The sequence below is a fragment of the Helianthus annuus genome, chromosome 4 (genome assembly GCF_002127325.2).
Source record: "Helianthus annuus cultivar XRQ/B chromosome 4, HanXRQr2.0-SUNRISE, whole genome shotgun sequence".
NCBI lineage: Eukaryota > Viridiplantae > Streptophyta > Magnoliopsida > Asterales > Asteraceae > Helianthus > Helianthus annuus.
In genome coordinates this window covers 18,245,801-18,317,889 of record NC_035436.2, presented here as the reverse complement: position 1 = coordinate 18,317,889, position 72,089 = coordinate 18,245,801, and the positions used below count along the sequence as shown (strand labels likewise).

Sequence of the window (72,089 nt, the reverse complement as noted above, 5' to 3'; positions counted from 1 at the left end):
AAACTTCGCGAAATTCATATATATTATTTTAGTGAGGGTATAATACCGTTACAAAGTCTTTGGAACGTTAAAGGGTCACTCAGAGGTATTATTAAACATGTTGACACAGTTAACCCCTGTAGTTTGTAATCTCTCACTTTCTTCCGCGTTTTATTTTTGTACGATCTATAATTTATTCGTTTGAAGGTTTAAGCATTATTTAGGGATACTATACAGTATATTTACCCTTGTTGACATTTATAACCCTCGAATTTATATATACTTTCAAGGTTTGTCAAAATTAGTCCTTTATTTATTATAGATGCCACGTGTAATCAAATGACACGTGTTAACACATCATTGGACACAAAAATTTCGAGGTGTTACATCCTCACCCCCTTAAAATAAATCTCGACCCGAGATTTACTCAAATAAATAGGGGTATTTTTCTTTCATTGTAGCTTCGACTTCCCACGTATATTCGGGACCTCTACGAGCATCCCATTTGACCTTTACAATCGGTACGTGCTTTCTGCGAAGCTTCTTCACCTGTCGATCTTCAATCGACAAGGGTTTTTCTATAAACTTTAAGCTCTCATCTATATGCACATCTGTGTGTGGAATCACCAACGACTCGTCGGCGAAGCACTTTTTGAGATTGCAGATGTGGAACACATTGTGAATTCCATTGAGCTCTTCAGGCAAGTTTAGTTTATAGGCAACTGATCCGACTCGTTCAATGACCTCAAAAGGCCCTATGTATCTCGGACTCAGCTTGCCCTTCTTGCCGAAACGCATCACCCCCTTCCAGGGTGACACCTTAAGTAATACCTTTTCACCTACTTCGAAGTGAAAATCCTTACGCTTTGGACCAGCGTAGCTCTTCTGCCTATCGCGGGTAGCCTTAAGACGTTCCCGGATCTGGACAATCTTGTCCGTCGTCTGGAAAACAATCTCTGGTCCCGATAATTGGACCTCTCCTACTTCCGCCCAACAAACAGGCGATCTGCATTTCCTACCATATAATGCCTCAAAAGGCGCAGCCTTTATGCTGGTGTGGTAGCTATTATTGTAGGAGAATTCGATCAGGGGTAGGTTTTTATCCCAGTTACCACCTAAATCGATCGCACATGCACGGAGCATGTCTTCTAGCGTTTGGATAGTACGCTCACTTTGACCGTCCGTCTGTGGATGGTAAGCCGTACTAAAGTTCAAACGCGTGCCCAAAGATTGCTGGAAACTCTTCCAGAAGTGAGATGTGTATCTAGTATCCCTGTCGGAGATAATAGACACAGGTATGCCGTGTAAGGCTACAATCTTATCAACATATAGTTGGGCTAACATATCGGAGCTATACGTCTCCTTGATGGGTAGAAAATGAGCTGATTTAGTCAGCCTATCGACTATGACCCATATTGTATCATTTCCTTTCCTGGTCTTGGGTAACTTGGTTATGAAGTCCATAGTTACACATTCCCACTTCCACTCGGGAAGTTCAGGCTGTTGTAGCAAGCCAGACGGCTTTTGGTGCTCGGCTTTGACTTGAGCACAAGTCAAGCACTTTGCTACATGGGCGGCTACAGACTTTTTCAAGCCTATCCACCAATAATTTGCCTTTAAGTCTTGGTACATCTTATCAGCACCAGGATGGACTGAGTATTTGGAACTATGGGCTTCCTGGAGAACAACATCACGTAGTCCTCCGTACACTGGAACCCATATACGTCCATTCAGTCTTAGGATTCCATCCTTGCTAAGAGTCAACTGCTCCTCAGTTACTCCCAGTTTTTCATTTGGATAATTAGCTTCCAACACAGCCTCTCGCTGTGCAGCCAAAATCCTTTCAATCAAATTATTTTTAACTTCAATGCTCTTGGCATTGATTCGAATGGGTTTTACCCCTTCTTTCCTGCTCAATGCATCGGCGACCACATTCGCCTTGCCGGGATGGTACCTGATTTCGCAGTCATAATCATTCAGGGTTTCCATCCAACGGCGTTGTCTCATGTTCAACTCCTTCTGGTTGAACAGGTGCTGGAGGCTTTTGTGATCAGAATAAATCACAAATTTAATACCATAAAGGTAGTGCCTCCACAACTTAAGTGCAAATACAACGGCACCCAACTCCAAGTCATGGGTGGTGTAATTCTTTTCATGCACCTTTAATTGCCTTGAAGCATAGGCAATCACCTTGCCCTTCTGCATAAGCACACACCCCATGCCTGTATGTGATGCATCGCAGTAAACCACGAATTCATCTGTACCTTCCGGTAAGGTTAACACAGGTGCGTTGCTTAGCTTTTGCTTCAGTATTTCAAAGGACTCTTGCTGCTTCGGGCCCCAAATGTACTTTTCTTTCTTCTTGGTCAAGGAAGTCAAGGGCGCAGCAATCCTTGAAAAATTTTCAATAAATCTCCGGTAGTATCCTGCTAATCCCAGGAAGCTACGAATTTCGGTAGGCGTCTTTGGCTCTTGCCAGTTCATGACTGCCTCTACCTTAGCGGGATCCACTTGGATACCACGCTCACTCACAACGTGTCCTAAAAATTGAACTTCTCGTAGCCAGAATTCACATTTCGAGAACTTGGCGTAGAGTTTCTCACGTTGTAGTAATTCGAGAATGCAACGAAGGTGCTTCTCGTGGTCATCTTGATTCTTGGAATAGATAAGGATATCGTCGATGAAGACTATGACGAATTTGTCCAAGTATGGCTTGCAAACGCGATTCATGAGATCCATGAATGCAGCCGGTGCATTTGTGAGCCCAAAAGGCATCACTAGGAACTCGTAATGACCATAGCGAGTCCTAAATGCAGTCTTGTGTACATCTTCATCTCTGACCCTTAGTTGATGATAACCCGACCTTAAGTCGATCTTGGAGAAGTAGCTTGCTCCTTGCAGCTGATCGAATAGATCATCGATCCTTGGTAAAGGATATCTATTCTTTATGGTAACTTTATTCAGCTCTCTATAGTCGATGCACAACCGCATTGATCCGTCCTTCTTCTTTACAAATAGGACAGGAGCTCCCCAGGGAGATGAACTAGGTCTGATAAAACCTTTCGCCAGCAGTTCATCCAATTGGGTCCTCAGTTCTTTCATTTCCGTTGGCGCTAATCTGTAAGGTGCTCTTGCTATCGGAGCTGCTCCAGGAATGATGTCAATTCTGAACTCCACTTGTCTATCTGGTGGCAAACCAGGTAGTTCTTCAGGAAAAACCTCGGGGTATTTAGAAATGACAGGAAGATCCTCGATCTTCGGCTTTGGTTCTTCAATTATCACCTGAGCCATGTAAATTACACAGCCTCTGTTCAAACACCTTGAAGCTTTCAGCATAGATACGTCTTCGGGCAATCCGTAGTGCGTATCCCCTCGAATGGTAAGAGATTCACCACTCGGAGTCTTTAAGACTATTTGCCTTTTGCCGCAAATGATTTGGGCCTGGTTATGGGATAACCAGTCCATGCCTAGCACGATGTCAAAACCCGCAAGTTTGAAAGGAAGTAGAGATAAAGGAAAAGAATGGTTCCTAATGGATATTTCACATCCTTCTAGAACGGTAGAGACGGTTTCTATCGTGCCGTCTGCTAACTCTACTTCGTATTTCACGTCAAGGGTTTTGATTGGCATATTTAGTAGTTGGCAAAATTTCTGGTCTACAAAGGACTTGTCAGCGCCAGAATCGAACAGTACTCTTGCAAATATATTATTTACGAGAAAAGTACCTGTAAGCACATTGTCGTCCTTGACCGCTTCCTTTGCATCCAAGCGAAAAACTCTCGCATTTGATTTCTTCGTTTCTTCCGCCTTCTTGGCATACTTCGGGCAATTACTCTTTATGTGCCCCTTTTCATTACAATTATAGCAGGTTGCATCCTTTATCTTTTTGCACTCCACTGTTTTGTGCTCCTTGGACTTGCATAGCCCACAGGGTGGAGTCCTTTGTTGCGACTGCGAACCAGACGCAAACCTACACTTCCCGGAGTGAGGTTTCTTGCAGACCTTGCAGTAAGGTCTTCCATCAGCTTGCCCCTCCTTCTTTGCCTCCGACCCTCTTTTGCCCTCACCGTTTCCACGGTGCTTTTTACCGGACTTTCGTGAGGTATCATCCTCACGCTTTCGCTTTTCAGCCTCCTTGCTCCTTTGTGCCCTCAGACGGACAGCATCAAGTGTAAGAGACAAGGAGAGGTCAGTAACTGACCTGAAGGTCGTTGGCCTAGAGGCCTTTACACTGGCCTTAATCGCCGGTTCTAAGCCCCCAATGAATCGGGCAATTCTTCGTGGTTCTGGTGTCACAAGATATGGCACCAGGCGTGACATAGTGTTAAAGCTTGTCAGATAAGCTTGACAATCCAGGTTTGTCATCACTAGTGAGACAAAATCAGCCTCAATCTTCTCAACCTCGTGCTGAGGGCAGTAGTTTTCTTTTATGAGGGTAATAAACTCCCCCCATGACATTTTGTACAAGGCAGACTTACCTGAAGCCTGCACCAGAGCTCTCCACCACGCCAGGGCCTCGCCCTTGAATGACTGGGACACAAACTTAACCACGTCCCTCTCAGCGCACCCGCTGATGTCCACAATTGTGTCCATCTCGTCCAGCCAGGTGATACAGTCAACCGCACCTTTCTCCCCTGTAAATTCACGGGGCTTACATGATACAAAGTATTTGTAGGTGCAACCCTTAGCACTGGACGCATCAGTATATTCTCTATCGCGGTGAACGCTGTGCTCAGTAGACGAATGCTTGTCGTCATCTTTCTTGGGTTCAGAGGGTGGTTTGGAGTGTGTCTTTGGTTTAGAGGGTGGTTTTGACACAGATCTGCCTTGAGACTCAGTATGTTGACGATCAATAGCTGCCTGGACAGCATTGTTGATCAGAGCCTTCAGTTGTGCGCCTGTCAAATGTACTGACGCATTGTCGTAGTCATCTTCGTTTGTGTGGCTGTTCTCTCCATCGGGATCCGCCATTTGTAACTTGAATCTGTTACAGAAGATAACAAAATTTAATTTAGGAGATTATTATATGATTGTCTTTTATGACAATTTGTCAACCATGGTATAGAGACCATATTCGGTTAACTTTTTATTTCATTAAATATTAGGATTTGAATACATCCTATTTCAACTATATAAATAGTATTGGCGGCATAAAGCCTAATCATGATGATGTTTTATAATGTTAGCCGAGATTCCAGAGAATCAAAGGCATAGAGAATTGAACCGTAGTTCTTTATCTCTTTCTGACAGAGAGTCATAGACTACCACTGCCTTTTGTCTTTATAAGACAATTATTATGGCCCATAGGCACTACACCTCTAATGGATGTTTTAGTATGGTTGGCCCGTAGGCACTTCATCTCAAACGGATGTTTTCATAATACTTGGCCCGTAGGCACTACATCACTAATGGATGTTTTAATAATATTGGCCCGTAGGCACTACATCACTAATGGATGTTTTAATAATTCTGGCCCGTAGGCACTGCATCACTAATGGATGTTTTAATAGTTCTGGCCCGTAGGCACTGCATCACTAATGGATGTTTTAATATGTTGGCCCGTAGGCAATGCATCACTATTGGATGTCTTTATAATACTGGCCCGTAGGCACTACATCACTAATGGATGTTTTAATAGTTCTGGCCCGTAGGCACTGCATCACTAATGGATGTTTTAATATTGATCACCTTCATTGGTGATTTAACCCACGATTTATAAATCATTTAGTTGGGTTTTGAAATCCTTAAAGGATTATTGTATAAGAATGACGTGCGTGATTTTAACGAATCACATCTGCCATGAATGTTAACATGCGTACAGAGGTTAACAGGGAAATCAGAATCTTTTCAGCTAGGTCGTACCATCTTGACTGATCTTAAAAGACCCCAAGCTAGGTTTCACCCCCTTAAGATTCTTTATTAGGCAGATCAATATAAAAGGAATGGTTTTGATTTATTTTTTTTTTTTATATATTAAAACAAAACTCATAACATACATTCCGAAATTTCAATTACAATTACATATTGCCCTAAACGGGTCTTTCAAATAATACATACCTCCATAGAGGTTTTAAAATAAGTGACAAGTCCACGCAGGGACTAATATAAGATAGGTGTCCATGCAAGGACTAAAGATAAGTCCACGTAGGGACTGAAATACGATAAGTTGTCCACGCAGGGACTTATTTCAAAGTAGAAATTACAGTAGTACTACTATTAAGGGCTAGTGGTCACGTTTCTTCTTCTTGCCCTTTAGTAAATTCGCCAAGCCCTTGAGAAATCCTCGGTGGCTTTTCTTTTCTTCCTCGAACTCTCTTTCCACACGATCTAGTCGATGGAGTATTTCTTCCTGTTCAGGAGGAGAAAATCGTGGTTGTGGCGCTTGATGCGGAACTGGAGGTCTGGGAGGTATTGGATACCCATGAGCTGAGTAGTCCGGTGGTCCCATGTTTCCATGTGCTCCGTCAGGGTAGCGCGCATTATATCTTGCCGACACCACATATGGGTCGCGCTCATAGCCGTAGTTGTATTGTGCTTGTGACGGTTCAAACGGGTTGTAAGCCGTTGGACCTGTGTAAGCTGGTATGGGTTGGTCATACCCAAATGGTGGCGAATTTCGTGCAGTAGGTGCGGAGTTCGCCTCCTGTATAGGACTTGAAGGTCCTTCTTCTTGTAGCGGCGGATAGTGGCTGCTACTAGAATGTCGAGGAGTGCTGAAGTGGTTTCCCCCTCCTCCTCGTGTAGACATACGAGCATTGGTCCTCCTACGCCTCGGCGGATCAGGTATTACTGGTTGTGCCGGTGGCGGAGGTGGTGGCGTAACTGCCTCAAAGCGTGAATCCTCAGAAGGATCCTGTGGATGTCTCGGTTGCGATGTCTGATGAGATGGTGTGTTGTACCACTCATGTCGGTCGAACAAGGCCATAAAGCTGTCTGGGCCTTGATACTGCGGACCATGATATGAAGATCCATCAGATACTTCTATCGGATGCGTGGGCGTACCACGAGCTGGTTCAGTTGGATCCTCATCTTCCTCCATGGGATCTTCAGAAAAGTGGTCTTGTGGACCTAGCGGAACAAATCCTGAAGGTTCCTGTATGTAGTCAGCCGGATTAAACTGAGCTACGTAGTATGGACTAGGGTCGTCATAATTCCGGTGCGAAACCGAACGTTGTAGAGGTATGAAGGAAGGTTGTGGGTTGTTGGGATTATTTTCTGAATCTGGCCCAAAGGAGTGCCGGTAGGATGGTGTTGAGCTGTGCGAAGTGGAATGCCTCGCTGGTTCGTAAAGATCTCTTCGTCGTTGTGGCTCTTCGCTCCTTGTCATCGAAGGGTGTCTTGTACCAGATGGTCCAGCTTCTTGATCGTGATGTGTCACGATTTCTCCTCGGCCTCTTCGTCCCCTTCCTCTTCCTCGGAATATAACAGGTGGCATTTTCCTGCTCCAAAACTTATTAAAAATCAAAATCGAAAATAAAGACAAAAAGGAGTAATAGTCCGAATTTGTCCTAAGTTCTTGTCTAGACTCAAGTATGTGCAATTGTGTCACTGAGATTAAACACAATAGGGTAGTGTTTAATTCACTCAATGTTGGCTCTGATACCAACCTGTCACACCCCGATTTCCACGTGTCTCACCGGTGGGCCCGGTGGGGGATTACCGTGACGATGTTGGCAACAATATAGTCAAACCACACAATTATATAATGCACAGCGGAAGCATAAGATAAATATGTAATTTCAACCTCTGATTGTAATATCAAAATGTATTACAGAAGTCGAATATCCACAGTGGATCGTAAATAGTCATAAATTATTGTTCCATCAGATACTGCAATCAAGCTTGCGAGGCTTATCCCGATGCTAGGGAGCTAATACCAGCCAATTACGTTTAGGTACCTGCACTTAATCTTTTTGGGGAAAATACGTCAGTTTACACTGGTAAATACATTCAACTGACACATTTGAAAATGTTTATTAAAATTGATTTGAATGCACAAGGCACAAACTCTTTTATAACTTGGGAAAATTCATAATGATCTTGTGAACGTTTTACATGTTCTTTTATGCGTTCAGTAGCCCGGGTCGTGCCGGGTTAAAGATTTATAGACACACCACGTTTGCGTAAAACCGTAGTACAGAAACCAACGGCTACGTCTTTTAGTTTTAATGTCGACACTTTATACCGGGTGTACGCCTACACCGGGATGTCGATGGTCGTGGCCATTTCGTAAAATGATGCCAAGGATATCCGGGACAACGGTCATTAAACCCCCCAAAGGCTTATAAGCAACAAAACTGTTTAAATGAGCCGATCATATTTAATCAATTAACCACCTAAGCGATGGAAGTATATAATGCTCAATCAAGCGGTATTAATATACCGTAACCCAAGCCCATATAGGGGAAATAAGTCAAAAGTATTTACCTTTGCAAGTATAAATCCTTAATTAAGATCAAGTCACCGATAGCTTTTACTGGGGCTCCTAATCTGGAACGAAGGTTTTAATTAACCTCTTAGAATCCTAATGGTCCTTGTATTAGCCGTAGCTTAAACCGGTTGATTCCGATATATAGATTTGGTTAATTCGCACGAAAAGGCGAAAACCGAGAATGGAGTATGATTTGGACCCAACAAGTTCAGCGACTTGTTTTATATGGGTTTATAGTTCATACTCTGGATTTTGGGGTTCAAATAATATAATTTGACCCGTATCGGCTATTGCACGAAAACTAGTTCCATGAGCCGTACCGTGTGCGCAAATAGGCGAAACGGTTAACCATAAGAGTCGTACGCTTATTTCCTAAGTCAATATGCCTTAAAAGTATTTTGGTATCAGTAGAATACCTTCCGTAATGCCCGTAACGAGTTTAAGTTAATATTATGCCCCGTAGGGGCTTTTCGGTCATTTTAAAGACTTTAAAAGGGATTTTCGAGTTCTACAGGAAATCTGAGTTTCCCGAACAGCTTATAAAGCTTAAAATACTTTATTTATTATTTAAAACCAGTAGCAACTGGAATCGGGTCAAAAGACCTTGTAGAACTCCCGTTTTGGCCAAAAAGGGCATATTCGGTATTTACCGAACCGTAGCCATAACCGCAGGTTATGAGCAAGGTAAAAATTATTAAAAATCTTTAAAATTCCCAAAATATTATTTTACCACAGTGGGTAAAAGTTTTGGTGACGAAAACTTGGGTTAGATGGGCGTTATGCTAATTGCGCCGTTAAATACAAAACTTTCTTAAAAGTGCGCCTTTTAGCATAACTCTCATTCTAGACCTCGGATTGGCGTGAAACTTTAGGGACATGCTTATAATTTAACAAGCAAGGTTTTGGTCCGTTCACATGTCCGAAATACTCGTTTTAATTTTAAAAGGCCGTTACGGTCAACTTTTAGGCGAATGACGGAATTGCGCAAAAGACTCGGATAACTCATGAACCGACCACAGAGGCTTATACCAACATGTGACCTGGTCCTAAGAGAGTCCTAAGGTATATTTATACCTCACTAAAACGGGTCAGAACTGAAGTCAAAGCAAAAGTCAAACTTTTGCGACTTTCGGCTCCGAACCGGTTCTATATAGCAAATGATCGATTCAAACGAGCGCAAACATGTTTATATACTTATTATCATGTTTTATGATTATCAAAACAGGTTCCATAACATATATCTTACAGATTATGCATAAATCGCCAAAATAGCTTTCTGTTGACTTTTTAACCGCACGTTTGACTCGATATTTGACATAGTTAGAGTGGTGATCAGGGGGAACCCTTTTAGAGGTTTAATACCCACATAAATACCAACTCAAAACTACTTTTGATTCGTCATAAGACTGAACCATCACTGAGTTATTTTAAAGTCAAACCATACTTACGACGGTTTGGTTTTTAGCTAAATACTAAGCATAAACTGAAGTATGAATGATCAAGGCAACTTACAGAAGTTAGGACTTGAATATGGAGCAGAGAAGAACACTTGGGAGCACTTAGAATGATCAGATGGAAGTTGTTTGAGTTGTGTGAATGTTGTAACTACAACATGGCTATTTATAGCCAAATGCCAAGCCATATTGATCATTGCAAGCACTACTATCAGACCAGAGGTGATGGTAGGTGTCCCCTAAGTGTTATGGGTTGAGCATAGGGTGCCCATGCCCCATAATTATGTGCATGATCGTTCACAAGCTCCAAAAGTCAAGAAAACACAATTTTTCTGCATCTGGGCACTTTACGCGGCCCGCATGGGAGTTCCATGCCATCTTAACGCGGGTCGCCTAAAGTTCAAAAATCAGACGCGAAATAGAGGAGGCTCGCGGCCCGCCTCAACTTATGTTGAAACCTTACGCGGGTCGCCTAAGGTTATATTTTCTGAATTTTTAAATCTTTTTGTAATTATTACAGAATCTGGCCATTAATAACGAAATCTTTCGTAATGATTCGCCTGACCTTTCGGTTTTGAAGGGGTAACTTTGCGGTTTGGCCCTCGGTTATTTACCGATAGGGGCCTCGTGTTAATTACCCGCATTATTAAGTCCCCGGTTTATTTATTAATTATATTGGAAAGCCTTAACTTTCGCTGTTGACGCTTTTAACCCTTCTTCTACGAATTCGATCGTAACTTTCTCGTTTCATATCGAAACTTCGCGAAATTCATATATATTATTTTAGTGAGGGTATAATACCGTTACAAAGTCTTTGGAACGTTAAAGGGTCACTCAGAGGTATTATTAAACATGTTGACACAGTTAACCCCTGTAGTTTGTAATCTCTCACTTTCTTCCGCGTTTTATTTTTGTACGATCTATAATTTATTCGTTTGAAGGTTTAAGCATTATTTAGGGATACTATACAGTATATTTACCCTTGTTGACATTTATAACCCTCGAATTTATATATACTTTCAAGGTTTGTCAAAATTAGTCCTTTATTTATTATAGATGCCACGTGTAATCAAATGACACGTGTTAACACATCATTGGACACAAAAATTTCGAGGTGTTACACTCCAGCTGCAAACGAACTGTAGGCAGAAGCCCGTGCATCTGCATGAACATACTCCAAATCAGCACCACCTCCTGATGAACCCTTTCGACTTCTAGGCATCTTAGAGTAATCCAACTGCCAACTATTGATCACCATTAACACATTAGATTGTTTGACGAACAACATGAAAAAGTATAAAACAATTTGTTTACGTTGAGAAAGAAAACCAAAGATTATAGGCGAATAAGTTACTTTACATAGATGTTTTCAAATCATCTTTTGGGTTGCCTAAACTCTGCAGATATAACTTCCTTCCTATTTCAATTTCAATTGACCCACTAAAACAGAAGCAACGACCACATACAGAACAAAGCAATTAAAACTGACTTGAAGGCTGCTTAGAGACAGAGAAACTGTAGAACATGAGGCCCAAATGTAAACGCAGCCGGCTCATAACTGCTATCTAAACCAAAGCACTCGGGTTCAAACCCTTCCATGCATTTGTTTGTTACAGATTCGATTTTAGGTAACTTTCATTCACACCCACTAATTTGTTTTAAGTAATCCAAAAAACTAATAAAAATTTAATCTGATGAAAATTACCATGATCTTTGGTAATTACTTTATATCTATAAATTAATTCACTACTAACACATGCTAGATAGCCTAAGAGCATCAATGCTACATCACTCAAAAAATTAAATAGAGAACTAAAATTAAGCTAAATATGTAGAGTCTATTAAGAAAAAGTTAGAGTTGACAAAGAATTTGTTCACCCCCAAATTTTTTACACAACGAACCTCAAATGCATACACTCAAGGCTAAAGATTTGGAATCCCCAAAAGTCAAAGTAAGAAACAAATTTACCAAGACTAAAGCATAACAAAGTAGTTTTAGATTCCCCGTATTACCTGTTACAATGCACAAACTTGGAAGCTTGGTACATGCTCGTGTAAACTACACTACATTAGTATGTCGGACTTGCCTGAACATAATAAATCTTAATAAATGTCACATGTAAGGAAAAAACAATAATACATTTTGCAAAGAAAATTAGGGAAGACCAAATGGTACCGGGTACCGGTACCAAATTTACCTAACCGCGTACATTTTCGATACCAACATTTGATGTTTTTGGTACCGATTTTTATCCTCAATACCGGTACCGAACCGTACCGGGTATATTTGGTACCGGTACCCATTTTAGGGGATTTTCGGTACCGGTTAGTTCCAAGCTCATCCTTAAAGAAAATGCAGTCGAACAATGCAAAAAAGAAAAAGTATATATATACTGACCTCAAGAATCAAAATATAAACTTCCTCGGCAAGTACTTTTTGCAAAATCTTTGTTTAAGCGTTCAGTTTTTAGTATCTTTATAGCCACTTCTTAAGTATGATATGTACCTTTGTATCTGCATCAATTAATGAAATTCAGATTATTATGTTACTTTTTACAAACATACTCACTCCTAAACACTCTTATACTACTCATAAGTACACAATTATTAGAAATTAGAAAGCAAGTGCATCATACCAAATATGTGATTCCCAAAGACCAGTACGCCGATAAAACGTCACACCGCGATACTGTGAGCTTTGAGACCTCAGTCCACGTCGACTTTTCTTCGCCTGCCGAAGCGGCGACACCGGCAGATTCTGCAACGCTTAAGCAGGCTCCGGAACCGCCATCTTGCGAAATAAGATTACAGGGGTGTGTGTATAGAATCACCCATATTTTATTATTATAACACCAACATAAAACGGTTAATGAACATGCCAGGATTTGCGAACTGACCAAGGGATTAATTGGAAATAATTGAAAAGTTGAAAGTCAGACTTGGCCCATTTCAACCTATACTCATGATGACCCGGTTCAAAACAAATCTCAGTAAGTCCAATAATCAAATCAATATAAAGCACTGCATAAGTGACATCTAATATAAAGTAACAATTGTTCACGTGAGGCAAAAGTGAACCCATTAGTGTTGAGCAGAGAGCAATTAAAAGACCTATGGTTATCATATACATGTGAAAAAAATATTATTCATAGGAAACAAACAAAACATTTGTAGAATTATAAATAAGACGCGAGAAAAATAATTAAATGAACTTATGTACTTACTCGGCCAATTGAATACCATAGCTAGCAAATGCAGAAGACGTAGGGGTGTCGGGATCCATTGCTTTATCAGGTACTAAACCAACTGTAACACCTCGAAAATTCGTGTTCAATGAAATAAAGACACGTGTCATGAAAGACAAAACGCGTTGTAAACCTGGATGTAATAAAGACGTTTTGGCAGGATTTAAAAGTGGCGTCATGTTAATTTTTACCTCTGAACGACCACAATTGTAAACCCAAGACCCAAGTATATATATCTTAAACACCTAATATATCTTAAATCCAGAAATGTGTTGACAATAATTGAATTCAAAATGCACGATAGGTTCGTATGAAAATTTCTACGGTAAACCATCTTGTTCGGCACTTTTGAAATGGATCCAAACAAACATAACATAATGATAGGGTATGTAACTGTTTAAGGCACATTTTAGAGGCCCCAAACTGATAAAACAGGTCCCATATTCGAAACCACAAGTTGCCTTTTCAAAACACCAAAGAACAGCAGATTTTTGAGCCAGATACCAGGCTTACGGACCGCAACCATGGGACCTTACGGTCCGTAAGGAAGTGCCCAGCATCAGAAAACCGGCTGTTGCCAGTTTAAACGTTAAATCTGACCTTGTGAACGATTTTCCTCATATCTCTTGGCCCCTAAACACTCCCTAAACATCTAGGACACATGTAGAAATGTTGTGGGCAGTAGTAGACTTAGATGTCAAAACATTGTGGTGTCTTGGATCACTATATAAAGCTCTCATAGTGCAACACTTTGATCATTCATTACTCAACATCTTCTGATCAAGTGTGGAGCACCAGAGCATCTTCCAAGACTTCCTAATCAACCATTAGACCTTTGTAAGTTGTCTTAACCTTTCTAAATTAAGTTTAGCTTAGTTATTTAGCTAAGAGTCAAACCATCGTAATTACGGTTTGACTTCGAGATTAGTCAACAATGGCTCAGTCATATCTCGAATTAATAGTAGTTATGAGTTGGTATTTATGTGGGTAATAAACCCTTAAAAGGGTTCCCCCTGATCACCACTCTAACTAGTTCAAATGACGAGTCAAACATGCTTAGAAAAAGTCAACAGAAAGCTATTTTGCGATTTTATACATAATCTGTAATGTAGGTGATGTGCAACCTGTTTTGATGTTCATAAAACATGATAATAAGTATATAAACTAGTCTAAGCTTGTTTGATCCGACCATTTATTGTTTTGACCCGGTTCGGAACCGAAAGTCGCAAAAGTTTGACTTTTGCATTGACTTCAGTTCTGACCCGTTAAAGTTTGATTTAGATATTCCTTAGGACTCTCTTAGGACCAGGTTACATGATGGTATAAACCTCTGTGACCGGTTCGTTGTTTGTCCTAGTCTTTTACACATTTCCGTTAAATGCTTAAAAGTTGACCGTAACGCCCTTTATAAATTAAAACGAGAATTTCGGACACGTGAAGGGATCATGACCTTGGTTACTGATTTCTAAGCATGTCCCTAAAATTTCATGTCAATCCGAGGTCCAGAATAGGAGTTATGCTAAATAGCGCAAATTGCGGAACTTTGGTAATTAAATAGCGCATTTAGCATAACGCCTATCTAAACCCGGATTTCGGCACCAAACCTTTTACTCACTGTTGTAAAATAATATTTTGGGATTTTTAAAGATTTTTAATTATTTTTAACCTGCTCATAACCTGCGGTTATGGCAACGGTTCGGTAAATACCGAATATACCCTTTTCGGCCATAACTTGAGTTCTACAAGGTCTTTTGAACCGATTTCAGTTGCTACTGATTTTAAATAATAAATAAAGTATTTTGGACTTTATAAACTGTTCGGGAAACTCAGATTTCCCGTAGAACTCAGAAACCCTTTTTATAATCTTTAAAAAGACCGAAATACCCCTACGGGGCATATTATTAACTTAAACTCGTTACGGGCATTATGGAAGGTATCCTACTGATACCACAACCTCTTTAAAGTATATTGACTTAGGAAAACAGTGTAGGACTCTAACGGATACCCATTGCGCCTTTTGCGCGCACGGTTCGGCTTATGTAACTAGTTTACATAATTTAGCCGAAACAGGTCAAACTATATTGTTTTGACCCCAAAATCCAGAGTATGATTATTATACCCATATAAAACAAGTCTTCAAACTTGTTGGGTCAAAATCACACTCCATTCACGGTTTTCGCCTTTCACGCGATTAAACCGTAACAATTCTTTAAGACTAACCGGTCTAAGCTTAGGCTTAATTAAAGACCCGTTAGCATCCTAATTGGTTATTTATACCATCGTTCCAGACTAGAGCCTTCCGGTAAATTGTACCTACGCTTACTTAAGTGAATACGGCTGAGTTATTATTCTTGCTATTTAAGACAGGAGCTAGCTCAGGTAAATACTCTTAACTTATTTTCCCTATACGGGCTTGGGATACGGTATAATGATACCGCTTGGTCGGGTATTGAATATTTAATCGGATTGTGATTAAATTATTGAGGTAACCCGGTTTGATCTGTATTGTTTGAAATAAAAGCCTTTAGGGGTTAATGACCATGTCCCGGATATCCTCGACATCATTGTATTATAAAATGGTCACGTCTTATGCACGGGGTGTAGGCATACACCTGACAGTTGCATAAGGGAAACGGTATCTCACGCTCAGTGGGCCTATACTTGTGACGTGTCTGTTAATCTTGACTCGGTTTCTACATCGGGCCCTGAACGTACAACGAACATGTAAATCTGTATACAAGATCATAATTATGATTGTTCAAGTTATAAAAGATTAATTTTGCCTCTGTGCATTTTAATCAAAGTGTCAAAATAATTTGTGCCTGGTGCATCTAAATCAATTTTCCTAAACTCTTTTCAAATGAGTCAGTTAAGTGTATTTACCAGTGAAAACTGACGTATTTTCAAAAGTCTAAGTGACAGGTACAAGTACGTAATAGGCTGGAAGCTGCTCAGGACATTAATAAGGAATCTTGCAAGTTCTAGGCGTCTAAAGTCTGTAGAACAATGTTTATAGATCTGCCTGTGGATCCCTTACCTTCCGTTGTAATACTTGGATATTACTTTTATTCGGAATATAATATATTTATCTTTTGCTTCCGCTGTGCATTCATATATATTGTGTGGTTTGACTATATTGTTGCCAACTACGTCACAGTAATCCCCCACCGGGCCCACCGGTGAGACACGTGGAAATCGGGGTGTGACAGGTTGGTATCAGAGCCAACATTGAGTGAATTAAACACTATCCTTTTGTGTTTAATCTCAATGACACAATTGCACATATTCGAGTCTAGAGTTAACTTAGGAATATCTCAATCCTAATCTAGAAATTTTTACTTCCAAATATATTGGATACGTCGCCAAGCGAAGAAGCCGTAATAAGAATTCTCCACATCTGGAGCCCTGAAATGCTGAGCTTCGTACCGCGACCAGGATGAAACGTGCAACCAAGGAGGAAGCATTCAGGAAATGAATGAAGAAGAAACTCCTCTTGCTGAAGATCGTTTCCTTAATAAGTCCTTATAGGGACATAATTATCTTTCAGTCCCTACGAGGACAACCTTATTCCTTTCAAGTCCCGCTTAGGGCAACCTTATACTTTGATTTTCATAAAGTGGAATGATTAAATTTAAACTTTCATTCTAAACAAGAATATTAAATAAATGGAAGAATAATATTTCCTTTTGTAAGATCTACCATTATAATAAAATGGAAAAATCTAAAAGGGGCAAGACCTAGCCACGTGTCATTTTAAGATCGGGCCAAGAGGGTAGTTCCATAATTAGATTCAGATCCATATTTAACACCTCAATTTAAAATTGTTCTGCGATAATTATAAATTAAGAATCTTAAGTGTGAAACCTAGCCTTCGGGTCAATGATAAGACCGGGCCAAGATGGTAAGACCTGTTAAAAAGATTCAAATCATTAATTAAGAATCTTAAGAGTGAAACCTAGTCAGGTGTCACTATAAGACCCGGCCAAGATGGTAAGACCTGATTATGTAACACCTCGAATTTTTGTGTCCAATGATGTGTTAACACGTGTCATTTGATTACACGTGGCATCTATAATAAATAAAGGACTAATTTTGACAAACCTTGAAAGTATATAAATTCGAGGGTTATAAATGTCAACAAGGGTAAATATACTGTATAGTAACCCTAAATAACGCTTGTACCTTCAAACGAATAAAACATAGATCGTACGGAAGCGAAACGCGGAAGAAAGTGAGAGATTACGAGCTACAGGGGTTAACTGTGTCAACATGTTTAATTATACCTCTGAGTGACCCTTTGACGTTCCCAAGGCTTCGTAACAGTATTATACGCTCACTAGAATATACTGTATAAATTCCGCGAAGTTCCGTCTTAAAACGAGAGAGTTATACTCGAATTCGTAGGAGAAGGGTTAAAAGCGTCAATAATGAAAGTTAAGGCTTTCTGAATAATTAATAAACTAATCGGGGACTTTATAATGCGGGCAAATAACACGAGGCCCCTATCGGTAAATAACCGAGGGCCAAACCGCAAAGTTACCCCCTTCAAACCCGAAAGGTCAGGTAAATCATTACGAAAGATTTCGTTATTAATTACCAGATTCTGATAATCATTACAAAGGATTTTAAAAATCTGAAAAATAGGCCTCTCGCGACCCGCGTTAAGTAATGGCCTAAGTGTAGGCGGGTCGCGAGCCTCCTAAATTACGCGCCTGATATTTGAATATCAGGCGACCCGCATTAAACATACATGGGACTTCCATGCGGGTCGCGTGGGACGCCCAGATGCAGAAAAGTTGTAACTACTTGCCTTTTGGAGCCTTTGAACGATCAAATACCAATGAATGAGGCATGGGCACCCTACACTTGACCCATATCACTTAGGGACACCTGCCCATGATCCATGATCAAATGTAGACTGAGTTGTGATGATCTTAGGTGCTTTCTTTGGCTATAAATAGCAAACTTATGTGCATAACATTCACACAACTCAAACATACATCTCTGATCATTCTAAGGAGCTCCCAAGCACTCTTCTCTGCTCTATAAGCAAGAAACAACTTCTGTAAGTCGTTCACAATCAATATGGTCTTGCATTTCCATAGTTTTAGCCTATAAACACAACCGTCGTAACTAACGGTTGTCATTACAATAACTTGCAAATGGTTCAGTCTTATGACGAATCAAAAGTTGTTTTGAGTTGGTAATTATGTGGGTAATAAACCTCTAAAAGGGTTTCCCCTGATCACCCCTCTAACTATGTCAAATATCGAGTCAAACGTACGGTTAAAAAGTCAACAGAAAGCTATTTTAGCGATGTATGCATAATCTGTAATGTACATACTAAGAAACCAGTTTTGACACTCATAAAATATGATATTAAGTATATAAACTTGTTTGCGCTCGTTTGAATCGACCATTTGCTATATTGACCCGGTTCGGAGCCGAATGTCGCAAAAGTTTGACTTTTGCATTGACTTCAGTTCTGACCCGTTTTAGTGAGGTATAGATATGCCTTAGGACTCTCTTAGGACCAGGTCACATGTTGATATAAACCTCTGTGATCGGTTCATGAGTTATCCGAGTCTTTTGCGCATTTCCGTCATTCGCCTAAAAGTTGACCGTAACGGCCTTTTGAAATTAAAACGAGTATTTCGGATATGTGAACGGACCAGAACCTTGCTTAATAAATTATAAGCATGTCCTTAAAGTTTCACGTCAATCCGAGGTCTAGAATGAGAGTTATGCTAATTAGCGCATTTAAAGTAAACTTTAGTAATTAACGGCGCAATTAGCATAACACCTATCTAAACCAAGATTTCGTCACCAAAACTTTTACCCACTGTATTAAAATAATATTTTGGGAATTTTAAAGATTTTTAATAATTTTTTACCTCGCTCATAACCTGCGGTTATGGCTACGGTTCGGTAAATACCGAATATGCCCTTTTCGGCCAAAACATGAGTTCTACAAGGTCTTTTGACCCGATTCCAGTTGCTACTGATTTTAAATAATAAATAAAGTATTTTAAGCTTTATAAGCTGTTCGGGAAACTCAGATTCCCTGTAGAACTCAAAAAGCCCTTTTAAAGTCTTTAAAATGACCGAAAAGTCCCTACGGGGCGTAATATTAACTTAAACTCGTTACGGGCATCACGGAAGGTATCCTACTGATACCACAACCTCTTTAAGGCATATCGACTTAGGAAATAAGCGTAAGACTCTCATGGTTAACCGTTTCGCCTATTGCGCGTCCGGTTCGGCTTATGAAACTAGTTTTCATAAATTAGCCGATACGGGTCAAATTATATTATTTGAACCCCAAAATCCAGAGTGTGAACCTTGAACCCATATAAAACAAGTCTCTGAACTTGTTTGGGGCAGAATCACATTCCATTCTCGGTTTTCGCCTTTCACGCGATTAAACCATATCTATATATATCGGAACCAACCGGTCTAGGCTACGGCTAATATAAGGACCCGTTAGGATTCTAAGAGGTTAATTAAAACCTTCGTTCCAGATTAGGAGCCCCGGTAAAAGCTATCGGCGATTTAATCGAACTAAGGATATATACTTGCAAAGGTAAATACTTTAACTTATTTCCCCTATATGGGCTTGGGTTACGGTATATTAATACCGCTTGATTGAGCATTATATTCTTCCATCGCTTAGGTGGTTAATTAAATAATATGATCGGCTCATTTAAACAGTTTTGTTTCTTACAAGCCTTTGGGGGGTTTAATGACCGTTGTCCCGGATATCCTTGGCATCATTTTACGAAATGGCCACGACCATCGACATCCCGGTGTAGGCGTACACCCGGTATATATTGTCGACAATAAAATTAAAAGACGTAGCCGTTGGTTTTTATACTACGGTTTTACGCAATGTGGTGTGTCTATAAATCTTTAACCCGGCACGACCCGGGCTACTGAACGCATAAAAGAACATGTAAAACGTTCACAAGATTTTAATAATTTTCCCAAGTTATAAAAGAGTTTGTGCCTTGTGCATTCAAATCAATTTTAATAAACATTTTCAAATGTGTCAGTTGAATGTATTTACCAGTGTAAACTGACGTATTTTCCCCAAAAATATTAAGTGCAGGTACTATACGAAATGGGCTGGTATAGGCGTCCTAAGCATCGTACATAGTCTCGCAAACTCGATGCTGCATCTGAATGAACAATATTTATTACTTTTTGATCCACTGTGGATATATTCAACTTCTGTAATACATTTGATATTACAACCAGAGGTTGAAATTTATATATTTATCTTAAGCTTCCGCTGTGCATTATATAATTGTGTGGTTTGACTATATTGTTGCCAACATCGTCACGGTAATCCCCCACCGGGCCCACCGGTGAGACACGTGGAATTCGGGGTGTGACAGGTTGGTATCAGAGCCAACATTGAGTGAATTAAACACTATCCTATTGTGTTTAATCTCAATGACACAATTGCACATACTTGAGTCTAGACAAGAACCTAGGACAAAATTGGAATAACAATTCGAGGAGGAATAACAAAATTTTGTCTTTTCTTTTATTATTGGAATTTAAAGATTTATAAAGCAGGAAAATGCCACCTGTTATATTCCGAGGAAGAGGAAGGGGAAGAAGAGGCAGAGGAGAAGTCGTGACACATCACGATAACGAAGCTGGACCATCTGGTACAAGACATCCTTCGATGACACGGAGCGAAGAGCCACAACGACGAAGAGATCTTTACGAACCCGCGAGGCATTCCACCTCGCACAGCTCGACGCCATCTTATCGGCACTCCTTTGGGCCAAACTCAGAGAATGATCCCAAAAACCCACAACCTTCCTTCATACCTCTACAACGTTCGGTATCGCACCGAAATTACGAAGACCCTACTCCCTACTTCATAGGTCAGTTTAATCCGGCTGACTACATACAGGAACCTTCAGGTTTTGTTCCACTAGGGCCACAAGATCACTTCTCCGAGGACCATATGGATGAAGATACTGATCCAACTGAACCTGCTCGTGGTACGCCCACGCATCCGATAGAAGTCTCTGATGGGTCATCCTTCCATGGCACACCCTATCAGGGACCAGACAGTTTCCAAGCGTTGTTCGACCGACATGAGTGGTACTACACGCCACCTCAACAGACATCTCAACAACCGCGACATCCACAGGATCCCTCTGAGGATTCACGCTTTGTGGCAGTTACGCCACCACCTCCGCCACCGGCGCAACCAGTAATACCTGATCCGCCAAGGCGTAGGAGGACAAATGCTCGTATGTCTACACGAGGAGGAGGGGGTATCCACTTCAGCACTCCTCGACATTCTAGTAGTAGCCACTATCCGCCACTACAAGAAGAAGGACCTTCAAGTCCTATACAGGAGGCGAACTCCGCACCAGCTGCACAAAATTCGCCACCGTTTGGGTATGACCAACCCATACCTGCTTACACGGGTCCAACGGCTTACAACCCGTTCGAACCATCACAAGCACAATACAACTACGGCTATGAGCGCGACCCATATGTGGTGTCGGCAAGATATAATGCGCGCTACCCTGACGGAGCACATGGAAACATGGGACCAACGGACTACTCAGCTCATGGGTATCCAATACCTCCCAGACCTCCAGTTCCGCATCAAGCGCCACAACCACGTTTCTCTCCTCCTGAACAGGAAAAAATACTCCATCGACTAGATCGTGTGGAGAGAGAGTTCGAGGAAGAAAAGAAAAGCCACCGAGGATTTCTCAAAGGCTTGGCGAACCTACTAAAGGGCAAAAAGAAGAAACGTGACCACTAGCCCTTAATAATTGTACTAATGTAATTTCTACTTTGAAATAAGTCCCTGCGTGGACACTTATTGTATTTCAGTCCCTACGTGGACTTATCTTTAGTCCTTGCATGGACACCTATCTTATGTTAGTCCCTGCGTGGACTTGACACTTATTTTAAACCTCTATGGAGGTATGTACTATTTGAAAGACCCGTTTAGGGCAATATGTAATTGTATTTGAGATTATGGAATGTATGTTATGAGTTTTGTTTTAATATGTATAAAATAAATCAAAACCATTCCTTTTATATTGATCTGCCTAGATAAAGAATCTTAAAAGGTGAAACCTAGCTTGGTGTCTTTTAAGATCCAGTCAAGATGGTACGACCTAATTGAAAAGATTCTGATTCCCTGTTAACCTCTGTACGCATGTTAACAATCATGGCAGATGTGATTCGTTAAAATCACGCACGTCATTCTTATACAATAATCCTTTAAGGATTTCAAAACCCAACTAAATGATTTATAAATCGTGGGTTAAATCACCAATGAAGGTGATCAATCTTATTAAAACATCCATTAGTGATGTAGTGCCTACGGGCCAATATTATTAAAACATCCATTAGTGATGTAGTGCCTACGGGCCAGTATTATTAAAACATCCATTAGTGATGTAGTGCCTACGGGCCAGTATTATTAAAAACATCCATTAGTGATGTAGTGCCTACGGGCCAACCATATTAAAACATCCATTAGAGATGTAGTGCCTACGGGCCAACCATATTAAAACATCCATTAGAGGTGTAGTGCCTATGGGCCGTAATAATTGTCTTATAACGACAAAAGGCAGTGGTGGTCTATGACTCCCTGTCAGAAAGAGATAAAAGAACTACGGTTCAAATCTCTATGCCTTTGATTCTCTGAAATCTCGGCTAAAATTATAAAACATCCTCGTGATTAGGCTTTATGCCGCCAATACTATTTATATAGCTGAAATAGGATATATTCAAATCCTAATATGTAATGAAATAATAAGTTAACCAAATATGGTCTCTGTACCATGGTTGACAAATTGTCATAAAAGACAATTATATAAATATCTCCTGAATAAAATTTTGTTATCTTCTGTAACAGATTCAAGTTACAATGGCGGATCCCAACGGAGAGAATAGCCATACTAATGAAGATGACTACGACAATACGCCAGTGCATTTGACAGGCGCACAACTGAAGGCTCTGATTGACAATGTTGTTCAGGCAGCTCTTGATCGTCAATATACTGAGTCCCAAGGCAGAACCGTGTCAAAACCACCCTCTAAACCAAAGACACACTCCAAACCACCCTCTCAACCCAAGAAAGATGACGACAAACACTCGTCCACTGAGAACAGCGTTCATCGCGATAGAGAATATACTGATGCATCAAATGCTAAGGGTTGCACCTACAAATACTTTGTATCTTGTAAGCCCCGGGAATTTACAGGGGAGAAAGGTGATGTTGATTGTATCACCTGGCTAGATGAGATGGACACTATTGTGGACATCAGCGGGTGTGCAGCGAGGGATGTGGTGAAGTATGTGTCCCAGTCATTTAAGGGCGAGGCCCTGGCATGGTGGAGGGCGTTGGTGCAGGCATCTGGTAAGTCTGCTTTATACAAAATGACGTGGGAGGAATTTATTGCTCTCATTAAGGAAAACTACTGCCCTCAGCATGAGGTTGAGAAGATCGAGGCTGACTTTGTGTCACTGGTGATGACGAACCTGGACTGCCAGGCATATTTGACAAGTTTCAATACAATGTCTCGTCTGGTCCCATACCTTGTGACACCAGAACCTCGAAGAATTGCCCGTTTCATTGGGGGCTTGGAGCCTGCAATAAAGGCTAGCGTAAAGGCCTCTCGGCCGACTACCTTCAGGTCAGTTACTGACCTCTCCTTGTCTCTAACTTTAGATGCTGTCCGTCTGAGGGCACTAAGGAGCAAGGAGGCTGAGAAGAGAAAACGTGAGGATGATACCTCACGAAGATCAGGGAAGAAGCACCGTGGAAACGGTGAAGGCAAAAGAGGGTCGGAGGCGAAGAAAGATGGGCAAGCCGGTGAAAGGCCCAACTGCAAAATCTGCAAGAAACCCCACTCTGGGAAGTGCAGATTTGCATCAAATTCACAGTCGCAATCTAAGACTCCCTCCTGTGGACTATGCAAGTCCAAGGATCATAAGACTGTGGAGTGCAAAAAGATCAAGGATGCAACCTGCTACGGTTGTAATGAAAAGGGGCATATCAAGAGTAACTGCCCTAAGTATGCCAAGAAGGCGGAAGAGACAAAGAAGTCAAATGCGAGAGTTTTTCGCATGGATGCAAAGGAAGCGATCCAGAACGACAACGTGCTTACAGGTACTTTTCTCGTAAATAATATATTTGCAAGAGTACTATTCGATTCTGGCGCTGATAAATCCTTTGTAGACCAGAAATTTTGCCAACTACTAAATATGCCTATCAAAACCCTTGACGTGAAATACGAAGTAGAATTAGCAGACGGCACGATAGAAACTGTCTCTACTGTTCTAGAGGGATGTGAAATACCCATTAGGAACCATTCTTTTCCTCTATCTCTACTTCCCTTCAAACAACGGGTTTCGACATAGTCCTAGGCATGGACTGGTTATCCCGTAATCAGGCCCAAATCATTTGCGGCAAGAGGCATATAGTGCTAAAGACTCCGAGTGGTGAATCCCTTACAATTCGAGGAGATACGCAGTACGGGTTACCCGAGGAGGTATCTATGCTCAAAGCTTCAAGGTGTTTGAACAAAGGTTGTGTAATTTACATGGCTCAGGTGATAATAGAAGAGCCTAAACCGAAGATAGAAGATCTTCCTGTCATTTCTGAATATCCTGAGGTTTTCCCTGAAGAACTACCTGGTTTGCCACCGGATAGACAAGTGGAGTTCAGAATAGACATCATTCCTGGAGCGGCTCCGATAGCAAGAGCACCTTACAGGCTAGCTCCAACAGAAATGAAAGAACTGAGGACCCAGTTGGATGAACTGCTGGCGAAAGGTTTTATCAGACCTAGTTCATCTCCCTGGGGAGCACCAGTCCTATTTGTAAAGAAGAAGGACGGATCGATGCGGTTGTGCATCGATTATCGAGAGCTAAACAAAGTTACCATAAAGAACAGATATCCTTTGCCAAGGATCGATGATCTGTTCGACCAACTGCAAGGAGCAAGCTACTTCTCAAAGATCGACTTGAGGTCGGGTTATCATCAGCTAAGGGTCAGAGATGAAGATGTACATAAGACAGCATTTAGGACTCGCTATGGTCATTACGAGTTCCTAGTGATGCCTTTTGGGCTCACAAATGCACCGGCTGCGTTCATGGATCTCATGAATCGCGTCTGCAAGCCGTATTTGGACAAATTTGTCATAGTCTTCATCGACGATATCCTTATATATTCCAAGAACCAAGCAGACCACGAGAAGCACCTCCGTTGCATTCTCGAGTTACTACAGCGTGAGAAACTCTACGCCAAATTCTCGAAGTGTGAATTCTGGCTACGAGAGGTTCAGTTTTTAGGACACGTTGTGAGTGAGCGTGGTATTCAAGTAGACCCCGCTAAGGTAGAGGCGGTCATGAACTGGCAAGAGCCAAAGACGCCTACCGAAATCCGTAGTTTCCTAGGGTTAGCAGGATACTACCGGAGGTTTATTGAAAATTTTTCGAGGATTGCTGCGCTCTTGACTTCCCTGACAAAGAAGAAAGAAAAGTTTAATTGGGGCCCAAAGCAGCAAGAGTCCTTCGAAATACTGAAGCAAAAGCTAAGCAACGCACCTGTGTTGACACTACTTGAAGGTACAGATGAATTCGTAGTTTACTGCGATGCATCACACATGGGCATGGGGTGTGTGCTTATGCAGAAGGGCAAGGTGATTGCCTATGCTTCAAGGCAATTAAAGGTGCATGAAAAGAATTACACCACCCATGACTTGGAGTTGGGTTTCGTTGTATTTGCACTGAAATTGTGGAGGCACTACCTTTATGGTATTAAATTTGTGATTTATTCTGATCACAAAAGCCTCCAGCACCTGTTCAACCAGAAGGAGTTGAACATGAGGCAGCGTCGTTGGATGGAAACCCTGAATGACTATGATTGCGAGATCAGGTACCATCCCGGCAAAGCGAATGTAGTCGCTGATGCCTTAAGCAGGAAAGAAAGGGTAAAACCTATTCGAATCAATGCCAAGAGCATTGAGGTCAAGAACAATTTAATTGAAAGGATTTTAGGTGCACAGCGAGAGGCTGTGTTGGAAGCTAATTATCCTAATGAAAAGTTAGGAGTAACTGAGGAGCAGTTGACTCTTAGCAAGGATGGAATCCTTAGATTGAACGGACGTATATGGGTTCCGATTTATGGAGGACTACGAGATGTTATCCTCCAAGAGGCCCATAGTTCCAAATACTCAGTCCATCCTGGTGCAGACAAAATGTACCAAGACTTAAAGGCAAATTATTGGTGGATAGGCTTGAAAAAGTCTGTAGCCGCCCATGTAGCAAAGTGCTTGACTTGTGCTCAAGTCAAAGCCGAGCACCAAAAGCCGTCTGGCTTGCTACAACAGCCTGAACTTCCCGAGTGGAAGTGGGAATGCGTAACTATGGACTTCATAACCAAGTTACCCAAAACCAGGAAAGGAAACGATACAATATGGGTCATAGTTGATAGGCTGACTAAATCAGCTCATTTTCTACCCATCAAGGAGACGTATAGCTCCGATATGTTAGCCCAACTTTATGTGGATAAGATTGTAGCCTTACACGGCATACCTGTGTCTATTATCTCCGACAGGGATACTAGATACACATCTCACTTCTGGAAGAGTTTCCAGCAATCTTTGGGCACGCGTTTGAACTTCAGTACGGCTTACCATCCACAGACGGACGGTCAGAGTGAGCGTACCATTCAAACGCTAGAAGACATGCTTCGTGCATGTGCAATCGATTTAGGCGGCAACTGGGATAAGAATCTACCCCTGATCGAATTCTCCTACAATAATAGCTACCACACCAGCATAAAGGTTGCGCCTTCGAGGCATTATATGGTAGGAAATGTAGATCGCCTGTTTGTTGGGCGGAAGTAGGAGAGGTCCAATTATCAGGACCAGAGATTGTTTTCCAGACAACGGACAAGATTGTCCAGATCCGGGAACGTCTCAAGGCTGCCCGCGATAGGCAGAAGAGCTACGCTGATCCAAAGCGTAAGGATTTTCACTTCGAAGTGGGTGAAAAGGTATTACTTAAGGTGTCACCCTGGAAGGGGGTGATGCGTTTCGGCAAGAAAGGCAAACTGAGTCCGAGATACATAGGACCTTTTGAGGTCATTGAACGTGTCGGATCAGTTGCCTATAAGTTAAACTTGCCTGAAGAGCTCAATGGAATTCACAACGTGTTCCACATCTGCAATCTCAAAAAGTGCTTCGCCGATGAATCATTGGTGATTCCACACACAGATGTGCATATAGATGAGAGCTTAAAATTTATAGAAAAACCTTTGTCGATTGAAGATCGACAGGTAAAGAAACTTCGCAGAAAGCACGTACCGATTGTAAAAGTCAAATGGGATGCTCGTAGAGGTCCTGAATATACATGGGAAGTCGAAGCTACAATGAAAGAAAAGTACCCCTATTTATTTGAGTAAATCTCGGGTCGAGATTTATGTTAAGGGGGTGAGGATGTAACACCTCGAATTTTTGTGTCCAATGATGTGTTAACACGTGTCATTTGATTACACGTGGCATCTATAATAAATAAAGGACTAATTTTGACAAACCTTGAAAGTATATAAATTCGAGGGTTATAAATGTCAACAAGGGTAAATATACTGTATAGTAACCCTAAATAACGCTTGTACCTTCAAACGAATAAAACATAGATCGTACGGAAGCGAAACGCGGAAGAAAGTGAGAGATTACGAGCTACAGGGGTTAACTGTGTCAACATGTTTAATTATACCTCTGAGTGACCCTTTGACGTTCCCAAGGCTTCGTAACAGTATTATACGCTCACTAGAATATACTGTATAAATTCCGCGAAGTTCCGTCTTAAAACGAGAGAGTTATACTCGAATTCGTAGGAGAAGGGTTAAAAGCGTCAATAATGAAAGTTAAGGCTTTCTGAATAATTAATAAACTAATCGGGGACTTTATAATGCGGGCAAATAACATGAGGCCCCTATCGGTAAATAACCGAGGGCCAAACCGCAAAGTTACCCCCTTCAAACCCGAAAGGTCAGGTAAATCATTACGAAAGATTTCGTTATTAATTACCAGATTCTGATAATCATTACAAAGGATTTTAAAAATCTGAAAAATAGGCCTCTCGCGACCCGCGTTAAGTAATGGCCTAAGTGTAGGCGGGTCGCGAGCCTCCTAAATTACGCGCCTGATATTTGAATATCAGGCGACCCGCATTAAACATACATGGGACTTCCATGCGGGTCGCGTGGGACGCCCAGATGCAGAAAAGTTGTAACTACTTGCCTTTTGGAGCCTTTGAACGATCAAATACCAATGAATGAGGCATGGGCACCCTACACTTGACCCATATCACTTAGGGACACCTGCCCATGATCCATGATCAAATGTAGACTGAGTTGTGATGATCTTAGGTGCTTTCTTTGGCTATAAATAGCAAACTTATGTGCATAACATTCACACAACTCAAACATACATCTCTGATCATTCTAAGGAGCTCCCAAGCACTCTTCTCTGCTCTATAAGCAAGAAACAACTTCTGTAAGTCGTTCACAATCAATATGGTCTTGCATTTCCATAGTTTTAGCCTATAAACACAACCGTCGTAACTAACGGTTGTCATTACAATAACTTGCAAATGGTTCAGTCTTATGACGAATCAAAAGTGGTTTTGAGTTGGTAATTATGTGGGTAATAAACCTCTAAAAGGGTTTCCCCTGATCACCCCTCTAACTATGTCAAATATCGAGTCAAACGTACGGTTAAAAAGTCAACAGAAAGCTATTTTAGCGATGTATGCATAATCTGTAATGTACATACTAAGAAACCAGTTTTGACACTCATAAAATATGATATTAAGTATATAAACTTGTTTGCGCTCGTTTGAATCGACCATTTGCTATATTGACCCGGTTCGGAGCCGAATGTCGCAAAAGTTTGACTTTTGCATTGACTTCAGTTCTGACCCGTTTTAGTGAGGTATAGATATGCCTTAGGACTCTCTTAGGACCAGGTCACATGTTGATATAAACCTCTGTGATCGGTTCATGAGTTATCCGAGTCTTTTGCGCATTTCCGTCATTCGCCTAAAAGTTGACCGTAACGGCCTTTTGAAATTAAAACGAGTATTTCGGATATGTGAACGGACCAGAACCTTGCTTAATAAATTATAAGCATGTCCTTAAAGTTTCACGTCAATCCGAGGTCTAGAATGAGAGTTATGCTAATTAGCGCATTTAAAGTAAACTTTAGTAATTAACGGCGCAATTAGCATAACACCTATCTAAACCAAGATTTCGTCACCAAAACTTTTACCCACTGTATTAAAATAATATTTTGGGAATTTTAAAGATTTTTAATAATTTTTTACCTCGCTCATAACCTGCGGTTATGGCTACGGTTCGGTAAATACCGAATATGCCCTTTTCGGCCAAAACATGAGTTCTACAAGGTCTTTTGACCCGATTCCAGTTGCTACTGATTTTAAATAATAAATAAAGTATTTTAAGCTTTATAAGCTGTTCGGGAAACTCAGATTCCCTGTAGAACTCAAAAAGCCCTTTTAAAGTCTTTAAAATGACCGAAAAGTCCCTACGGGGCGTAATATTAACTTAAACTCGTTACGGGCATCACGGAAGGTATCCTACTGATACCACAACCTCTTTAAGGCATATCGACTTAGGAAATAAGCGTAAGACTCTCATGGTTAACCGTTTCGCCTATTGCGCGTCCGGTTCGGCTTATGAAACTAGTTTTCATAAATTAGCCGATACGGGTCAAATTATATTATTTGAACCCCAAAATCCAGAGTGTGAACCTTGAACCCATATAAAACAAGTCTCTGAACTTGTTTGGGGCAGAATCACATTCCATTCTCGGTTTTCGCCTTTCACGCGATTAAACCATATCTATATATATCGGAACCAACCGGTCTAGGCTACGGCTAATATAAGGACCCGTTAGGATTCTAAGAGGTTAATTAAAACCTTCGTTCCAGATTAGGAGCCCCGGTAAAAGCTATCGGCGATTTAATCGAACTAAGGATATATACTTGCAAAGGTAAATACTTTAACTTATTTCCCCTATATGGGCTTGGGTTACGGTATATTAATACCGCTTGATTGAGCATTATATTTTTCCATCGCTTAGGTGGTTAATTAAATAATATGATCGGCTCATTTAAACAGTTTTGTTTCTTACAAGCCTTTGGGGGGTTTAATGACCGTTGTCCCGGATATCCTTGGCATCATTTTACGAAATGGCCACGACCATCGACATCCCGGTGTAGGCGCACACCCGGTATATATTGTCGACAATAAAATTAAAAGACGTAGCCGTTGGTTTTTATACTACGGTTTTACGCAATGTGGTGTGTCTATAAATCTTTAACCCGGCACGACCCGGGCTACTGAACGCATAAAAGAACATGTAAAACGTTCACAAGATTTTAATAATTTTCCCAAGTTATAAAAGAGTTTGTGCCTTGTGCATTCAAATCAATTTTAATAAACATTTTCAAATGTGTCAGTTGAATGTATTTACCAGTGTAAACTGACGTATTTTCCCCAAAAATATTAAGTGCAGGTACTATACGAAATGGGCTGGTATAGGCGTCCTAAGCATCGTACATAGTCTCGCAAACTCGATGCTGCATCTGAATGAACAATATTTATTACTTTTTGATCCGCTGTGGATATATTCAACTTCTGTAATACATTTGATATTACAACCAGAGGTTGAAATTTATATATTTATCTTAAGCTTCCGCTGTGCATTATATAATTGTGTGGTTTGACTATATTGTTGCCAACATCGTCACGGTAATCCCCCACCGGGCCCACCGGTGAGACACGTGGAATTCGGGGTGTGACAGATTAAAAGATTCATACTCCCCGTTAACCTCTGTGAACATGTTAACGTCCTTGGCAGATGTGATTCGTTAAAATCGCACGCGTCATTCTTATATAAGAATCCTTCTAAGGATTCCAAAGCCCAAATTAATGATTGGAAAATCATGGGTTAAATCGTCAATAAAGATGATCATTATTAAACATACATTAGTGATGTAGTGCCTACGGGCCAAACTTGTTAAACATCCATTAGCGATGTAGTGCCTACGGGCCATGCTAATTGTCGTATAAAACAAAAGGCAGTGATGGTCTATGACTCCCTGTCAGAAAAAGGTAATGAACTAGGTTCAAACCTCAAATGCTTTGATTCTCTGAAATCATAGCATATAATTTATATATGTCCTTGCGACTAAGCCTGTTGTGCTAATATATTTAAAGGCCTTGATTCTCTGAAATCATGGCTTATGATTTAAAATTTGTCCTTGTGACTAGGCCCTCTGCGCCACCTTAATATCCTTGATGTTTTATAACTAGGATAAATTATAATGAAAATGATAATTAAATATAACTAACAAATTAACCAATATGGTTTATATCACCATGGTTAATAAATCGTTTAAGACGATAAAACTGTAAGAGCTTCCGTATAAACCTTGCCCTTGTTTGATTTTATGTAGCATATAAAACTACATGGCTAAGTCAAAGGAAGAGAACAGTCACCTTCTGGAAAACCGCGATGATGAAAGGATTAATATAACCAGAGGAGAGCTTCGTACATTGGTTGTTTAAGCGGCAAAATGATTTATATGGAAACTCACTCAATTCTCAATCATAGTTATAAATCTTCTCCAATACGTTTCATTAATTTTGAAACCACTGATATGCTTTTCATATAGAAACCGCAATCAGTCATCAATTACTTGAAAATCTTCTACAAAACTATGAATACGTTTCCAATTTTATCGCGTATAAACAGTTTATTATGTTTAATTGGAGAATTCAAATGTGAATTGTGTATGCATACCTGATGATCTTTCGCAAAATCGGCGGAGAAAATACATATGAACCTGGAACCAATGAACAATGTGTTAACATACGGATCAAATATAAAATATATAATACAACCAATAATTACTTGCACAAACATTGTATAAACATATTCAAAATAAAATTACCGAACATAAAATATTCATTGTATTTCCCATTCTAAAAAAACCCTGCTTTGAATCAAAACTTTAATGCAATGGAACTCCGATTTCACAATTCTAAATTAGAGTCATAAAAAATATTTGTTTCAAATCAAAACATCCTAACCTTTAACATTGTACCGACATTCATCATAATCGTAGCTAGAACCACCACCACCGTCATCTCTATTATCATCAGCCATCACCACCAGTTACGGAGGAAACCCTAGCTGACCGGAATCCTTTGAGAGAAGAATCGACAACGTGAAATATATAATCAGATCTAGGGTTTTTGTATATGAGATGAAAAATGAAAACCCCAGCAATAGTTGATCGCCGTTATAGAAGTGAGAAATCCGGTGAGTTACTTTCTGGAATGTAGATGATTCTTAATATTTAGGGTTTTTTGATTTGAAATATAAACCAATTCATAATTTTGGCAAGATTAATTGATTGGAAAGAGAAAAGCATTTAATACGTATTCAAATGAAATTGCAAAGAAAGGAGAATGAAGGAAATGAAATTGGCGCACAAAATGAATTATCAGTCTTTAGAGCATGTCCACATCATCAAAATGATTGGCTAAGATTAAACCTTGTGGCCTAAGAGAATTCATTTAGTATAATAGATAGATATTTCCATGACATTAATATAAAAAAATAAATGAATCAGGGGCCAAAAATGAATGATTATGTCATTCCATTTGTGTTCTTTACGTGTGTCCAGATTTACTGGTTATTTTAGAAATAATATTAACGTATCATTCATTACTTGTTCATGTGATCATGCTTCACCTACTTTGGCATCCCTTAATTATTTTTTTTTCTACTTTTTTACAGCATAAAATACAGGGTTAACAACTATTCCCTAAGTATGTACTAAGATTAATTATTTTAAATCTATTTAAAATGATAAGTTAATGCAATTTATTCATCAATCAGTCATATATTATTCACGCATGACAAGAAATATTATGCTGTAAATTATATTACTAGTCTCTAAGTTTAATACTGCAAAATCATTTTTAGTAATATTTATTATGAAAGAATTAACAGTGAGTGATGCAAATACATATAGTCATATAGAAGATGTATCAAACCAACGTCCTTGATATAAAGTGTGGTTAACATATCATGTTAGACATAATATGTTAAGACACGAACACGATAAGACACGAAAAAGAAACAAGCAAATTAACCCGAACACGACACGAAAGACTCCTGAAGGGGTGGTGTGTGGAGTCTAGTGCTGGCAAATCGTGTCAGATATGACATGTTAAGATACGAACACGAAATAGGTAAGCACGGAAATTAACAGGTCTTATCGTGTCGACATGTTTAAGACACGAAACCTATTAAAAGTCAAACACGAACCTGTTAAGGTCGTATCGTGTTTTCGTGTTCGTGTTAAAATTACCAGCCCTAGTTGATTTGTTTTATATGACAACGTTAAACAAAGGCTTATGTTATGTATGTAAAATCCAACATTTTAAACCAGTTTTATAATAATGATTAGCCGATTACTGTTTGGTCTTCGAACGTGTCAACCTTCTTTGGTCGGGGGAGCTGTCTCTGTTTTTGATGAAGGCCTCCAGGGAGCATTAGAGGATATTGTTGTTTGTGGGGGTGCCTTTTTTGGAGATCTCCAGTGGAGGTTGGCTTCTCTCCCGACCCGGTTCGGAGGCTTAGGGATTTGTACGGCCGAGGATGCCTCTTCATATGCTTTCGTGGCTTCAAGGGCCCAATCTTGGGGTTTACAAGACCACATACTCTGAGAATGTGGTGGGGATGTTTTAGACTCCGATTACAGGAGTGCGTTGGACCTTTTGCATAGTTCTCTTCCCGACCTTGATATTGGCGGTTTCTACATTAAAGACACTGCCCCTCCTAAATCCCAAAAAATTCTGGCAAATGCCTTATATGGCGAAATTGTCAAGAGGTTTGAAGAGAAGTTTGTTTTATCCCCTCGGCAAAGAGCTGTGTTTGAATGTCTACGTGCCCCACATGCTCAGGATTTTCTGTCTGTCGCACCTATTGAAGGTTTGGGGCAACACATGTCGGCTGTGGAATACTGTGCTATCCTTAGATACCGACTGATGATTCCTTTGTTCCTAGTTGACGAGCCATGTCCGGTATGCCGCAAAGCGTGTTTGGATTCTTTCGGCGAGCACGCGATCCACTGTAAAGAGCTACCAGGGTTTAAATATCGGCATGATTGGGTGAGAGATGTGTTATGTGATGTTCTTAAGCGGGCCGGGATCTCTGCCAAAAAGGAGGCTCCAGTTAATTTCCTGACTGACCCCTTAGAGGGGAGGTCCAATTTACGCCCGGCGGACATCCTTGTGTTTGGATGGGAAGGGGGGAAACACGCTTGTGTAGACCTAACTCGAGTCTCCCCCCTTGTCGGGCTCAAGGACAAGGGCTTTGTCGTAGGGCAAGCGGTGCTCAAGGCAGAGGCGAGCAAAGTGGAAAAACATGAGAAAGCCTGCCTGGAGAATCAACATGTGTTTGTCCCGTTTGCGTTTGATACCTTTGGTGGTCTCGCTCCTGACGCTGTGCGACTTTTGAATCGGGTTCAAAAAGTTGTTAATAGTAATTCTTAGTCGCTAAAGGTTTCAAACTTTGTATTTAGTAAAATTGGTTTTTATATTCAAAAGGGGGTGGCGGCGCAACTTGTTGCCCGACTACCTGCCATTGCTTTGTAATTGCCCTTTTTCGTGTGGAATGATATTTTTCTTTTACCCTGAAAAAAAAGCATGATAAATGTAATTGGGATAGTCGTGATGATCTATATGGAGTATTGACTGATAAAATTACAACATTAACATGGATGTTCGATTAATCTCAAAGGGTTGGTCAGGAGGAGATCTTAAGTCGAAGGACTAAACGAGTAAAATAATAATTAAATTGAATTTCTTATACTCTCAAATTCTAATTACCAAATTTTACTCAATGTATCCGTATAGAAACCCACTCAATCCCAACTTTCGATCACCCTGACAAACCACGAACCGTCCAAACACCTCAAACGCGCCAAACACCCAAATGTCGACTAATTATCCTATTAATCCGGAGTTTTTTGAGAAGGCCGCCATTCCAAGTCAAAATCCTTTCAGCGTGATACAAAACATGCCTATGAATGCTCATCGTCTGCCCAAAACGCGAATCAATCTTCCGACCCTCAGGTTAATATTGATTTGAGCGAGACCAAGGACGAGCATGGCGAAGATGAAGAACCAACCTATGAAGAACTTCCACGTCTGACCGCGAGGAGGGGTGGAAGGGCAATGGATAAAAGAACATCTTCGGTGTCCGTTATCAACTACAACAAACGGTTTTTAGAAATGAATCAAGGACTAGAAGCATTAACCAACATTGGAAGACAAGGTTTAGAGAACAAACAAAAACAACACGAGGATCGACAAGAACGCCTTCAACTAAGAAAGGGTAGACAAATGGTGGTTGATCTTGAAATTTTGTGGAAACTCATCCCCGTTACTCCACAATCGCAACGTGACCTAGCTTTGAAGTTGCCTGAACACATCAGGAATAAATATGGTCTTCGTGATGACGGTGATTGAAATATCCTATTTTTATCTGTTATGTTATTTTTTAAAATTTTAATGAAATGCTCTATGTATTTACTGCTAATTTAAATGAAATGTTCTATGTAGTTTTTCTTATTATTATTAATGTTTTTTTATGTTTTGTAGTATCGAAATTCCACAAATAAATAGAGTACAGAATTACCAATGTGTGGTGGTTTATTGGCAAAAGTAAAGCCTTTAAACATTAAAACGGAGTAGATCTTGGGTTCAAGTCCCACGGACAAAAAAGATTAAAAGAAATGTGATGTTAAAAAAATAGAGTATAAAAATGGAAAAGATAATGTTATATTGCTATATTAAAATTTGAAAAAGAAAAAAAACCAATTATTCCGTCAAACAAGGCTATACCAAATATTACACTTGTTGTGAAATACAAATTTTTATCATCAAAAACATATTTTAAATCAACACTCATCGTCTCATAAATAAATGCTTTACTACTATACTAGTATTTTAACCCGTCACGGTTGCGGCGACGTCAAAACTTAAAGTAATTCGAACTTATACCGTCAAATATTTGACTTGGTCTGTTTTCAAACATTTACGTCAAAATGTAGAGTAGTTGAAAACGCATATGAAAATAAGCAAGAAAACTTATTATATTTGACATGACTCATTACCGAAAATTCACATCAAAACATAAGCCACCTGTGATTTATAACGAAACATACTAAAAATAAACACGTAAGAAAATAGGATTTTTTACGTTAAAGAATGGTACCACGTATTGCGGCGGAGTCGAAACGTAAAATAACTCGAATTTATACCGCTTAGTGAAAACGTATCATATTTGACCCGATTCGTTTTACGAACAAAACATAAACCAACCAAGAACGTACGAAAAAGTAAGCACGAAAACGTGTTATATTTGACCCAACACATAAAACTCGAGGGAATTAAAATGACATTTTACAAAGTCTTTAAAAAGCTAAGGGAGTGTAAGTATGAATGCTAAAAATTGAAGGGTTAAATACACAAAAAAAAAAAAAAAAAAAACCAAGCGGTTAGACGACATTGTTGTAAATTTGACACAACAAAAACAATAAAAAAAATAGAGGTTGCGTCTTAGGTACTATTCTTAAGACACCCTCTTTTGTTATATTAATTAATAATAATACAAATGGATATAGATTTTGATAGCCATGTTGGTGTAATACACATGTTTATTCAATCCGAGCTAAACATAAGGTTTTGATAGCGTTCACTCAAATCATGTAATACACAAGAATGACAAGATTATAACCTAGTAAATAATATAAGCAAATCGTAAACTTTGTTTATAAATATAAAAATGTTTTACCGGATTTAGTAATAACTAATATTTTTTTCTTCTTCATCTTTTTTATATTTTATTTACTAAAGTATAATAATTATAAGTGGCAGATGAAATAAGAAGTCGAATTTACATAAAAACTAAGCAATAAATCTAAAATTGGTATAGATAAGGATGCGATTTATTTTGTTGTTATTAAATAGATAAAATGTGTTACTAAATATCATTCTAAAATACATTTTTAAATCATTTTTATATTAATTTATTAGAATTAATGGAGTCTTTTATTAATATTTAGATTAGATTAAAATTTAAACCCCATTTTTTAAAATCTCGTCGATAGAAAAAATTAAGGTGAAACAACTATAAAAATGTAGTATTTTAAAAGCGAGCTATAGATCTTTAATGGGCCGAATTATGATTGTGACTTGTAAAAGAAGAGTCAAAATACTCGAATGGACCATATAAATATGAACATCGTAGGCCCATTCATGGACTAAAAGCAAAGTGGAGCATTAGGATTCATATCGATTGGTCCACGGCTGTTTTCGATGGACCACTGGCTCCAAAATGGTGCACCTCTTGACAGTGGCGGATCCAGCCGGAGAAATCACTGGGTTCCTTTTTCCAAATCATACAAGGTTTACACTACAAAAAAACGTTTTTTTTCCAAATTATACAAGATTTACACTACAAAAAATCGTTTTTTTTCCGAAAAGACTGGGTTCCTGGGAACCCGGTCTTTACCTCTAAATCCGCCCCTGCCTCTTGAGTCTTGCCTTTGAAAATGGACCATGGTGCTTTCACACTAGTGGTGCACAAATCGGGTTTTTTTTAAAAACCGGGTTTCGGGTAGGATCGGGTTCGGGTAGGATCGGGTTCGGGTAGGATCGGGTTCGGGTAGGATCGGGTTTTACAAAATCGGGTTTTTTTAAAAACCGGGTCGGGTCCGGGTCCGGGTTCTCTACCAAAAATGTATACCCTATATACCCGGGTTCGGGTAGGGTTCGGGTCGGGTTTTATAAAACCCGGGTATTATAATACCCTATTTCCGGGTTCGGGTCCGGTTCGGGTATTCATCGGGTAGGGTTCGGGTATGCATCGGGTTGGGAAAAAACCCGCACCGGGTATTAAAAAAACCCGACCGGAACTATGCTTATAAAATGTATCAAACATAACTCTCACACATAGACATCAAATCTATTGATAAACAGAGGCACAATTTATAAACAGAGGCACAATTTATAGTTCTTCATGTGGTTATTCTTGAACTTTATAAACAGAGGCACAATTTATTAAATACAAAAAACTAATAATAATATTAAACAAACAAAGAAAATAGAAGGGCCAACATATATTGACATATTTGTTTCCACTTGTAATGAAATATACTAAACAATTAAGTAGCGGTGGCAAATATCATTAGAAACCTAATAATTAAACAAGATTACATCAAAGTGCATACATAATTTTGTTAAATCATAAGAACTAGAAGTCTTAATGCATACATAATTAAACAAGATTACATCAAAATCGGGTTTTTTTAAAAACCGGTTCCGGGTATTTATAAAACCCGGTTCCGGGTTCGGGTTCGGGTATTTATAAAACCGGGTTTCGGGTATAAACCGGGTATAAAAAAACCCGGTTCCGGGTTCGGGTTTTAGATCAAATATGCATACCCTGTCCCTACTCTACGGGTAGGGTCGGGTTCGGGTTCGGGTATAAAAAACCCGGGTTTTATAATACCCGGTTCCGGGTTTTTTTTTCGGGTCCGGGTCCGAGTTCGGGTTTTTTGTGCACCACTATTTCACACTTACATTACATCCTTTTCTTAAACGTGATCCAACATTCAAACTAATACCCATTAGATACCTCGTACAATTACTCATGTATTGGGCATACACGTTCATTACCTTAGGGGCTGTTTGGCAACTTTTGAATGGTTAAGTGTTGAACCGGTAAGAGATCTGAACCATTAAGTGTTGAACCAGTAAAAAAAGAACTGAACCATTAAGAGCCAATATAATGCTTAACCGTTCAGAGGCAAAAGTCTGATCAATTCAGATTAGATGTCTTAATCATTCAGACTCAGTATAATGCTTAACCATTCAGAAGCAAATGTCTGAACCATTCAGGGGCAAATGTCTGAACCATTCAGACATCTGTTTGCGAAACAAACAGTGTAAATCATTAAATGCTGAATAAGTAAGATGTCTGAACTATTAAGATCCTCATTTAGAGCTAAACAAACAACCCGTTAGTTTGTTAAAAATATAACCAATCAGGTTCTCATATACATTTCTACCCATTCTAGATTTTATATAGTTGATGTTTTGAGCTAAACAATCACATACTCTATTACGCAAGTAAAATATGAAAAAAGAGAAAAAAATGGGGAACGGTTCAGGTAGTTGACCGACTATAAGCTAATATTGTATACGTAACTGAATTTGCAATTTTTTCTCAATAATCCATACCCAGTCTCATACCTGTAGAGATGTTCCGGGTTTTCTTGTTAGGTTTGGTTTTTTTTTTTCTCATCACTACTCTATAATCTATACTTTAAAGCTAATAAAGCTAAATATATGTGTGTTATTCTTAAAAAAAAACTTAATACAGTAATATGAAGGCAAATTAAAAAAAATACAATAATATGAAGGCAAATGTGATATATACGACATTTGAACATTGTTGAATGACCAAACACAAATGAATCATAACAAACAAATTTATGGAACCCACAAACGTAAATGAGAAATAGTATCTCACTATTTGTGTCTGCGTATTCAATTAAACAAATACAAAATTTTCTATAACAATTATATATCTGATAGAAGGGATTGGATTGTGTAGGATTGAACAAGCGTTGAAGTGTCAGTTGTTGGGGCCGAACCTTGGAGCCATGTGAACTAGATCTCTCATTTTTAGAGTCTTACCTAGAACTACAACATAAACGGAAACTCGTTAGAAAGGGTTCGAGACCTAGGTCTTATAACCAACCTCAAACGGTCAAATCAGTATTCGCCATAACAAGTGTATGGCGAGGAGGGGGGGGGGGGGTAGGGTAGCAAAGTGAGTCCATCAAATGAGAGGGTTAGGCTAGGCCTCTATGCATAAGAGAGACGTGTGGGTCATGTTAGCCCAATGGGCTGGATTGTATTCCGGCCTAAGCCCAAGTATCATTCTCCACCTGAATATACATAATCACTAACAAACACTAACATCAATGAATGGTCATATTTACAACCAACCAAATATGATATACCTATTATCATTACAATTTTGTCATGCATTTTTTTGAAATTCCAATCCTATTATCACTAATCCACATAGAAATTATACCTAACCGTCATTGTAATTACAACTAAATCCCTATCATTACATACCAATGACAATGTTACAATTATTAAAAAGGTAATGAGAGGATTTTATGACCCTTAGGAGGCGTTTGGTTTGCGGAATCATTTGGAATTAGAATTTGTATAGGAGTTTGAATTTTAAGGAATTGGATTTGGAATTTATACATTCCAATTGGAATTTGAAATTGTGGGAATTGGAACCGCAATTCCATTTTTTGTTGTGTTTGGCTGTCAAATGAATTGGAATCCATCACCCCGACACCTACAACCACTACTTCGCGTCGAAACGGTTCGGGTTGAAGCGGTTTGTTTCGAAACGGTATGGGTCGAAACGGTACGGGTCGAAACGATTCGCGTTGAAACGGTTCGATTCGAAACAGTTTGGGTCGAAACGGTACATATCAAAACGGTACGCGTCGAAACGGTACATGTCGAAACGGTTCGGGTTGAAACGGTGCGGGTCGAAGCGGTCGAAGATTCCAATGAATTTACTTTAATTCCTTCACATATAGGAAAGATTTTGAATTCCTTTAGTTAAAGGAATTTGAATGAATTCATGCCTAATTCCATTTCAAATTCCATTGTCAACCAAACACATGAAGATTGGAATTGGGATTTCAATTCCATCAAATTCTATGAACCAAACATCTTAAGAGATGGAATTAAAATTCCAATTCCCTCGAATTCCATTGAATTCCTAATAAATTATATAAACTGTTTTTTTAAACGGTGATTAACGTGATAGCTATAAACATAGCAAAACTATTGGATTGCTAAATTTACTGGTTTCTAATGTGTCAAATACCTCCACTCTATATAAAGTTCATCACCATCATACCCGATCTTTTTTTTTTTTTTTTTTAACTTTTTATTATTAATTACATTAGATAGATGTTTTGGATAATATGGATAAAAATAAGACTATTTGACACAATATGTTATAAGATTTTAGGTATGGAAAAAAATAAAATTTTCCAAGCCCATTAAGTTGTAACATTAAATTTTAAAAAGATGGTCTAATAAATTACATTAGATAAATGTTTGGTTAATAGATATGGATCAAATTAAAACTAATGAAGTCTAGTATGTTATAAGGTTTTAGATGTGGATTATAAGGTTTTAGATATGAATAAAAATAAAAATTTTGGTTCCAATAAGTTGTAAGATTAATTTTTTATAGAGAGAGATCAATAAATTTTTTAGTTTCATATTTTTAAAAATGTCTATATAATTTTCTTTTAAGTTGTCCCCAAAAAAAGGCCTCGGCCGGGGCGCACATCACCCAACCCTAGGCCAACCCTGCTTAGGTTGATCACATTTTTATTTTGTAGGGATATCAAAATTTGTTGTTCTCTTATGGTTTAAGCATAAAAAGCATTGTAAACATAACTATTAACCTAATACATTTTTAGGTTACCTGAATTAATTTTCTCTAACGGTTCTTACAGTGAATCCTAACCCTAGTTATCTGAAACAATTCGAAACTCATAAATTCGTAACTTGATTCGAAAACCGAAAAACCAAATTGAAAACCGAGTTGGTTTAAACTTTAAATTAAAATAAGAGTTAAATGCCGTTTTAGTCCCTGTGGTTTGTGCTATTTTGCCAGTTTAGTCCAAAGGTTTCATTTTTAACCTGTGGGTCCAAAAAGGTTTCACAGTTGCCATTTTGGTCCACTTGGTTAACTTCATCCATTTTTTCTGTTAACGAGAAGACCAATTTGGTCATTTTGTATGTAATTGTGTTAACTAAAAGGGCAATTCAGCCATATAAAATAACCGAATTGGCCTTCTCGTTAACATAAAAAATGGATGAAGTTAACCCAGTGGACTAAAATGGCAACGGTGAAACCTTTTTGGACCCACAGGTTAAAAATGAAACATTTAGACTAAACTGGTAAAATGGCCCAAACCACATGGACTAAAATGACATTTAACTCTTAAAATAAATACAAGTCCCTTATTGGGCCCATCAGATCTGGGCTTTTAAAGCCCTAATTCAAACCCCAAAGAAAAAGTTGAGTTCATCTTCAACAATCTACCAACTGATTCATCTTCTTTGAAATCAAATGAGCAGAGAAGTTATCAAACGGTTTCAATGGCGGAACAAGCCTACTTCTATCTGGCTATGGCGATCCAACCACACAGCTTCCGTTATCGAGTTTCCTGCTACCGAACCTTCAGGTTACACTCACTCTCTCACAGATTCGTTGAAGCAGTATTTGACTCGATTATTATGTAACTGCATCTGTTTTGTGCTGGATTGCTGGTACTTTTAGTATAGTTTACTCTCGCACAATTTGTTTCGACGCACATACGTACTGTTTATGGTTAATTCATAATTGATCTGGAATTCTATCTATTTATGTGCTATTTTTTGTAGAATTTACTTTCCTACACTTTGTTTCAACACACACTCGCACTGTATTTGCGTTTCTGATCTGTAATTTCAGCTGTTTCTGTGCCGATTTTTTTGTAGAATTTGCTTTCGTACACTTTGGTTCATCGTACACACGCACTGTTTTTGTATGATTGATCTGTAACTTCATCTGTTTCTGTGCTGATTTTTGTAGAGTTTACTCTCGTACGCGTTGTTTCAACGTGCAGATGCACTATTTTTTCTTTATTGATTTGTAACTCTATCTGTTTATGTGCCGATTTTGTAGAATTTGCACATGCACTTTTTTTGCTTTATTGATCTGTAAATCTGTCTCTGTGCTGATTTTTGTATAATTTACTCTCGTACACTTTGTTTCAACACACATACGTACTCCTTTTGCTTGCTTGATCTGTAACTTCATCAATTTCTGTGCTGATTTGTGTAGAATTTACTCTCATACACAGCATTGTAACACATCACACGCAGTGCATCTGCTTTATTGATTTGTATCTCCCTCTATATTTGTGCCAATTTACTTCATACGCATTGTTTCCATGCTCACGCACAGTGTGTATGCTGATATGATGACGTACTTTGGCTTTAGATTCGAACACGATGTAGTTGAATTCGAAAATTACTCCTGCTGATATGTAAAATGTACTTCTAGTATAGGGATAATAGTAGTTGTATACCGCATAAGATTTTCTTTGATGTTAGTACCATCTATTATTTTCTTATCAGACCGGTCTTAAGCGTCTGCGTCTATCATTATATACGGTCCATGTAGTACTATAATGACCTTTCTGTCAATGTAAGTGGTTTAATTCAATCAATTGTTGGTTTAAATTGGTTCTCCTTTTATGCGACAGCATTTTCAGACCACCAATTGCTGGTCCAATCTCTGGAAGAATGCAAATTATCAAGAAATTCAACAGCTGTTATCGCAACACACTCAAGAATCATTAAACTCGGGTACGAAACATGCCCATCTCTTACATCACTGCTGGTCACAGCATACATTTCTTTCAATCATCTCAATTTTGCACGTCAGTTACTTAACGAAGTTCCTTACTGGAAGTTCAATTTAGTTTCTTCCAATTCAATCATCGCAAGTCTTATGAAAGCAGGAGATGTTAATATCGCCAAGAAGATGTTCGCTAAAATGCCCAAACGAGATCTAATAACCTGGAACTCAATGATATCAGGTTTTGTTAGAAATGCACGTTATGATGAGGCGTTTAGGTTCTTCAGAAAGATGTTAAATTCAAATATGGAGCCCGATAAATTTACATTTTCATCCATTATCACTTCATGTGGTCGTGTCGGCGCTCTGGATCAAGCTAAGTGTATACACGGTTTACTAACCGAAAAAAGAATTGAACTTAATTTTATTCTAAGTTCCGCACTCATAGACATGTACTCAAAATGCGGAAGAATCGAAACTGCAAAATCGATTTTCGAAAACGTTAGACACGATGATGTTTCCGTTTGGAATGCCATGATTAACGGGCTAGCAATGCACGGTCTTGCTACAGACGCGATCGCAACGTTTTCAAAAATGGAAGATGAAAACTGTTTACCCGATTCAATCACTTTCGTCGGAATCTTAACCGCATGTAGTCATTGCGGTTTGACTCAACAAGGCCGTGAGTATTTTAACTTAATGAGAACGAAATACGCGATCAAGCCACAGCTTGAGCATTACGGGTCAATGGTTGACCTCTTCGGTCGGGCCGGGCTTCTAGAAGAAGCTTACAAAGTAATTGAAACAATGCCGATGGACCCTGATGTTGTTATATGGAGAGCATTTCTTAGCGCGTGTAGAACACATAAAAACCCGAGTTTGGGAGAAGTTGCAGTTTCGAAAATATCACATCTTGCTAGTGGAGATTACGTGTTACTGTCTAATACTTATTGTTCCGTAAATAAATGGGATAACGCCGAAAACGTAAGGCATATGATGAGACAAAAACGTGTTAACAAAAGTAGAGGGAAAAGTTGGATTGAATTCGGTGGAGTGATACACCAGTTTAAATCAGGAGATGTATCGCATTCTGAAACCGAATCGATTTACAAGATTCTTGAGGGGTTAACGGGTCGGGTTAGAGAGGAAGGTTTTATACGTGTTACGGAACTGGTTTTAATGGATATATCTGAAGAGGAAAAAGAGGGAAATCTGAATTATCATAGTGAAAAGTTGGCAGTGGCGTATGGCATACTAAAATTGAGCCCCGGATCTGAAATTCGGGTTTCGAAGAATCTGAGGACGTGTATTGACTGTCACTCGTGGATGAAATTGGTTTCTAAAGTGTTGAAAAGAGTAATCATTGTGAGGGACCGGACCCGGTTTCATCGGATTGAAGATGGTTTGTGTAGTTGTGGAGATTACTGGTAGCTTATTGATTAAAGGTGATAACATCAACCCATTTATTTATTAATTTATGATTGGGTTGTGTTTTATCTCCAATGGGAAAAACCCAAAAAATTAACATAAAAGGAACGGGTCAAACGGGTTGAACAAGCTAAGTTTTCTGATGTCTATTTTAATCCATACACCCCCTAGATCGTTTAGTCATAGGTTCAGAAGTATTTTGTTGTAACACCATTTTAATTTAAATTGTTTGTTAATATTAAAGTTGTTCCTTATTTATCTCAAGATATCAGATACATGTACTTCTGTTCCGCTTATTAGGTGGATTTATTATTGGTACAAGAAATGGTATTATTATCTGCTGGTAAGTTTTAATCTTGCCTGATATCGATGTTTTTGCTTTAGTATCTTTGCATATAATAATGAAATTCCGTATCTAAGATAGAATTTAACTGTGTTTCATATGTTGTGCAGGATTTTTGCTACTATGTCAACACCATCTTCTTGATCATGCTTTTGTTTTATCCTAGAAACGGAAAGCTTTTCATGGTTTGCTTTTTCGTTTGCAGAGGTAAGTATATCTTGATTTGATTTGCGTTTTTTTTTTTCAGTGAATAATCCATTTATCATCATATCTAACGAACCATTTATATAAGAGTGAATTTCAAGAATTGTTCTTTATCTTTATACCCATTTTCAGACGTTGTCCTTTATGTTTAAAATTGACGAGTTTTGTATTTTATGTTTTCAAATCATACACGTTTTGTCCTTTAAGCCAAACTCAGTTAATTTTTTCTGTTAAATCTGATCATTTTTGTCGATTCATATTTACATGGATTAATTGTGTAGATAATATAAATAACAAACCCTTTTAAAAAATAAAAAAAAATACTTTAAAAAAAAGGCCCATCTTCATCAAACACCACCACCAACAACTCCGGCCACTGCTAACTCCGGCCACCGCCAACTCTGGCCACCACCAACTGGCAATTCCGGCTTTCTCTCCAACGCCGTGTTCTGATCGACTGCGTTTGATATTGCTTTCGATATGTTGTTTATGTAACGAAATTTGTGAATAGTATTGGTATATTTTATTAACTTGTAATCGTATGATATCGGGTCGGGTTAGATGAGATGGATGTTGTATGATAGCATGTAGTCTGTAGATTAAAAGACAATTGGCAGTTTAATATATACTATCAAAAAAAGCCTCTAAGCTCTTCGATCTACACATCCCTTTTATAAAATAATCAGCAGACATCGAAAGAAGTCGTTGACCAACTCAATGACTAAAATTATGTGTTGTTTTGCTGGTTTATAGGAAAACACTTGTCATTAATTTAAAGCTGTTTCTTAACTTTTAAAATACATCATGCCTGTATATTAGTTTAAAGCTGTTTCCAGTCCAGACCCTAAACAGAGTATTCAAAATCAAGAACACAACTCTGTTTTTGCACCGAAAAATAGGACAAATTGAGACCCATTTTAGTGTTTGATGATTGTTTGTATACAATTCCACTATTAATCTACACGTACATGATTCATGTCTGCTGATTTCAATAGCCAATTAGCCATGTACCTACCCAAATGGTTGTAGCTCTATTTCAAACTAGAAGAAAAACCCACCACCGGACCACCACAAAACACCCGTACACCACCACATCACCCCCGTCGGACAACCACCACCATTTAACCACAATCCACCCCTGCCCCTTCGTTTGAAACCGGCCACCACCACCGACTTGATTTCCGTTAGAGTCGATTAAACTCACCAAGTTACCTTGATCTGATTTCTGGCCGGAGAAGACAATCGCAAGCTACAATCTTTGTATTTTGGCCGGAGTTGGCGGTGGCCGGTGTTAGCAGTGGCTGGAGTTAGTGGTGGCAGGTGTTGGTAGTGGTGTTTGATGGAGAAGGTGTGCCTTTTTTTAAAGTCTTTTTTTATTTTTTAAAAAGGTTGGTTGTTTAAATTATCTACACAATTAGTTCCTGTAAATATGAATTGACAAAAATGCCCTCATCACATGATCAGATTTAACAGAAAAAATTAACTGAGTTTGGCTTAAAGGACAAAACGTGCATGATTTGAAAACATAACGTACAAAACTCGTCAATTTTGAACATAAAGGACAGCGTCTGAAAATAAGTATAAAGATAAAGGACAATTATTGAAATTCACTCTTTATATAAATAGACAATTGAGTGCTATGCATCCTATATATAAGCTTTTAAACCCATACATGAGATATTTAAAATCAACCAGACCCTATAAGATAAATGAAAGCAAAGTATAGATACATCAATTATTAATTGACCATTTTCAGTCTTCACTCTTATTTCTTGTTATATATATATATATATATATATATAGATGTATACATGAGTTTCAAACACATACATTGTTACATATATAATTTATTCGAGCACTACATATTTAATTTATTCTGAGCACTGATGGAATAATAAGACTAGCAGTTAAATAGGGGCGAAGGCGAAAGACAACGGGTCATTGCTGAGTGCCAAATGCTGCCAACCATCTTTGTCTTGAACTATTCCCACACCCATACATCTAACATTGCAGAACACAAGCTTATAACCGTCGTTAGTTTTCTCAATATTAAACCAGTTCATCAATGTTTCCGGCCCTGGGTTCCCTTCTACACCTCCTACCATCACAACATACTGCTCCATACCTATATCATAATTCAACCTCCATACATTTGACACATTACAACTGTTGGAGCCTGAGAACTTTATGTTAACATCTGTGTAAAGACGGATCACGCCTTTCTTGGGGTTGACCGGAGTGAAAGTCAACGGGAGACCCTCCTCTTGGTTATAGATTGCTACTACATCAGGTGAACAAGGCTTTTTCCCGTGCTCCATCACATAGAGTCCGCCATCTGATCTACCGTTTAATAGCCTAGCTATGTATTCGGCCCCTGTGCGGAGGTGTTTTCCATGGATATCGAGCACCGAAGCAGGAGTAGGAGCTGAATTGGCTGCCAAGATGATGAATGAAAGGGAGATTATTATTAAGATGATTGTGTTCATCTTTAGAAGTGTTGATGAATGATGTAGATTAAAAGCTATTTATAGATGGCTGCTAGTTTTAGATATAACAAGGATGATGTTGTTGGTTTAGATTTCGATAGTTTTAGACGCAAACTCGAACTAGTGAATTTGGATATTGTTTTTGAATTACCGTCAACAAATTAAACAATAATCTAAAGCAAACGATTAAAAAAATAAAAAAAAAATGCCTCTTTAACAGTTTAGAAAGCATAGTTATTTTGGGTGAAAAACATCATAACATCTGCTCCACTTATTAAGGCCATCCGTACTCATAAAGCCCCTTTGTGGGCGTTATGCGACACGTGTCGTGTCGTGCCAAGTCACACAGGGACTTTATGGGCCGTTATATCACTAGAGCAAGTAGTCATAAAACCCCTACCCATCATTACCTAATTATTAATTTTCATTTTTATTAATTAATTAAAAAAACATTAACTATTTTTGATTGGTCAAAGGTTTGAAACTTCCCTCCATAACGTCGCGAAGGATATAGCGCTGCACGATTTTTTTTGCCCCATAAAGCCCACCGTCGTGGTGTGCAAGGCGCCATTTGGCGCTCTCCAGCCACAAAGCGCCCCACTACAGGGGACCTTAAATAGTAGATTGTGATTATAAAGTATTTGAGAAACTTATATTTACGAATTTAATTTTATTTACAGTAAATAAAATATTTGTAGAAATTTCAAATTCGCCATTGGTCTTATGAGCTTTGATTATTTTCCATAATTCAAACACAAACTGCATAATAATGTTTGGGTTATGGTTGGTGACAAGCTAATGTCTTCACCCTTTTGAATTTTTTAATCTCTTAACTGCTCAAATATGTCAAAAATATAGCTCAAAACTGGTGGACCGAGTCTTCTCTTTGGAAGGGCCCCTAATTTTTATTTTGTTTTAGGCCTCCAACAAGGTTGCGTTGGCCCTACACATAATAAACCGTGCGGTGATCTTAAAGTTTTGGGCCATACAGAATGATGGTAACTTTTAAGTGACCGATCGCTTTTTTTTCTTTTTTTTTTTTTTTAAGGGCAAGGAACGACGTGTCAACCACCGTGACACCGGGCGCTGTGGCCGGCATTTTTTTATAACGGAAACCTGGCCTCCACACGTCCGAAGGCACGACAGTGGAATAATCGGTAAAACCTTGCGTCCCATTCAAGACGAACCGACGCCACCCGTTTGTAGGATTTAATTTTTACGCACTAGTTATAAACTATAAATTAGCAACTATATGTTGTTTTATGAAGTTGTACCCTATGTATGGGAAGTTTTTCAAAAAAAAACATTGATTTTTCATTTCTAACCTAATTCTTTTCATCTTTTTGCAATTTAATCTTAACACTTTTTTTATTTTCATCTTTCGCCTCTCATAATTTTCTATCTTTCACAAGTTATTCATTTTATGTTTCGTTCTAAATTTTGCAAGACACGCCGCAACGTGCGTGCGGGGTTCACCATTTTTTGGTGTATCTTTTCCTATTTGACACAATAAAATTTAATGGAATTACTACTAATAGCTAGCGGTAAGTGGATATCGAACACATGGAGTTTGTAGAAAATGTGTTATCTAAATGGTTATCTATATGACTAAATTAAACTAAGTTACAGAAGTATAAATTCAAAGATTTGGTTGATTGTTTTTAATTATCTAACTTAACTAACATGATTGCAAATCAAAAATTGTTTGTGAAAACAGATTAGAAAAAACCGACGATCCTAGATTTCAGGTTTTAATTAAAGGTTAAAGGTTAATTGCTTATTTTGTTTTTGTGGTTTGTACACTATCACGTAATTGCCTATATACAAATCACACTTTTTGCATTCTCCGCACACATATCTATGAGAATTGGATAAACGAATTAAAAATGCTTGCATTGATCTTGTAGAATAGAGGGTTAAATAAGCCAATATATGGTCTAAAAAAACAGTTAAGACCAAATAAACCAGTAAATATGCCCAAATAAACCGTTAAATAATTATTAAAGGTTGTATAATGTAGTTTGTGAATATTTCTTTTTATTTTTTATTTTTTTCCAGTTATATTACTTTTAACCTTTACTTTTCATCTTTTATAAATTTGTCATAAAATATTATTTTACATTTAACCCCAACACATTTCCACTTCAACTTTGGTCTCTTATACTTTTAATTTTTTATAAATTTTTAGTTTAACATTTCGGTCTAAATTTTGTGACTTAAAACATTGCAACGTGTATGTGGTTCAACATTTTTACATTTACCTTGTTCTCGTTCAGTGGCCTCGTCACAACGTGTGTGGTTCTAAGTCGACTTAGTTATTTTTCTATGTTTTACGTTTCGGTCTAATTTTTGCGTGTTAACGTCTCGCAACAGGCGTGCCTGGTTTAACCATTGTATGTCTACTTTTTGTTCATTTTAACAATCCTGTCTGTCGTAAAGCGTAGAGCCTTAATGCAAGTTATAGATCAAAAGTAAGATGAAATCAAATAAGTACGATATAAATAGTTTATAATTTAACTTTTAAGGTGATTAAATAAAGTCTAAAAAGCATACCCCTTTTTGATGGAAAGAACATGTCCATAATATATTTAGAGAAAATCATCGATTGTTTGTGTGGTTTGGTGAAATTTTACCTATACTTCCAAACTTTTGCACACTCGTTTCTCGAATAGTCTTTAACATGGATGAAGGTTAATTTTTGGTGTTAAATAGGTGTGGAATGACTAGAATGCCCTTGCTAATAAATATGTGATCTTCTTCTTCATGTCAACCCGATCCCACCCCAAAAGCTTCAAGTATCCCCCTCCAAGGAAAGGTGAATAAGGAAAACACCGGTGAGGAGTTCAATAACATTTCTGAGTTGTTCCATGACTAATTTTGTGTGAAAATTGGATTGTTGCAGATGCGACTACTATAGAGGTGATGTAGGTGATGGTGCGAGTGATTGAAATTGAGGTTTGTGGTGGCTGGAGGATACAAAAGGGAAGTGGAAGTGGTGGGTTGGTTGTGGTTGGAAAAGTGGTGCAGGCAGTGGCGGACTCAGGACTTTTTCAATGGGATCTGTTTTTTTCGGTCTTAGAATCTTTCACTACCCAACGTTAGAATTTTCAAGTCGGTCGTCATTCGGGTCGAGTCAGGTGAGGAGCGTAATAAAATACAATAGGTCTTTCCTCAACTTTATTTGACAATGTTTAATGCCTTTATTGAATAACTATTTGGATCTTGATTATGTAGAAATATAAACAAAAAGGTAACAGAAATATTTCTTTATATCTTCTAGTTTTATATGTGACATCGAAAAACATTAAATATCTAACAAAAATGAGAAATTCAAGAACAATTATTAAGTTTTATCTTTGATCACTCAGAATGGTTATCTTTATTATATCAAATTTGTTGTTAGAAAAACATTATAATAGGTAAGTTAAAACCCTTTGTGCGCATTTTGATGGCCGGCGAGGGCCTGGGGAGAAAGGAACTTTCGGGGGCAGTAGCGGCAGGGGAATATTCTGGTATGTGGGTGTTGGTGGTCAGTGATGGTGGTTGTGGGGGTAGTGGTGGTTAGTGGTGTTTTGGTCAAAAATCACAACAAGGATAATGTAACCTGTAACACCCCGTGTTTCGAAAGTCAAAGTCAAGAATGAAGTTAAAGGAAGACAACATTGCTAATTGCGATCTGTCACTCCTTGCTCAATTCCTGTCTTGACTTCTTTGACTTGTAATTAGTCTAATTTTATTATTATCGCATTAGTTGTATTACGTGGAGTATCTATTAATAATCGCATATTAATCGCATGATTTATCGTTTATCGCTTATCGCTATCGCACTCGCAGCTCGAATTACGCATTCTGGTTATTGTTCTTATATGTGCGTGTGCCCTTTTAGGTGTTATTTGTGCATGTTATTTATGTTATTGTGGTGATTAATCGAAACGCAATCGAAAACGCAATCGCAATCGAACCGCAAACGCTAAACGAACATTAAGTAAGGATACTTGTATGTTGATATAGTGGTTGGGATTAAAAGTAATTTGATAAGTAAATCTATCGCATCGCTCGCTTGAACCGCATCGCAACGCTCGGCACTCGAATCAAAATCGCAAAACCCATCGCGCCGTTCACTCCAATCGAGTGGCCAGCCGATCGAGCTGCCACCCGATCGAGTTGCCTCGATGGAGGTGCCACTCGATCGAGCAGCCACCCGATCGGGTTGCCACCCGATCGACCAGCCATCTCTTCCCCTTTTCCTTTTATGGAAACCCTATAAATACCCCTGTCAACATCACAAACTTACCTTTTTCTGCACCTCTCGTCCGACCAGCACTTCTTGCCCACTTTTCTTTAGATTTCTCGCGATTCTTGTAAGTTTTCAACCTAAATCTTGTACTTTCTTAATCTACGCGCACTCCTACACCTTTCTATCTTTTGAATCTTAATTTTTAACCGTGAAATCACTAGATTTGAGGTGTTCTAGGATGATGTCATCATGGTGTTCTTAGGAACTTCATGTTTTGGCTTCAATCCACCAAGAACAACTTAGATCTGAACGATTTCCACGCAAATAAACAAAGATCTTTCATAAGGTCTGAACATATTCATGGTGAAAAGGATTGAAAGATGGTTGTCCAACTTTCTTTCAACTCTTTTACACTCAATGCACTCAAAACCGATAGAAATCGGAGCTTGTTCTAACCCTCTACTCTTTCTTGTGATGTGTTGGTTCAAGATCTGGATTTTATTCACAAGATGTGATTTCGGGTTTGAACATGAACAACCAAATCGAACCGGGAATTGTTCGGACCAGGGTGATTCCTGTCCGGTCAGCTCACTGGGAACGAGATAAGGGTTCCGTTGTACAAACAAGACATCAAAACGTCTCATTCAAAACTACAACACCCCAAACAAAAACCAGTGTTAGAACGATCAGACCGTCGGAACGGACTACCGTCCGATCGGGTTACCACCCGATCGGATTACCACCCGATCCAGATCCCAATATTCAGTCTTACAGGTGAGTATACCACAGATGATATCTGTAAAGGGTTTAGATGCGAAACCGTGAGAGCTCAGGTCAGAACTTCCGTTCAGCAGAGAGATGACGGTTCGACTTTTGGTGTGTCCCCTTTAGAGGATCTTTTCTTCAACAGCACATGATTAGCATTTTTCAATGTTTCATCATTTCTTATGCTGAGGGGGCGCTATATTTCAAGCAATTTGCAAAGTATTATACGGGGACTAAGCCATTGCTTCCGCAAAATCAGAAGTCCCGGGATAATACCCCAGATATCACTGAGTATAAATACCTAGTATCTCAGAAAGAGGGACCTTTCAAACAAGATTTCGGGGGTTACCCATATATCCAAGAAATGTTACCCACAAGATAAGCAAGTTTGAATTTATCTCGAAAACAATTTACTGAATGTGCAAAAACCTACTGACACATCCACAGTGAGATTGTTTAACACATTTTTGTCTTTTCATATCTTTAGCATGTTATGATAGTCCACTGATGTACTATCATTTCCTCTTTTTCACAACAAAAATCATTTTTTGATTTTATCATGTTTTTTACTTTTTCAAATTTCTAATGTTTTTGGATTTTCTGAAATTTTTACTCCCCCTAAAATGCAAACATATTTAAAGAAATTTTAAAACAAACTATACAGAAATATGACAACTGTTGTTTCAAGCCTCAATTCGCCATCCACTTGACATAAACAATCAGAACTCCCCCTTACAACAAACTATTTTCCCATTAAGATTTCAAAACACTTAAGTTTGTTTTAATCAAAATGGTTTTTCCAGAAAATAAGTTTTGTTGATTTTACCACATGTAGGTTCAGGGTTCATCATATTGCTTTTCAAACACTTATATGAGGATTACATCAAGTTCAAATTTATGACCTTGATTAATCACTTTGTAAGAACAAACCTCTATACCACTTGTAAGAAATCAAGTGCAACTTAATGTCGTTGATTTACCACTTAAAAAATTATCAACCAAATACAAAGAATGATGCCGATTCATGTTCCACTCTTACCAACCAGGGAACTCCGGCAAGTCAGGTTTTTAATCAAAGAAAATATCCACCTAAGCCTGACCAACCTTGGGTGATACCGAGTTACCAACACTCGGTTTCTTACCTTCCAACTTCTTCTCATAAAACTCTTTAACCCCTTTGACTTTTCTGTCAATCATTTTTCCAAAAATGTGTTTCATTTTGGGGTTAAAAGCCTTTTCAACATCAAAAACCTTTTTGTCAGAATAAAATTGGTTTGAAATCTCAATTTTACCAATTTTCTTCTTAAAATTTTCAGCCCGAAGTGGTGGAAAATTCTCATCATCCACAGTCGGAACTGATTTTTCACCATTTTTCTCAACCTGTGGCTTCTCTGATTTTGTGGAATCAGATTCATTACCAGAAAATAGCTCCTTTGATTTTGACCTATCAGAATCATCGCTAGAACTATTACCAGCCTTCTTAACAACCCATTTCTGGTTGTCAGATTTAGGTCTCTTCTTGTAAAACCTGTTTGAACATTCACCAATTTCAAATTTTGAATTTTTGAATAATTTGGTTCTATCAATTGGTGGTTCAAACTCAACCACTTTCTCTTTCATTTTAGAAACTCCCTGTTTGGATTGATTGGTCTGAAAACAGTTCATGGCAATATGACCATTTTTTCCACATTTGAAACAGGTTCGAGTTTTCTTCTTCTGATCAACAGTCTTCATCTCTTCTTGCTTCATTGCAAGGAAATCTTTGTTTGACTGCTTTCTGAACAACTTTTCTTTTTCTTCTTCAGAAGTTGTACCTGAAACAAATGTACTTTTTCATTTAAAATCTCGAACATATTTTTCATTTTTCTGTTGGAGTAAAACCTAACCCTTTCTTTTTGAAGTTACCGTTATGATTTGGTTTCTTTTGATAACCAAAACCAGAACTGTAATTCTTTTTCTTGTTTAGACGTTGTTGAACTCTTGAGGTGTAAGGTCTTGGTTTTCTTGTAAGATTTTCATCTTTTATTTCAGAAATATTAATTTCTGTTAGTTTGAAAACCTTTTTGATCATTTCTTGTTTAACACCTCTTATTGGAAATTCCTCATCAGAATATAATTTGTCCGAATCATTTAAAGTATATGCCACTTTAAATGTTTCATCATTCAAATTAGATTTTGATAACATGAATTCTTTATCATAAACTCTTTTGCCCTGTTTTTCATTTTGACCCGGAGTGCTGGACTCAGACTTTGACTCCAACATAGACTCCGACTTTGACTCCTCAGTTTCATCATTATCTAACACATGATCCACCACTTTCTTCATCAATTGAGATTGTTGATCAGTGTCAGACGATGTAAACGTGACATCAGTACTTTCTGGCAAATTGACTGAGGACTCTGACTCCCATTGTAAGTTTGTAGCCTTTTAAATTCTTTCAGAATTTGGATTTCTGGGCAAATATCCATTTTCCAGCGGGGGTGGACACTTGTTATAGCTGACACCTTGTTTCTTACCAGAATTTTTCTTGTCAGTCTTTTTCTTTGTGTCATTCTTCTTATCGTTCTTCTTCTCAGAAGTTTTTTCTTCAGAAACCTTCTGTTCTTCAGTTACTTCATCATCTTCAAATGGCTTCAACAGTTGGATAAATCCTGTCAATGACATAAGAAGTACATGAGTAACTTTTCAACAAACGATTAACTCTTTCAGTTTCAATTCTTTGACCCTCCATTTTTTGTTCTAGAGCAGCACACTTCTCAATGTAGTTGTTCACAACTTTCTGTTTAATCATGAACGCTCCTTGAAGTGTCTTCATTGCTGTTGCCTGTTCTTCACTTGTATCATTGTACATATTCATTGCTTTGTTCAGCACATTATAAGACTCCTTCAATCTGTTCATGTTGTGAATCAACGAACTGTTTTGTTTCTTCATTGCTTCACAATTTTCACAAATCACTGGACTCTTCTTTGCAACAGCTTCTTCGTTAATTTTGAAAGCTGGAACTTCTTTTACTTTTCTTCTCACCACTGGAACATCCTCATCATCACTGCTGACTGGTGTTTTTACCTTTTTCTTTTTCTTCTTAGCTTTCTCATCTTCACTATCACTTTCTGCCATCATCTTCAAGTGTTGTGCCATTCTTTTTGCATAATACTCAGTACCATCATCATCACTATCTTCTTCAATACGAGCAACAAATGCTTGGTGACTTGAAGTTTTGTTAGGATCATAATCATCCCAACTAAAACCTTCCCAGTTAAAGCCTTCAGGTAACTTTTCATCATCTTGATCTATCAAACATGCTTTACCATCAGCTGGTATATATTTGTCCCAGTTAAATCCTGTTGATGGCTTCTTTTCATCTTGATTCACCATACACGCTCTCTTTGACGATTCTTCTATGACTTTTCTCCCATGTGCAACTTGCGGTTCTTATTGATGTGATTGTTGAGCAACTTGATGGTATATTGCCTTTCGGTAGTAATCATTGTTGTTGAATGGATTTTGAGCTCCACTTGCTTCGCGATTAGTGCACTCCCTCTTGAAGTGTCCTTTTTCCCTGCAACGAAAACAAGTGACTTTAGATTTATCAAAACCTAAAGTAGAAACAATAGCCTCACGCAGATCATCTCTTCCTGTGATCTGCTTAAATTTCTCAGCTCGTCTCAGCACACTAGCCAAACACCATTTTATATCCATTAATTCCATTTCTTCAGCATCGATCTGATCGTAATCCTCTTTTGTAAGCATTGGATTTCCGATCCGACCTGCAACAAAACTTCCATATGATTCCAACACAGTTCCCAACAAAGACATATGGCTCTTTGCAATTTCTTCTGTAGAATCTTGATCATCCTCAAGATTCAAAACAATGTTGCACTGAAGCTTCTTTCCATTTTTCTTTGTTGAAATGTTTGGATCAAAAGATGGATATGATGAAAAACTGGTATTGCTATTTGATCCTTTAGATGAACTTCCAGATGAACTTTTTGCATTAAAAGCAGTTTCTATCTTTGGTGACAAATTGGTAGATTTGTCATTTAGCCCAGCTTTGTAATACAGCCCAATGTCTTGTTCTCCGTCAAAATCTTTCATTCTTGATATCTTTCTCTGTTCATCTCCTGAGCCTCAATCTTTTCAATAAACTTGCTAAGGGTCAGATTGCTAAAACCTTTCTTGTTCCTTAGCATCATGAGGTATGTGCCCCAAGTCTCGTGTGGCAATGCATCAGCTAGCTTCTCTATCAGTTCTTCATTGTCTTTGTTGATGCTCACTCTCCTCATGTTTACCAACAAATTGCAGTATCTTTCGATTATCTGCTTTGTGCTCTCATTCTTCAAACCACGAAAGAGATCAAACTCTTTCTTCAAAAGTGATTTCTTGTTCTTAACCATCTCTTGACTTCCAACAAATTTTGATTTTAGAGCTTTCCAAATCGAATAAGCACTTCCATTATGTTGCAATAGAATCATGATATCTTCTTTTACAGCTTGTTGTAATAGACTTAGCATCATTTTTTCATTCTTATATTTCTTTTTATCATCAATGCTCATATCTTTGATTTCAATTTCCTCTTCATCGTCACTTGTCGGTCTAACGTATTTTGTTTCAACACATTCCCAAGCATCTAAATAGTTTGCTTGTACCCAGTTCTCAAAACGTCCTTCCCAACCCTTATACTCTTCAATGTTCATGTGCTTAGGCGGTTTTTGCATAGTCCCCGTTTCATTTTCCAACATCGTGTTTTGTGCTAGAGTGATCGGGGTAACCGGGGTAGCGAATGCGTTATAAAATTCCTCGTCCATGTTTCGGTTTTCAAGAAATTCTTAAACAGTCAGTTCAAGCGAAATAACAAACTTCAAACGAAATCACAATCTCAAGCGAAATCTCTGTTCAAACAGAATCAGTTCGTTTAAGCGCAATCTCCTTTCAAGCGAAATATCTTTTGAGCGAAATAGCACTTTGAAGCGGAATCACCAGGTTTGTTCAAGCGAAATTAACTCTAAAGCGGAATAGTGATTCGAGCGGAATCACTTCAATACTTTTCAAGAGGAATACCGTTTCAAGCGGAATCAATCCAAATTTTCAAGGGAAACCCCGGTTTCAAGCAGAATTAAACATCTAATTCCGTTTGAAATGCTGCTGACGTCATCATTCTTTCGCTGATTTCAAGCGGAATTACAAAATTCATCAGTTTTAGTTCGATTTTAGGCCTGAAACTTTCAAGGCTTTGTTAAAACACTGTTGCGCACATTCTGTGAGAAATTTAGCCAACTTTAACCGTGAAAAATTTTGAATTTTGAAAAAGGTGTAGAAAACAGAATTTTCAGCTGAATTGGTATGAACTCTTCCTCCTGAGCTCTGATACCACTTGTAGGATCGTATGCGGACCCGGACGAGTCGATCAGAAGAGTTTTACTCAATACGAAAGGCGGAAACAGACGTATTGAGGTCAATTCAGCAAGAAAATCACTTTAAACTGTCGTTATATTGATTTCACAATGAATTACAGCGAGACGACACTTCGGCAGCACTTCGTTGCACAAACCGGAAAATCTCTGCTGATTTCGCTTAGAATGCCCTATTTATAGGCATCAGATTCCGCTTGAACACGTCTCAAGCGGAATTAACATAATATCTTCAAGCGAAATCAGTATGATAACTCTCAAGCGGAATTAGAACATATTTGATTTCGCTTGAAATGACCTAGTGTCATTTCAAGTGGAATCACCTCTAATTTCCACTTTCTCATTTTTCGTGCCCTGATCTAACTAGTTCTATACAAGACTCGATACAAGACGAAGTTGACAGACGCATGCACCAACAGTTTGGACTCAGCACCTGTTCACTCAGGGGTTGTTAAGGACAATTTGTTACATGGCTCACAGTGGTGATTGTGTATTACGAACTGCCTTGGGCAGTCAACCCGCAGTCATTGGTATCGATAGGTTCATGTCGATAGCTTACGTGCTTCGTTTCACACTGTGTACGTGCTGGTTATGCGTAACGATTTCGAACTCTATATGCTATTATCAAACTTGTATGCTCACCCTTACACTATGTGTATTGACTTTACTTTAACGTATGTGGCAGGTGCTTAAGATGTTTAGATGCTTGGCTTGCTGTGAAATCTAGGCTAGGAAAGGTCTAGAAACAAATAAAAAATTGTCTGTATTTGAAATCTGAGTTGTCGGAACAGAACAATTTGACTAGATTTTTGTTTTGACTAGATTTTTGTTTGTAATAGTTATGTTATCTTTTATGTCATGGTATGGGACATGATGCTTTAAATAACTGGTAATTATAGTTGTTATGGAAACTTCTGGACAATCTGTTTCGCTCAGTGCCGCGCCCCGATGTTTTCGCCATCGGTTGGGGTGTGACATAACCAAATCTTATTTTTGTGAGGTTGAGTGCTTAGTTTGATGAACAAATGTGTGAACTAAAATGAAATGTTGGTAATGATGAACAAAAGGATTTATACCAGGAAAAAGCCCTTGATCAATGAATGATCTCTGGCATAAAAAACCTCAGATGGTGAAAACTATCACTATAAACTATATTGCACAAGAAAGCTTACAACTTTGGAAGATAACAAGCTCAATACAATGAATTGCTAGTGTTATTGTGTGTTTCGCCAATGAATATCAGAGAGTTCGAATGATAGCTAATGTCTTCCTATTCTGAGCATGTTAACCCCTTTAATATTAGAATTATCCTAGTAACAAACTATCCGAAAATCATGCAAGTCTTCACACGATCCCTCTTAACGGTCATGACTCCTTTGCACATGCCAAAAACAACATATTCCTTCGATATTCCCATGTTGACTTAGTTCACATAATACCTGCAAACGTAAACTAAACACACAAGGAACAATTGTTAAAAACATAAACATTAGTAAGGATCTTTGATCCGCAGACTCCCTGCATTATCCGTTAAGGATCCGTGATCCAGGTCCAGTCTCAGGATGGATGATCCTCAACATAAAATCCATGCCCTAACAGGTGTGGTGGTTGAAGAAATCGTGTGGGGTGGTATGATCCGCCATTGTTATTCTTGCAGAGAGAATGTTACTTGGTGATCATGAAATTTCATCACCAATCTCTGCAAGATATAACAAATGGCAGACAATACCACACACCATACGATGTTTTCGACCACCACCCCCATAACCACCAGCACACCATCACCACTAACCACTAACCACCACCCCCACACCACCACCAAATTATACCACACCGTGCTTACGTCATCAGCCATTCCGATAACCCCTACGTTGGCTCCCCACCCTCCACCTCCGCTGGTTACACTTGGTTCGACCACCAGTTCCCAACCCGACGCCACCACCGCTACGCTGCCGCGATTGTCCCTCATGTTGTTGTGTAACCGGCGCCATGACCTCCACCGGAGATATGTTGAACACACACCTTGTACTCTTTCCCTTTCCATCATACATCTCTCTGTACGAGTTATTATTTTTTTTGAGAGCGTGTATGGGATGAAATTTTGGGTTGCTTTATAGACAAGCGAAAAATAAATTAATAATTGTGATGGTGATATTCATGCCCCACCACCCATGGAAACACAGAATGTATGCCACATGCATATTATGCATGTGATTTGCAAATCCATGTGCTATGTCTCTTTCTTAGATCCTGTACAAACAGTGCTAACTGTAAGAACTGTAAGAACCGTAAGAACAAATCTGAATCATTGATAGTTTAAATCAAGGGTTGAGGTTGATTATAAATAAAACCCTTATAATTAAAAATTAGTACTAACAAGTTAGGGGTAATTTCGTAAAATTGCTAGTCATTTGACCATTTTCAATTAAATACAAATTCCACTAAGGTTTTTTAAATTAAAATAACTTTTATATACTTCATTATTTTTTTAAAAAAAAATATACCATAAAATCAATTATTTTTGTATCTTTAATATGAGTACCATATTGTTATACCTTTTTTATTTATAAAAGTAACTTTTAAAAAAGTTACCAAAAGTTGTTTTATAATTGTGCTGATAATGTGCTGATTATGTGTTAATTACAATTACAATATAATACAAACAAACACCAAAAGTATATATAATCAACACACTTGATGTGCTGATAATGGAGAACGATTGAGGATGTTGTGCTAATGTCGTTTATGTTGATAATGGAGAACGATTAAGGACGATGTGCTGATAATGGAGAAGGATTAAGGATGTTATGCTAATTATATAGTGTTGTGCTAATTATATTTTTTGTGGTGGTTCCTACAGGTTGGTTCGATCATGTAGAGTTACTAGATCATGGATATGTTAAAAAAATCGAACTTTGATTTGAATTAAACTTGCATGGATTTAGGGATGTTTTAATAATTATTTTAATTAGTAATAAATAAATATGGTGAAAAAGTCTAAATTACCCCTAAACTAATTTTTTATCGAGGGACACTTGTCAATTATGTGTTGGTTCTTACGGTTCTTACAAACATAAGTGTTTGTATTTGATCTGATTCCGGTAACTTATTATTTATTTCGGTTAATAAAAGAAGAAAACGATAAAAACATGTCAAATGCGTCCATCGATCTTTTCATTATGAAAATTCTTTTAAAGTTGGATTATTGTACATTTTCTACTTATTTTATTATTTGTACAATAAAAGAGAAAAAAACTTATGCTATGGGCGTGACACTATGTTAAAATATATGGTTTTCGGATATAAACATATGGATTAAGATCAAATACAAAGGCTTCTAAAAATAAGAAGTGTACAAAGACTTCTAAAAATAAACCAATAAAAAACCCTAAACACCCACTACCACCCAAAACCTAACCCCACCCCCCCCCCCCCCCCCCCCGCACCCAAAAAAAAGTTAATCTTTGATTTTAATGTGTTTTCATAATAAAATGGTTACTTATTTATATAATTAGTCTCTAAAAGGTAAAATGATAAAATTGTCCTCATGTGCACATGATCAGATTTAACTGTAAAAATTAACCGGGTTAGGTCTAAAGGACATAACGTGTAAGATTTTAAAAATAAAGTATAAAACTACACATATGACACCGCCTGCAAAAGGGTATAAAGATAAATGACAAAAATTGCAACACGGCTTTAATTTGATTATTATGTGTGTTTCAAAACCAAAGCATCAAAATGAGGAGACTGAAAAATGCAATTCACCAACCGTTCACTATCCACTTGTACTGTTTCTTATCTCTTTGTGTTGCCTAATTAAAGTTCAACATGTGATGTGTTTCTTATTCGATCACTTGTACTGCGTAGTTAAAACTTAACATGTGACGAGTTTCAATTCTCACCTACTTGTTCTCTGTTAGTTAAAGCTTAACATGTGAGTGGAATCAACCAAACGACTTAACAAATGAAATTTTTAAAAGGATTGTTTTTTCAAGTAACTTTTGAAAGTAACTAGAAGTTTACCCCGCGCGCGTTGCGCCGCACTTCATGGTCTTTGTTTTTAAATGAATCTGGTACATCAATATGATTACTAACATTATAAGATTAAATGTATTATGATTTAATATTTAATCTAGTAGCTATTATAATCATTTACATAATACAGATCAAAATATATAATAACCTATTAAAAAGTAAATTACGTTTTTGGCCCCTATGGTTATATCACTTTTACTATATTAGCCCAAAATATGATTTTTTAACATATGTGCCTCCATGGTTTCTATAACTAACTATTTTGGCCCCTAAGTCTAACTCAACCCTAAACTCTGGTTAATTATTAGACACATAACATGCACATGATGGGTATAATGGTAATTTCTCCTCCTTACTTTATAAAGAAAACCCAGATCTTGAATAAAACATCGTCATCTGCTTCTCTTTCCTTCCTCCCATCATCTACATCTTTTTCCTTCCCCTCTTCACTTTCTCAAAACCCTAGCCCCAACTTCCTATTTTTTCTACAACACACACCTTATCTCCATTTTCACCACATATAACACACACTTGCGTGTGTAGTTACCAGATAGATCGAGAGAGAGATGAAACCATTGGAGATTTTAGTATGCACACATCACGAGATTTAAACAGTTCTTGGAAACATTATCGATTAAAGATGATGATGGTTGAATTTTTGTTAGAAATTTAAAAAGAACCCTAAACAATGTTAGGCACGGAAAGAATCTTGGAGAAAGCAAAGAGTGAAGGATGTGAAGTGGCGTCACCGATGACGTTTGCGAGTGAAGAACCCTTGAAGTTGGATGCTTGATTCACGAAGTGTTGGATGAGTTCTTCTTGCTTTTGCTCGATGTCCATGATAAGAAACTTCAAGGATCATACAACTTGCAGTGAACTACTGATCAGATTAATGGAACTATTGGGTAGATCTTGGAGTTTTGAAATTAGGGTTTGAAGTCAGAATCAGGGATTTTGAGGGATTGAGGGCTTGGAGAAAGTTTTTTGGTGTTCATTGGAATTTACTCTTCTACTGCATCTGCTGGTGCATTACACAAGATTGCATTTGTGAGGGGTGCCGGATATTATACCGGTATTGTCACAGCCCCCGATCCCAAATCTCCGGGAACGGGCGGCCGTGAGCCAGTTTCGGTGGTATCACGTTAATTATTCAATTTGGCAGCGGAAATTTTCATCAGGACCGTAGTTAGGAAATATGTTATCAGAGTAAACCACCACGCTTTATAATATTAAACACATGGGTAAAACCCAAGTTTTAAGTACATAATTTCATAGGGATACACCCTATTTTATTTAAGAAAAACATCTATTTCTTTTTAGGTAACTGTATTGCCACTTTTCTAAGCCTTCAGTGCTGTCCAGCTGGCTTCTATTTGGCTTTCACATTTTGTTACCTGAAACGCGTTTTAAAAACATTTTGTCAGTGGGAAATACTGGTGAGTGAATCCCAGTTTAATTAAGTTGAAATATCAATCATTTTACAGTATTGAGGCCACATCCGCAATTACATTTGTTTCCAAGAAATAACAATTAACATCAGTGGTACTGTCATACTCAACTTGTGGAATGTTACCACGCCAGTAACAAATTTTGTATACAAAACCTCAACATACCCACTATAATTGTATTCTTAACAAATACTCAATAACTGCTTTGTATATATTTAATTTAGTGAGGTTTTGTTAAAAAACAGTAAACAAAAAGGTTTACAAAAGGTGGATCAACTCACATTGCTGTTTTAGGGTTTTCAGTAGTGATTTCCTGGGAATAATCTATAAATTACACAAATGCACGTGTGTTAGTATAATAACCCATTTTAACATTAGTAATACCCTCCCCGAGACGGCATTCCAACGACTACGTCGGGCAGAACCACGACAGCCGTTACGGAACCCTAGATCAATCGGGCAGCGTATCTAATACGTATCCAGGGGTTATAATACTTACATCGTAGCAGAACCTCGCTATTTTAGGGGGTATAATATGCCCACTTTTCAAAAATTAGAGATTAAGAAAAGAAAATGAACGAAACAGACTGAAGGCCCGAGCTCCCATTATATAGGAGCTGATTCTATCTCTTACGCGGCCCGCGTAAGATATAGACAGGGCCTACGCGGCCCGCGTTGACTCCAGTCAACTGCGTAGCTTAGCTGGGTCATCAACTAGCTTGTCCGGGTGTTGGGCCACGTGGCGGCCCAGGGCCGTGCCAGATTTTGGGACCCACGCGGCCCGCGTTAGCTTAATGGGGAACTCACGCGGCCCGCTTAAGCTTAAAACTCTACGAAATCAGGTCTAAACCTGTCACACCCCGTTCTCCACGTGTCACCGGTGGGCCCGGTGTGGGGTACGTGACGTGGTTGGCGTCGTCATAGACAAACAACACAACATAATAATGCACAGCGGAAGCAGAAATAGATTCATTTCAACTTTAATTAAATGTAATAATAACATCATAAGTAGTTGAAACGGATCCACAGGCGGATCAAATAAAAATAGGATAAAATTGTTCAACAGTTTATTTTGTCGTCCGAGCTTGCGAGACTATAGTGGACGCTCTTAGGAAACAGCCAGCCTAGTTCGTATAGTACCTGCACTTAACCTTTTGGGAAAATACGTCAGTTTACACTAGTAAATACAAATCGACTGACTCATTTTGAAAATGATTGAAAATTGATTTAAATGCACATGGCATAAATATTTTTATTAACTTGGGATAATTATGCAATATAAACTTGTGAACGAATTACATGTTACTCGTACATTTGGTGGCCCGGGATCTGCTGTCCGGGCTAAAGATTAAATGACACACCACATTAAAGAGTTATACACGCCGGGTGTACGCCTACACCCCGTGCTCTGGTCGTGGCCATCTCGTAAGATAATGCCAAGGATATCCGGGACACGGTCAATAACCCCCCAAAGCCTAAAGTAAGAACAAGACTGTTTAAACGAGTCGCACAAACTATTCAAGACTGTACACCCATAGGGTGCAGGATTTGTGCGCTCGATCAAGCGGTATTTTAAATACCGTACCCCAAGCCCGTATAGGGAAAATAAGTCAAAATGTATTTACCTGAGCAAGTATGAATCACAAATGGTAAGTGTAGGTAGCTTTTACTGGGCCTCCTAATCTGGAACAAAGGTTTATAATAACCTATTAGATTCCTAACGGGTCTTTTATTTAAGCTTAAGCTTTGACCGGTTAGTTTTAAGGATGATACGGTACAAGCGCACGATTAAGCGAAAGACCGGATAGAATGTGATTTAGACCCGACAAGTTTGAATACTTGTGTAATATGGGTATACTAAATACATTCTGGAATTTGAGACAAAAATGATAACGTTTGACCCGTTTCGGTCAATTTACGCAAACTAGTTACGTAAACCGAACCGAATGCTAAAAGGGCGTTACGGGTAGCCAAAAGAGTCAAATGCAAGTTCTCTGAGATAATATGCTTTAAATATGATATAATATCAGTAAGTTATGTTCTATTATGCCCCGAATAATTTCAAACTCAATTTATGCCTTAGAAGGGCATTTTGGTCATCTAAAAGATTATAAAAGAGTCAATTTAGAAATCTGAGTTTCGGGTCTGGTTTATACAGTAAATATACTTCATTTAACATATTATAACAGTAGGGTATGACCCATATACCAAACTTATCATTTAAAATCAAACTATGCACCATAGGGGTATTTTAGTAATTTCACAAGGGCTAAAACTGCCAAAACTGGAAATCTGAGTTCAAACATTTATACTTACTGTTATTATATGAAAATATACTAATTACATCAGTAGGTATGAGTTTTATATGTTTAAAATGAGTATAACGCTTACTATGCGTTAGAAATGCTAAAAATGCGATCTAGGGCCGTTTCCGGGTTTTCAAAAGAAAGCTGAGATTTTTATATTTCCAGAATGCTCAAAATAATTTATTTAACATATAAAATCAGTGGAAAAAGGTTTCGGGTCAAAAGGATGTATAAAACTCATTTTATGGCTTAAACGGTCAAAACCGGCATTAACCGAATCGACTAAGCGATCTAAGATACGATCAGCCAAAAATTAAATAAAAATCATCAAAAATCCCAAAATATTATATAACATCAGTGGGTAAAAAGTTTTGTATCAAAACGTGGCCTGAAATAGGTTATACGCGAAATGCGCCGTTTTTGTAACTTTAAGATATAGTTTTACGATATCGGCCATAACTCAAAATCTGGACCACTAACTGATCTCAAATTTTTGGTGCAAGTTTATATATTAGAAATAAAGATTTCTACTCTTTTACTTTTCCAAAAATCACGTTTTATATCAAAAAGGGCAAAATAGTCAACTTTAAGCATAAATCGGAAACATGCAAATGAATCGGCTAAACATAGACTCAAGCAATAAAAATTCCAGAAAGTTTAACCAAAATAAAATGGTCAAAAATACTCTCTAATACAGATCTCAAACATGCATGTACGAATCCGAATCGATAGTCTACGAAAAAGTCGTTTTACAAGACTTTCGGTTCCGATTCGTATCTATACTAAAGATTGTCGAGTTGATGATGATAAAACACATTCTTATATCCATTATAAGTTATTTTTGATGATCAAACGGATTGCATGTCATCTACATTACCATTTAAGCTTATTTTTGCAAAAACAACTTCTGTTGACTTTTTAGAAACAAGTTTGACTCGACAATTAGCATGCATAAAGTGGGAATCAGAGAATACCCTTTTGAGGGTTTGTTTCCCACATAAATACCAACATATTTGTGGTTTCAATTTGAGAAATGACTGAGTAAAACTCGTTTAATCGAAAAGTCAAAGTATAAGAACAACAGTTTGACTTTTAGCAATTAATCTATGCTAGAACGAATTAGAGGTTGATATAACGGATTACCAAGGTCCTAATGAAGCTTAGCTAACGCTTGGAGGTGGCCTTGTCGTTCAGATTTGCTCCAGAAAGTCTTGAGAGTGTTCTTGAGAGTTGAGAGCTTCTTGATCACAATGCAAATGCCCAAGAAAGGAGTTTTTGATCTGATTTAAAGATGAATTCAGAGGTTGGAGGTAGCACACTGTTGCACTAGGCATGCATGGGATTTAATTGGAGCAAAAGGAGGTGATGGCAGCTGTTATGCACTTCAAATTCGGACCCAAAATGCAATTTTCACGAATTCTGCACCTGGGCAGGCCTCGCGTCACGCCTAGGGTCCTAGGTGTGACACCTAGCCCCATCTGATCCTCAAATCTCTTTAATATTGAAGTTTTGGTCCTTGGTCTTCGTATACGAGGTTTCGGCTAGTTATTTTGACTCGTAAACCCCCAAACTTGGTTTTTAAGAACCTTGGGACATTTACCAACATGGTAATGTCCTCGGATAACTTTGCGCTCAACCGAAAAGCCATGAAATTCGACGTTGACGCTTTTAGTCCTTCAAGTACGGTTTTGGCCATAACTTTCTCATACGTTAACGAAACTTCACGAAATTTTTACCACACATTCTAATGAGTATATTTTAGCATTAAAAAGCTTCGGGTCTGCCAAAAGTTCACTCAGAGGTATAAACTCAACATGTTGACACTTTTGGCCCCTATAGTTTGTAATTCCTCACTTTTGTGCAATTTCCGCGTCGTATGATCCATGAACCATCCGTTTAAGGTTATAAACATTATGTAGGGTTATCATAGAGTCTATTTATCCATTGTTGACACTTTGGACCCTTACGTTCCATAGTTTTCACTGTTTATCACTTTTAGTCCCTCTAAAGTTTGTTTTCACATTCCGGAACCTTATGACACGTGTCAAGACATTATTGGACGAAATTTTTCGAGGTGTTACATCCTCACCCCCTTAAAAGAAATCTCGACCTCGAGATTTACTGAAACAAATGAGGATATTTCTCTTGCATCGTGGATTCCACTTCCCACGTGTATTCGGGACCTCTACGGGCATCCCATTTGACCTTAACAATAGGCACGTGCTTCCTTCGAAGCTTTTTCACCTGTCGATCCTCAATCGACAAAGGTTTTTCCACGAACTTCAAACTCTCATCAATGTGTATATCTGTATGCGGTATAACCAGTGATTTGTCCGCGAAACACTTCTTCAAATTACAGATGTGGAACACATTATGAATAGCGCTAAGCTCTTCAGGCAAGTTTAACTTGTAAGCGACTGACCCGACACGTTCGATGACCTCGAAAGGTCCTATATATCTCGGGCTTAGCTTGCCTTTCTTTCCAAATCGCATCACACCCTTCCAGGGCGATACTTTAAGCAATACCTTATCACCTACATCGAAGTGAAAATCTTTGCGCTTAGGATCCGCATAACTTTTCTGCCTATCCCTGGCAGCTTTCAAACGATCGCGAATCTGAACGATCTTGTCTGTCGTCTCAAAGACGATATCTGGTCCTGACAGTTGGACTTCTCCAACTTCTGCCCAACAAATGGGCGATCTACACTTTCTACCGTATAGGGCCTCAAAAGGCGCAGCCTTTATGCTGGAATGGTAGCTATTGTTGTAGGAGAATTCAATCAGTGGTAGGTTCTTATCCCAACTACCACCCAAGTCGATCGCACATGCACGAAGCATGTCTTCCAAAGTTTGAATAGTACGCTCACTCTGACCATCAGTCTGAGGATGATAGGCCGTACTAAAATTCAAACGAGTGCCCAACGATTGCTGGAAACTCTTCCAAAAATGTGACGTATATCTAGTATCTCTATCGGAGATAATAGATACAGGTATACCATGCAACGCTACAATCTTATCGACATATAATTGAGCTAACATATCGGAGCTATACGTCTCCTTGATGGGTAGAAAATGAGCTGACTTAGTCAGTCTATCTACTATGACCCATATGGTATCATTTCCCTTTTTCGTCTTCGGCAACTTGGTGATGAAATCCATTGTCACCATTTCCCATTTCCACTTGGGAATTTCAGGTTGCTGAAGCAAACCTGACGGCTTCTGATGCTCAGCCTTGACTTGCGCACAAGTCAAACATTTAGCTACGTGCTCGGCTACTGACTTTTTCAAACCAATCCACCAGTAGTTTGCTTTCAAATCCTGGTACATCTTATCAGCTCCAGGATGAACGGAATATTTAGAGCTGTGGGCTTCCTGGAGGATAACATCCCGAAGTCCTCCATAAACTGGAACCCATATTCGTCCGTTTAGTCGTAGCATTCCATCCTTGTCGTAGGATAACTGCTCCTCAGTTACTCCTAACTTTTCCGCAGGATAGTTAGCTTCCAGCACAGCTTCCTTCTGTGCAGCTAACACCCTTTCGTTCAAATTATTTCTTATTTCAATGCGCTTGGCATTGATTCTGATCGGTTTCACCCTTTCCTTTCTGCTTAAGGCGTCGGCAACTACATTTGCCTTGCCTGGATGGTATCGTATCTCGCAGTCGTAATCATTTAAAGTTTCCATCCATCGCCTTTGACGCATGTTCAATTCCTTCTGATTGAACAGATGCTGAAGACTCTTGTGATCTGAATATATTATACACTTGGTTCCATACAAGTAATGTCTCCATAGTTTCAAAGCAAATACAACTGCACCCAATTCCAAATCGTGGGTGGTGTAGTTCTTCTCGTGCACCTTTAATTGTCGAGAAGCGTAGGCAATGACTTTGCCTTTCTGCATGAGTACACAGCCCATACCAGTATGTGACGCATCACAGTACACCACAAATTCTTCTATACCATCGGGCAATGTCAACACTGGAGCATTGCTCAACTTCTTCTTCAAAATATCGAAGGATTCCTGCTGCTTAGGGCCCCAATCGAACTTAATCTTCTTACGAGTCAACGAAGTTAGGGGCGCAGCAATTCTTGAAAAGTTCTCGATAAATCGCCTATAATATCCTGCCAATCCGAGGAAACTGCGAATCTCGGTAGGAGTCTTCGGCTCCTGCCAGTTCATGACTGCTTCTACTTTAGCGGGATCTACTTGGATACCACGCTCGCTTACCACATGTCCAAGAAACTGGACTTCTCGAAGCCAAAATTCACACTTCGAAAATTTGGCATAAAGTTTCTCCTGTTGCAGAAGTTTGAGAATACAACGAAGGTGTTTCTCATGGTCAGCTTGGCTCTTCGAGTAGATAAGGATGTCGTCAATAAAGACGATGACGAATTTATCTAGATAAGGCTTGCAGACACGATTCATGAGATCCATGAATGCGGCTGGTGCGTTGGTGAGCCCAAACGGCATCACTAGGAACTCGTAATGTCCATAACGAGTCCTAAACGCTGTCTTGTGCACATCTTCATCCTTGACCTTTAACTGATGATAACCTGATCTCAGGTCAATCTTGGAGAAATAGCTTGCTCCTTGCAACTGATCGAACAGATCGTCGATCCTGGGTAACGGATACCTATTCTTGATAGTGACCTTGTTAAGCTCACGGTAATCGATGCACAGACGCATCGATCCATCCTTCTTTTTAACGAACAAGATTGGCGCTCCCCAAGGAGACGAGCTAGGTCTAATAAAACCTTTAGCTAACAAATCATCCAACTGCGTCCTTAACTCCTTCATCTCCGTTGGTGCCAATCTGTATGGTGCTCTTGCTACAGGCGCAGCGCCTGGAATGATGTCTATCCGAAACTCCACTTGCCTATCCGGTGGCAAACCGGGTAGTTCTTCAGGAAATACTTCAGGGTATTCTGAGATAACAGGGATATCTTCAATCTTCGGCTTCGGCTCATCAATGGTAACTTGTGCCATATAAATGACACATCCCTTCTGCATGCACCTGGATGCCTTGAGCATGGACACTTGCTCAGGCAATCCATGCTGGGTATCTCCTTGAATAGTAAGTGACTCACCAGACGGAGTCTTCACTACTACTTGCTTTCTGTTGCACACAATCTGGGCTTGGTTTTGCGCTAACCAATCCATGCCTATCACTATATCGAATCCAGCTAGCTTAAAGGGAAGCAAGGATAACGGGAAAGAATGATTCCTAATGGATATAACACATCCATCTAGAACAGTCGAGGCGGTTTCTATGGTTCCATCGGCTAATTCCACCTCATATTTCACACTTAGGGTCTTAACAGGAAGGTTCAACAATTTACAGAACTTATCATCTACAAACGACTTATCAGCTCCTGAATCAAACAAGACTCTAGCAAAAACATCATTTACAAGAAACGTACCTGTAATGACGTTGTCGTCAAGAACTGCCTCCTTGGCGTCCATTCTGAAGACTCTCGCATTAGTCTTCTTCCCATCATCAGCTTTCTTCGCATTCTTTGGGCAGTTGGGTCGAATGTGCCCTTTCTCGTTGCAACCAAAACAAGTTGCATCCTTCATCTTCTTGCAATCTAAGGCCTTATGATCTGTGGACTTGCAGATTCCACATCGCCTTTCTTGAGACTGGGATTTCGCTTCCAAACGACATTTCCCAAAATG

General features: G+C 38.6%; 2 protein-coding genes across 15 annotated transcripts; one reads left to right on the top strand and one right to left on the bottom strand.

Annotated features, from left to right (window-relative positions):
- The first annotated feature begins 42,421 nt into the window (after positions 1-42,421).
- Positions 42,422-51,486, top strand: LOC110940613 (pentatricopeptide repeat-containing protein At5g50990). 14 transcript variants are annotated; one of them, XR_004892159.1, is made up of 6 exons: positions 42,422-42,588; positions 43,654-45,193; positions 45,442-45,519; positions 45,630-45,726; positions 50,922-51,024; positions 51,112-51,486. XR_004892159.1 is itself a non-coding variant. In XM_035989784.1 (3 exons), exons 1-2 carry the CDS (start codon positions 42,474-42,476, stop codon positions 45,177-45,179), a joined length of 1,641 nt encoding a protein of 546 aa, XP_035845677.1. In that variant the 5' UTR covers positions 42,422-42,473; the 3' UTR covers positions 45,180-45,193; positions 45,630-48,356. The 14 variants fall into 14 exon arrangements, 1 of the variants encoding a protein (XP_035845677.1); XR_004892161.1 differs by lacking the exon at positions 45,442-45,519 and having other exon boundaries at positions 51,112-51,484; XR_004892157.1 differs by having other exon boundaries at positions 43,654-45,519; positions 51,112-51,484.
- On the bottom strand, positions 46,829-48,410 carry LOC110943159 (miraculin-like). The gene has a single exon (XM_022184915.2). The coding sequence runs from the start codon at positions 48,207-48,209 to the stop codon at positions 47,631-47,633; it is 579 nt and encodes a 192-aa protein (XP_022040607.1). The 5' UTR covers positions 48,210-48,410; the 3' UTR covers positions 46,829-47,630.
- Positions 51,487-72,089: the final 20,603 nt, after the last annotated feature.

Excerpts from the sequence above, each read along its gene's own strand:
- LOC110940613 (XM_035989784.1), top strand. The coding sequence starts at position 42,474 with ATGAGCAGAGAAGTTATCAAACGGTTTCAATGGCGGAACAAGCCTACT. Across the intron at positions 42,589-43,653 it reads TCCTGCTACCGAACCTTCAG|CATTTTCAGACCACCAATTG; the intron begins GTTACACTCACT and ends TTTATGCGACAG.
- LOC110943159 (XM_022184915.2), bottom strand. The coding sequence starts at position 48,209 with ATGAACACAATCATCTTAATAATAATCTCCCTTTCATTCATCATCTTG.